The 72,089-nt window shown below is 40.0% G+C and overlaps 1 protein-coding gene and 1 long non-coding RNA gene across 2 annotated transcripts; both read left to right on the forward strand.

Annotated features, from left to right (window-relative positions):
- The first annotated feature begins 15,784 nt into the window (after positions 1-15,784).
- On the forward strand, positions 15,785-45,379 carry LOC143803787 (uncharacterized). The gene is made up of 10 exons (XM_077281554.1): positions 15,785-16,020; positions 18,581-22,468; positions 22,602-22,670; positions 23,191-23,267; positions 23,616-23,827; positions 25,071-25,245; positions 35,421-35,535; positions 42,314-43,189; positions 43,837-43,916; positions 44,914-45,379. Exons 1-10 carry the CDS (start codon positions 15,960-15,962, stop codon positions 45,085-45,087), a joined length of 5,727 nt encoding a protein of 1,908 aa, XP_077137669.1. The 5' UTR covers positions 15,785-15,959; the 3' UTR covers positions 45,088-45,379.
- Positions 45,380-45,714: 335 nt separating this feature from the next.
- LOC143806078 (uncharacterized) lies at positions 45,715-49,259 on the forward strand. Its single transcript, XR_013221386.1, has 3 exons — positions 45,715-46,261; positions 47,754-47,882; positions 48,517-49,259. It is a non-coding gene; the product is annotated as an uncharacterized LOC143806078 (long non-coding RNA).
- Positions 49,260-72,089: the final 22,830 nt, after the last annotated feature.

Consider the following 72,089-nt stretch of genomic DNA (forward strand, 5'->3'; position numbering starts at 1 on the left):
AAGGGGTTAACTAGTGGGCCAGTTTTATTAGTCGGGTCGTTACGGACGCGGCGATACTAAATGTGTACTTTTATTGTTTTATTATTATTATTTAGATAAAGAAATGTATTTATGGGAATAATATATATATTTTTTTTTCATTATTTTGGAATATTTTTTTTTATTTTTTTTTACACATTTGGAAAAAATTTTTTTTACTTTTTTACTTTGCCCCAGGGGGGGACAATACAGATCGGTGATCTGCCAGTTTGCATAGCACTCTGACAGATCACCGATCTGAGAGAAGTGCAGGCTGCTTCACAGTGCCTGCTCTGAGCAGGCTTCTGTGAAGCCACCTCCCTCCATGCAGGACCCGGATCCGCGGCCATCTTGGATCCGGGTCTGGAGCAGGCAGGGAGGGAGGTAAGACCCTCGCAGCAACGCGATCACATCGCGTTGCTGCGGGGGGCTCAGGTAAGCCCGCAGGGAGCCCCCTCCCTGCGCGATGCTTCCCTGCACCGCCGGCACATCGCGATCATGTTTGATCGCGGTGTGCCGGGGGTTAATGTGCCGGGAGCGGTCCGTGACCGCTCCTGGCACATAGTGCCGGATGTCAGCTGCGATAGGCAGCTGACACCCGGCCGCGATCGGCCGCGCTCCCCCCCCGTGAGCGCCGCCGATCGCGCTGGATGTACTATCCCGTCCGTGGTCATGGGGGCCCACCCCACCTCGACGGGATAGTACGTCCGATGTCAGGAAGGGGTTAAACTTAGGAGAGGAAACCTTCATCGGAACATAACGAGAAGACAACCAAACCAAATCCCCCACACGAAGTCGGGGACCCACACAGCGACGGCGGTTAGCAAAGCGTTGAGCCTTCTCCTGTGACAATGTCAAATTGTCCACTACATGGTTCCAAATCTGCTGCAACCTATCCACCACAGAATCCACCCCAGGACAGTCAGAAGGCTCAACCTGCCCTGAGGAAAAATGAGGATGAAAACCAGAATTACAAAAAAAAGGTGAAACCAAAGTAGCCGAATAGCCCGATTATTGAGGGCGAACTCAGCCAATGGCAAAAAAATCACTCAATCATCCTGATCAGCAGAAACAAAACATCTCAGATAAGCTTCCAAGGTCTGATTAGTTCGTTCGGTTTGGCCATTCGTCTGAGGATGGAAAGCCGAAGAAAAAGACAAATTAATGCCCATCTTAGCAGAAAAGGACCGCCAAAATCTGGACACAAACTGGGACCCTCTGTCAGACACAATGTTCTCCGGAATACCATGCAAACGAACCACATTCTGAAAAAACAGCGGAACCAAATCATAGGAGGAAGGCAACCAAATGGACCATCTTAGAAAAACAATCACAAACCACCCAGATGACAGACATTCTCTGAGAGACTGGAAGATCTGAAATAAAATCCATGGAAACATGCGTCCAGGGCCTCTTTGGGACAGGCAAGGGCAAAAGCAATCCACTGGCACGAGAACAGCAAGGCTTGGCCCGAGCACAAATCCCACAGGACTGCACAAAGGAACGCACATCCCGCGACAAGGAAGGCCACCAAAAGGACCTAGCCACCAAATCTCTGGTACCAAAAATTCCAGGATGACCCGCCAACACCGAACAATGAACCTCAGAAATAACTCTACTGGTCCATCTATCCGGGACAAACAGTCTCTCCGGTGGACAACGGTCAGGTCTATCGGCCTGAAATTCCTGCAGCACCCGCCACAAATCAGGGGAGATGGCAGACAGAATCACCCCCTCTCTGAGGATACCAGCCCGTTCAGAAACTCCCGGAGAGTCAGGTACAAAACTCCTAGAAAGGGCATCAGCCTTCACATTCTTAGAGCCAGGAAGGTACGAAACCACGAAATCGAAACGGGAGAAAAACAGCGACCATCGAGCCTGTCTAGGATTTAATCGCTTGGCAGACTCAATCAAATTCTTGTGATCCGTCAAGACCACCACGCGATGTTTGTCTCCCTCAAGCCAATGTCGCCACTCCTCAAATGCCCATTTCATTGCCAACAACTCCCGATTACCAACATCATAATTCCGCTTGGCAGGCGAAAACTTTCTAGAAAAGAAAGCACATGGCCTCATTACAGAGCCATCAGAACTTCTCTGCGACAAGACGGCCCCTGCTCCAATCTCCGAAGCATCAACCTCGACCTGAAACGGGAGAGAAACATCCGGCTGACGCAAGACAGGAGCCGAAGAAAACCGATGTTTCAACTCCTGAAAGGCCTCAACGGCCGCAGAAGACCAATTCGTCACATCAGCACCCTTTTTGGTCAAATCCGTCAAAGGCTTAACCACACTAGAAAAATTAGTGATGAAGCGATGGTAAAAATTAGCAAAGCCCAAGAACTTCTGAAGACTCTTCACAGATGTAGGTTGAGTCCAATCATAAATGGCCTGGACTTTAACTGGATCCATCTTGATAGTAGAAGGGGAAAAGATAAAGCCCAAAAAGGAAACCTTCTGGACTTCGAAGAGACTTTTAGAGCCCTTCACAAACAAGGCATTGGCACGCAGGACCTGAAATACCATCCTGACCTGCTTCACATGGGATTCCCAATCATCAGAAAAGACCAAAATATCATCCAGGTACACAATCATGAATCTGTCCAGATACTCTCGGAAGATGTCGTGCATAAAGGACTGAAACACGGAAGGGGCATTAGAAAGCCCAAATGGCATCACCAAGTACTCAAAATGGCCTTTGGGCGTATTAAATGCTGTTTTCCATTCATCGCCCTGTTTTATACGCACAAGATTATACGCTCCTCGAAGATCTATCTTGGTGAACCAACTAGCCCCCTTAATCCGAGCAAACAGATCGGACAGCAGGGGCAAAGGGTACTGAAATTTGACCGTGATCTTATTAAGAAGGCGATAATCTATACAGGGTCTCAGAGAACCATCCTTCTTGGCCACAAAAAAGAACCCTGCTCCCAAGGGTGATGAGGACGGGCGAATATGCCCTTTCTCCAAGGACTCCTTTATATAACTCTGCATAGCGGCATGTTCTGGCACCGATAAATTAAAAAGTCGACCCTTAGGGAACTTACTACCAGGAATCACATTTATAGCACAATCACAATCCCTATGAGGAGGTAGGGCACTGGACTTGGGCTCATCAAATACATCTTGGTAATCAGACAAAAATTCAGGAACTTCTGAAGGAGTAGAAGAAGCAATTGATACCAAAGGAACATCGCCATGTACCCCTTGACAACCCCAACTAGACACAGACATTGCTTTCCAATCCAGGACTGGATTATGAACCTGCAACCATGGCAGACCAAACACGACAACATCATGCAAGTTATGTAACACCAGAAAGCGAATAACCTCTTGATGTGCAGGAGTCATACACATGGTCACTTGAGTCCAGTACTGAGGCTTATTCTTGGCCAATGGCGTAGCATCAATTCCCTTTAGTGGAATAGGGACTTGCAAAGGCTCCAAGATAAACCCACAGCGCCTGGCAAATGCAAAATCCATCAAATTCAGGGCAGCGCCTGAATCCACAAAAGCCATAACTGAGTAGGATAACAGAGAGCAAATCAAAGTAACAGACAAAATAAATTTAGGCTGTACAGCACCAATGGTGACAGACTTAGCGAACCTTTTAGTGCGCTTAGAACAGTCAGAGATAACATGAGTGGAGTCACCACAGTAAAAACACAACCTATTCTGACGTCTGTGATTTTGCCGTTCAATTCTGGTCAGAATCCTGTCACATTGAATAGACTCAGGCTTCTGCTCAGAAATCACCGCCAGATGGTGCACCGGTTTGCGCTCCCACAGACGCCGATCAATCTGAATGGCCAAAGACATTGACTCATTCAGACCTGCAGGCATGGGGAACCCCACCATAACATCCTTAAGGGCTTCAGAAAGACCCTTTCTGAAAATCGCTGCCAGGGCACACTCATTCCAATGAGTGAGCACAGACCACTTCCTAAACTTCTGGCAGTAAACCTCCGCTTCATCCTGACCCTGAGACAGAGCCAGCAAGATTTTTTCTGCCTGGTCTACTAAATTAGGCTCCTCATAAAGCAATCCAAGCGCCAGAAAAAACGCATCCACATTTAGCAATGCAGGATCTCCTGGCACCAGGGAGAATGCCCAATCTTGAGGGTCACCACGTAACAAAGAAATAACAATTTTAACTTGCTGAGAAGGGTCACCAGAGGAGCGGGGTCTCAGAGCAAGAAACAATTTGCAATTATTTTTGAAATTCAAGAACTTCGATCTATCTCCAGAAAACAAATCAGGAATTGGTATTCTGGGCTCTAACGTAGGATTCCGAATCACATAATCCTGAATACTTTGTACCCTTGCAGTGTGATGATCCACACTAGAGGATAGACTCTGAATGTCCATATCTGCAGCTGAGTCCTGAACCACCCAGAGATTAAGGGGAGGAGAGAGGCAAAACACACTGCAGAAAAAAAAATGAACTCAGAACCTCTCTTATCCCTCTTTTGCGATGCATTAACACTTTGTGGCCAGCTGTACTGTTATGGACCTGGTGGTTAGGAACACTTGGACTGACCTGGTAGGTAAACCAGAAATATAGGACAAGCTCTGGGAATGTGGGAACTTTACTGACCGCAACCCTGATCCTATCACACACACTATAGGCAGCCGTGGAGCGTTTCCTAACTCTCCCTAGACGCCTCTTCACAGCCTGAGAGCTAGCTACCCCTAGAGAGAAACAAAGCCTCACTTGCCTCAGAGAAATTTCCCCAAAGTAAAGCAGCCCCCCACAAATAATAACGGTGAGTTAAGAGGAAAATACAAACATAGGAATGAAAACAGGTTTTTAGCAAATGAGGCCCACTAAGAACTAGATAGACAGAAGATAGCAAGGGAACTGTGCGGTCAGTATAAAATGCTACAAAAATATCCACGCAGAGAATCCAAAAAGACCCTCACACCGACTCACGATGTGAGGGGCGCAACTCTGCACCCCAGAGCTTCCAGCTAGCAAGGAAATAGCATATAAGCAAGCTGGACTGAACTCATCATATACTGAGAAACATTTTCAAAAAACAATGAGCAAAAATGAACTAGCATGAACTAGCATGAACTTAGCTTCTCCAGCAGGAGACAGGTCACACGAGAAGTCCCAGAGAGATCTGAACCAATACTGAATACAACGACAGCTGGCAACAAGTAAAGACCTAAGTGGAGTTAAATAGGCAATGAGCATAGCAGAAAATGAGGCAGCTGTGAGCCCAGCTAAAGGCCAACAGTATCATTCAAAGCCACCAGAGGGAGCCCACGAACAGAACTCAACCAAGTACCATTCATGACCACAGGAGGGAGCCCGAGAATGGAATTCACAACACTCACCTACTCCTGGCACGGTCCCTGCATGTCCCTGCTTCTTCCAGCGCTGCAGCTTCTTCCTGTAGTGAGCGGTCGCATGGTACCGCTCATTACAGTAATGAATATGCGGCTCCACCCTTATGGGAGGTGGAGCCGCATATTCATTACTGTAATGAGCGGTACCGGTGACAGCTCAGTACAGGAAGAAGATGCAGTGCCGGGAGTCTCCTCCTCTCTCCTCATTCTGGTGCGGCTCTGTCTTCAGCGTCCTCTGGCTGTGACGCTCAGGTCAGAGGGCGCGGTGACGTGGTCAGTGCGCGCCCTCTGCTTGAACGCTGGGGTCCTGAGCGAGGAGAGGTGAGTATGTGATTTTTTTTATCGCAGCCACAGCATATGGGGCAAGTGACTGTATGGAGCATCTTATGGGACCATAACGTTTGTGCAGCACTATAAGGGGCAAGTGACTCTATGGAGCATCTTATGGGGCCATAACGTTTGTGCAGCACTATAAGGGGCAAGTGACTGTATGGAGCATCTTATGGGGCCATAACGTTTGTGCAGCACTATAAGGGGCAAGTGACTGTATGGAGCATCTTATGGGGCCATAACATTTGTGCAGCACTATAAGGGGCAAGTGACTGTATGGAGCATCTTATGGGGCCATAACATTTGTGCAGCACTGTATGGGGCAAGTGTCTGTATGGAGCATCTCATGGGGCCATAACGTTTGTGCAGCACTATATAGGGCAAATATCTCTATGGAGCATCTTATGGGGCCCTTATTACCCTTTATGCAGAATTATGTGGGGCATATTTTAATATGGAGCATTTAATGGGGCCCATCAAACTTTATGGAGCATTATATGGGGCTCCTGATTCAATATGGATATTAAAAAACACTTAACCTACTGATGTCTCAATTAATTTTACTTTTATTGGTATCTATTTTTACTTTTGAAATTTACCGGTGGCTGCTGCATTTTCCACCCTAGGCTTATACTCGAGTCATTAAGTTTTCCCAGTTTTTTGTGGCAAAATTAGGGGGGTCGGCTTATACTCGGGTCAGCTTATACTCGAGTATATACGGTATATGTTTTTGTAATCCCTCATTGTATGCCATACTCATTTTTGAATGTCCCAAGTGTATAAATTGTTATAGTATGCGCATTTTTGACAATTTTTTTTACAGAATAACCATACCTACACCAGTACAGTGTGTAGAATGGTGTACAGGTTTCTAAGTTCATTACCTTCCAATGCAAGTTCACACAGACTTAAATGTTACTTTTTAAGATTTATTATTTTTTATTTAATTCAGAGTCCTGAAAAGGGCCTTTTGAGTGCATCTTTAGCTTCTAATACTTTATTGGCCAGCCTTTGCTCTTGAGCACCAGCTTGCATCTCTGTGGCATTGAGTGAACAAGCTTCTGCAGATGTTCACGAGTGATGATGTGGTTCCAGGCCTGTATCAGAGCCTCAATCAACTCACTCTTGGTCCTTGGCTGTTTTCTAGATATCTCTAATGATACCGTGTGCCACAAATTTTCAATTGGATTGAGGTCCGGGGACTGAGCTGGCCAGTCAATAGTAGCCACCTTGTTCTTCCAACACCGTTGGCTGCCATACAGCCCCAGACCATTACTTTCATTACATGTTTCACAGAGAAGCTCAAACACTCTGGCTTGTACTCTTCATGTGGGAACCTTCTCACATAAGACTTGCCATCATTTCCTAAAATGCAAAAAGTGCTTTCATCACTAAATAGCACTTTTTCCCACTCCTCCTTCCTCCATTTTAACTATTTCAATGCCCACAGTTTTCGCCTTTGTCTTTGTATGGCTGTCATCAATGGCTTCTTTCGGGCCTTGCACCCTCTCAATCCTGCTTCCAAACATCTCTTCCTAACAGTTGATGTTGCAACCTCAATATTGCACTTTTCTTGCCATTCTCGCAGAAGCTGAGGAGTGGTGAGCTTTCGATTGGCAAGGATGTTCTTATCAGTACTCTATCCTCCCTTTTAGTTGACTTTCTGGGCCGACAAGATCTGGGCCTGTCCTGGGTAATTCCAAGCTGCTTATGTTTCTGCAAAATTCTTACGACTGTACTCTGATTACAGCCGACCTTCCTTGCGATCTGGGGGCCAGTATAATCCTCTTCATGTAGCACCACAACTCGCACACGATCCTCCGCTGACAAAAATCTGAAGGCTCCCATCATAAACCTCTACAGTATGATTCACTAGATAGACCAACAGATAAAACAAACAAACAAAGCAGCAGATGGGATGCAATGTAATGCAATGTGATTGGCTGCCATATCCAGGTTATGATTGGTCACAAGAACCTCATCTGTGATTGGCTAATTTTGGATCTGAAGCTGTACAATATTTAGTTGTGCTTTCAATTCCCATATTGTTGCAATAATTTCAGGCAAAACTGCTTCAAAAGCAAAAAATATTACAGGGAGAGAATGCAAAATTGTATTCTGAACAAAACCATATATAATATGTCATATTAGCATCGAAGATATTCGACAGAAAATGTTTAAAACTTGAAAAATCAATTTATCCCACCACATTCAATTTTGAACACCACATATATATATATATACTGTATATATATATACATATATACACAGTAAATCAGTACAGGGTTCCATCTAACCATCTAATCAATCAATTTATATACCTGACAGTGTGATCAATACAGGAAACACCTACCCCATTCAGACAAAAAGAATGCTTAACCTTTAGCATGGATAGGATTCTTTACTGTACGAGCAGTGATATTATGGAATTTTAAGCTAGAGAGTGGTCTAATGTTTAATTTTTTTCTCAAATTTTTGCTTGCTTACTTCTAGATTCAGTTTCATATTCAGAAAAAAATGGAACCAAAAGCAAAATTAGCCCTCTGATAAGATGTCAGGCATTGACAATCAGAAGAGAAGATTTTTTTGTCCCCTCATTTCAAGCCTTTTCCATGACCCTGTGGCCAGTGCTCCAGCCCCTTATTTGACAACAATGCAGTAACATTCTGCAATGTTTTCCTACCGAGGGGCAATGGGGTTTAGGCAAACCCCCTCTTTTTCCATGAGCCCACATGGGCTGCTTTTATAGGTCTACACTAATTTTATATTGAACTTAATGGCCTTATATATTTTGTTTACTTTTCTATCTATATGACTTATTCATAGTATTCATATGATGTGTTGAGTTTTGTTGTGAAAATGGGTGGCCCAGTGTCAGCATTGACATTAGGAGTGTTCAGTGGTAATTAAAGAAAGTCTAAGTTTAGTAACTGCGCACTGTAGTTTTACAAGTTTACTTTTGAGTCAACTGGGAGATTAAGGAATGAATTACTTTTAAATCTGTCAAAACATTAAATCCTACTGGTTCTCAAGCTTCCCATTGTTTATGTGTCCCAGCATATATATGTAATGAGTCGCTGATAGAAATGATCGAATCTTTTGAAATTCGAACTCGCCAGGTTTCAAGAATTTTTCCAAAATACTTGATTCATAGCAAATCAATTCACTGCAAATAACAATACTGCAATGCCTGCAATTTTTCTAAAAAGACTTGTGTAGCACTCTGAGGTCTCCTGGGAATGTATCCAACCCATTTCAAGTACTTTAGTGGAGACACAATCTTTGTAATGTCAAAGCTACCATACCTTAATAACAGATGGTAATCCTGTAGTATCAAGAAGCCTATTTATTATTATTATTTATTTATATAGCACCATTAATTCCATGGTGCTGTACATGAGAAAAGGGGTTACATACAGGGTTATAGATATCGTTAACATTAAACAAATTTACAATGACAGACTGGTACAGAGGGGAGAGGACCCTGTCCTTGCGGACTTACATTCTTTGGGATAATGGGGAAGAGACAGGAGGTCGGTGTGCTGCAGCTCTGGTGGTGGTGAGGCGGCAGCTCGGGTGGTTGGTGACGTGGCAGCAGCTCGGGTGGTTGGTGGGTAGGCAGGTCGAGTGGTTGGTGAGGCGGCAGCTCAGGTGGTTGGTGAGGTGGCAGCTCGGGTAGCTGATAAGACGGCAGCTTGGGTGGTTGGTGAGGCAGCAGAATCGTTATTGCCAGCTGTAGGGTTTCCTGAAGAGATGGGTTTTCAGGTTCCGTCTGAAGGTTCCGAGGGTGGTGGATAATCGGACATGTTGAGGAATGGAATTCCAGAGGATGGGGGATATTTGGGAGAAATCTTGGAGGTGGTTGTGTGAGGACCGAATAAGTGTGGAGGAGAGTAGGAGGTCTTGGGAGGATGGAAGATTACATGAGGGAAGATAATGGGAGATTAGTTCAGAGATATAGGGAGGGGACAGGTTGTGGATGGCTTTGTAGATCAGTGTTAGTAGTTTGAACTGGATTCATTGGGGAATTGGGAGCCAGTGGAGGGATTTGCAGAGGGGAGAAGCAGGGGATTAGTGAGGAGAGAGGTGGATTAGCCGAGCAGCAGAGTTGAGGATAGACTGGAGTGGTGCAAGGGAGTTAGCGGGGAGGCCACAGAGGAGGGTGTTGCAGTAATCGAGGTGGGAAATGATGATGGCATGTACAAGAGTTTTAGTAGATTGTGGGCTGAGGAAGGGACAGATTCTGGCAATATTTTTAAGTTGGAGGCGACAGGAGGTGGCAAGATTTTGGACGTGCGGTTTGAAGGACAGGGCAGAATTGAGAGTTACCCCGAGGCAGTGGATTTTAGGTGCGGGAGAGAGAGTGATGCCATTTACCATAATAGATAGATCAGGTAGGGGGGATACGTGAGATGGGGCGAAGATGATGAGTTCCGTTTTGTCTACATTGAGTTTTAGGAAGCGAGAGTTGAAGAAGGAAGATATGGCTGACAGACACTCCGGGATTCTGGACAGAAGAGAGGTGACATCTGAGCCAGAAAGGTAGATCTGAGTGTTGTCCGCATATAGGTGGTACTGGAAGCCATGGGACTTTATTAGTTGTCCTAGGCCAAGGGTATAGATGGAAAAAAGTAGGGGCCCTAGGACAGAGTCTTGAGGGACTCCACCAGAGAGGGGGCGAGGTGAGGAGGTAGTGTGGGAGTGGGAAATGCTAAATGTGCGGTCATAAAGGTATGAGGCAATCCAGGACAGGGCAAGGCCTTTGATGCCGAGGGAAGAAAGAATCTGTAGCAGTAGGCAGTGGTCAACTGTGTCGAAAGCAGAGGACAGGTCGAGAAGGAGGAGGATGGAGAACTGTCTGTTAGCTTTGGCTGTGAGCAAGTCATTAGTAATTTTGGTCTGAGCAGTTTCGGTGGAGTGGTGGGGGTGGAAGCCAGATTGGAGGTTGTCAAGGAGAGAGTTAGATGAGAGGTGGGAGGAAAGTTGACCATGGACATGCTGCTCAAGGAGTTTGGAAGCAAACGGGAGCAGTGATATGGGATGATACAACACACTGCTAGATTTTTCAAAATAGTCCAAAAATTATCCCTCTTAGTCATTTGTGATCAACCAGATCCCTCTGTGCAGAACATTGACTCAAACTGACAGTGTTGCTTTCAGAGGTAACATCATCCTGTTGTCACTTAGATGAGCCATATATTCCATAACACCTTTTGCCTTCACTTTAGTAATACTGTGACATGCGCTTTGTAGTACTACTGCCTAGACAACTGTTGCCAGGGAGGGTGGTGGTGCTTGGGCTACTGATAGCGGCTCCAACATTCTTATCTGTGTTACATTTTTTTTCTTTTATCATACCCTGTACATTACCATTGCCACTTTTTCATTTACCATACATTTCATACAACACAATAACTAACTTTTGAAAATCTTTTCATCGTCAATTATTCAACCCTTGCCAAAAAGGATCTAACAAATAATGTTAGGTAGGTATGTAGTCACATGTATATAAAACAAAATGTAGCAGCAGGCTTTCTTCTAAATTAAGTTTCTCTTTATTAGCTGCTCTATATCATGTAATGCAGTAGTTGCCAGGTATTATGTGAAAGCGTGCACAATCTCTCTTGAAGTTCTCTGAATCTTTGGTGGCTGACATAATCTTTTGCAATGTATAAAACGGTGGCGGGCATTGTTTTATGATTCATACCAATCAAATTGCATATTGTTCAAATTCACCGGGACCTACGAATATCCTGAAATTTGACACATTCTATTCATATAAAATCGATTCAATAATCTATATTTTCTTAGATTAGAACATTTAAAATCAGATTTTACAGTATTCTCCTGTAAAAATAAGCTGGAAGATCACACTGGGGAGACTCTTAGAACTTTGTACCAGAGTTATGGAAATAATAATATTAAAAGACTGACTGTCACTACCAAATTGAAAAATGAAAATACTTCAAATTTCATATATTTCATGAGAGTACAACAGAGTGCAGCTTTATGTGTTAGCTATTAGTGATGGGTGAACCCCTGGATGTTCAGGTCCAGCTGGTTCAGCCGAACACTTAAAAAAAGTTCAGTTCAGGTACCAGAACAGTACCGTACCTTCCCAATGGGGTCTGAACATTCATTATTTGCCACACTGTCATCTGCAAGACAGCACGTTAACACTGCCTCTAATTGGCGTTATGATTATTAACTGAGGTCGGAAAGCTGCGTTTCCCACGCTGGCAGATGACAGTGTGAGCCAGCAATTGTGACCGGCGGCAAAAAGTTTACCTCCGGTCACAATAATGTCGGCAGATGAGCGAGTACTACTGAGGAAGCATCTGATGCGAAACGCACGTAAAAGGGTGTATGTAGGTAAATATATGTCCATGTTTGTCATCTCATGAACATAATGTTATCTGGTTTTCTGCTTCAACTCATTACTCTTGGATTTGGGCATTAGCCATATCACTTTTTACTTGGAGTAATGCTTGTCTTGTAGATCCCTATTGTTCAATATGCTTTGTGGATCTGGGTTTATAAACGCACTGCCACTTTCTAGCACATGCACTTATTTTTTTGTGTGATATATGTCTCTGCAGTGACCTATTCATATTCCCTAGGCCACATGCACTTTATAGGTAATACTATTTTGCATGCACTGTCACTTTATTTATTTTTTTGCCTATATTATTCATGTTATGATTACTATCTAGTCAATCACTTGTAAACTTCGTACTCTTTTAAAACTTTTTAAGATTAATGAGTGTTTAATTCTAGGCCATGGCATACTAATTTCTGCATGGTTACACTTTTTTTGGGATCCATTTATTAATACTACCTCTCTATTTTCCACATGGCCATAGGAGATGTATTTAGGTACCTATACATACTTGAAACTGATTTTCTGATTAATCTGGGACCAATTATTGATATATTTACCCTATGATCTTTTCTTAGTATGACCTCTCCTTTTTTACATTTTTTTATATAATTGTTAATTGTTCCAATAAAATATGTGTTTTATAATGACTTGTTGTCCGTATGAGTATTTTTGTAGGTTTCCTCCCGTCAGCCTATGCCTACTGCCACTAATAACAGCGAGAGCAGACATGGCTGATGCGAGTATTCATCAGTCGTCGCCTGAGCTGTAAATAAATTTAAAAACTGATGTGGGGTCTTTCTATTTTTGATAACCAGTATGGCAAAACTGACAGCTGCGGGCTGTAACCCTCAGCTGTCAGCTTTATTATGGCTGGTTATCCAGAATAGAGGGGTTCCCACAACATTTTTCTATTTGATTTGCCAATTCTTGTCTAGCTCTTCCCACTTGTCCTGTGGCGGTCACAAGTGGGGTTCATATTTGTGGGATGTCACCTTTGTGGGATGTCACCTTTGTATTTTCAGGTGACATCAAGCACAGCAGTTATTATTGGAGAGGGGAAATGTCTCACGGTGAACTGCAGTGAACACCCTGAGAGCAGCGCTGCACTGTAAGACTTTTTTCACTGTGCTAGTGGTGATCTCACTGAGGTCACTGCAGTTCATAGGCCCAGCTCACACTGAAGTGAGTTGGGAATGCAGTCTCAGTGACCTGCAGTAACCTCTATGATGTCACCACTAGTCACCACTAGTCACTGACGCTGCGCTTGCAGCATCTCATTCTCCTTTGGTTTTCAGTCTGGACGGTTGCATCTTGACACTGTCCAGGTTGAAAACCAATTATAACAGACATGGATTATGCCATGCAACAGTATGTCAGACAGGTGAGGGATATTGTTGTTTTTTATTTTTTTGTTTTTGTTGGAAAGCCTAGCTTCAATGAAATGGGTGTTAGGTGAGTATTTTTGTTGATAATTATTTAAAGTTTTTTTTTTACAGGGGATCAGCGCTTCAATGGAGTGTGCGTAAGGTAAGTAGAACTGTGCCTGTTATTTTTAAACAAATTTGTAAACTGGTGTGTATTTTTCTTTAAAAAAAAGGACTTTATTCTGGGTGTTTTTTTTACTGACAACATGACTATGAGGTTATTAATGGAGAGGCATCTTAGAGATGCCTCTCCACTACTAACTACATGGCTTGATGTCACCTGAAAATATAAAGGTGACATCAACCTCACAAATATGAACCTCACTTGCCACCGCACCAGGTCCAGTGGGAAGAGTCAGGCAAAGCTCCAGAATTGGCACATCTAATAGAAGCAGCTTTTCTGGGTTGGCTGCAGGCTGCTTTTTTTAGGCTGGGGGGGCAATATCCATGGCCCCTTACTAGTCTGAGAATACCATCCCCAGCTATCTGATTTTGCTTGGCTGGTTGACAAAAATGGGGGACTTTAAGACTTTTTTTGAAGTTATTTATGTAAATAATTGAAAAACCGGCATGGGTACCCTTCTATTCTTTATAATCAGCTATGATAGAGTTGACAGTTGAGATTTACAGGTGCGGCTGTTAGTTTTGCCATGCTGGTTATCAAAAAGAGAAAGACCTCATGTCATTTTTAGTTATTTTATTTATTTATAGCACAGGCTATATGAATACTCCCATCAGCCGCCGTTTGCTCTCGCTGTTGTTAGCAGCAGCAGGTGTAGGCTCATGGGAGTAGTACTCTCTCATCAGCCAACGCCTCTGTGACTGGAGGTAAACTTTTTACAACCAGTCACAACTGCTGGCACTCTGACTGGAGAAAATGATCTTACCGCTGAGCAGAGTGGCCTGTGTTTCTCGCGCAGTCATGCAGATGACAGAGTGGGAAATACCCAATGCTTGGTATGCCAAACCCGAACAGTAACACGGACTTTCTAAAGAAGTCTATGTACAAACATTAGGTGCTTGGAATGGACCCCAAACTTTACTTTTTGGGTTTGCCAAACACTATTACTTATATATGGAGATGGCTACTCTTTGTTTGCACCTGTACTCACCAGTTTTCTGTTGAGAAGTGACGGCCAGTCTTTTGATATTTGTATGCATAGACTCTCTGCCTGAGCACTCCACCCATCAGCCTGTGGTGGTTTTAATTACAGCAGGATTCTATCTACCCATAAATGCAGGCTTCAGACTAGGATATAATTCACATTAGATAGGTTCCCAGCAAAGAAGATTGCCTTTTTGCTGGTTGCTGGGCATACATGAATTGGTCAAATTATGTGCTAAGTAGTTTAGTTTTTTCCTATTTTCTAGAGCAGTAATGCTTCTCAAATATCATATAATTCATATTTACATGCTATTGCACTACTGAGTGAAACTTTTTTTGTTAGTTATGAAATACTAAGCCTTGCCAAAGTGGTTTCTGGTCTCTTAAAGAGGTTCTCTCTGAAAACAAATAATCATTTATCCACAGTATCGATGATAACTTATTGATTGGGTCTGACTGCCAGGAACCCGCACTAATTGGAAACATTGGAAACTTTTATCCACAACAAGGCACTTTTATGTTATTCATGATGAAACAACAGAGAGCATGATTGATCTCTACTCCTTTCACTCAAAAAGTTGGGTGCTGAGCTTGGCAGCCCTACACAGAATTAGTAGATTGGTGGTCAAGCATGCACACTGCTGCTAGATTCCACTGGGAATAAAAGTGCCTCATCCTGCAATTGAGTATGGGCCCCTGCGGTCGGACCCCCAGGTCACTTGCTATCTTGAAGAGAAGCCAGCACATAGTCTAAATGCAGAGCTCATATGAAGCTGAAAGTGTCACTGCAAGTTGTTTGTGTTTGTGAATGACTAAAAGAAACATCAGTCTTGTATGTGAAAAAGTATAAAATGACACAAGTTACTAAGATATTTCATTTTTGTGTACTGTTAAAGTCTGTATTACCAGAGCAACCATCCATCCACTACTATTTGTAAAAGTTTGCACTTTACAACGCGATCCAATTATTTTAGTGACGATAGACACACCCGCGCTCCCATGTCAGTGTTCTCAGCATACCTGAAACATCTGCCTCGGAGCACCACGTCACATTTCTGTCCTATCCACGCAATTACTTTTTTTTTGAAGTGCATATTTATCCAATGTGTCATAGGACCCAACACAATGAATATCTAACCTACCTGAACTAAATGTATAAATTTTTTTTTTAGACAGAAGAATTGATAGAAGTATCATAGGGTGTCACCTCTCAACAATGACACACATGGGTTGTCACCAACTCTACATAAAATCCCTTTGCAAGTCATCCTCCAGCAGATATTGATTTGTGGCCGATGTTTTAGGATATATCAACTAATATCGAAGGGCAATAATAAGAGACATCATGAAGACCTTAAAGCTTTGTTTTCTCCTTCTGTTCCTTGCAGCATTGTCTGGCTGTTCAGGTAAGCGAAATTTGGATGAAAATCCTCAAATTTTCATTACAAGTTTAATATTTTTTACAGTTTCTGGGCTACACTTATCGGAATGTTTGTGCATTTTATTAGAATATTTTGTTTTATGTAAACTGGCAAAAGTTTTATAACTTGCTGACTCTTTTATTGAATTCCATAAATACTTAGATGAATCCAATAATTATCTTGTTATAATGGTGGAGACATTATTATTACACGCAAAAATAACAGAATGGCTAAGAGGGTATAATTATATATTCACAGTATGAGGAAACCATGCAATGCATGATCATACTGCTTAGATTATATAGCTCCAAGACATTACATACTATATATTATTACTGGCAGTATTATAATTATTATTAGTGGTACTAGTATTATTTTTACTAGTAGATTTAGTATTGGTTAAATTGCTAGTAATAGTAAGTTATATTTATGTAATGTCTAACTATGTACCGGTAGTTAATCTCTTATTACTATTATTATTTGTTATAGTAGCAGTAAAACTGTTGTTGTTGTAGTATAATTTATCATTAAGATTTAGTTTTTATTATATTGTCTTTTGTTTATTACAAGCTTTGATTGATATTAATATTGTTAGTAGTTTAGTAGTAGTAAAAAATATTACATTTATCTTCTTATTTGTATGTAATGAAACTTGCTGTTATCATTATTAATAGCATTAGAAATAATTTTACTTGAATTATTTTGATATTATTACTTTCTTTTATTATAAGGTTATTATATTTATCACTACACTATACTATACTATATGTTATATTATAATAATTAGTAATACTATTGTTTTTACCGTTATATTCTTATCATCATTAAGCTTTGACTCTTTTTATGGTGTTTTTTTGTTGTTACTTATATACTACCACTAATACTACTACTAATAATAATAATTTTTATTACTATTGCTATTAGTGTATGTAGTATGTTATAACAATATGATGATAGCATTGAAGCAGCAAGTAACAATATTAGGTTCAACACTATTCATTTTAATAATTGCCACCTGTTTAAGAATAATATAATAATTATTGCTGTCACAATTACTGATATAAGTAGCAGCAGTATGATTTGAACAGTGACATCTCCCTAATCCACCCTTTTCATATTATGGAAACTGTCAAATCTCTTATCGTTGCTCTGATTCAGTCCCATTCTTATTAGTATAACTCACTAATCTCCAAACTCTCCATTCTCTAAAAAATCATAAATGAATCCGACAAGCTAATCTTTTGTCCAACTGCTACATTGGTTCCTCCTCCCTGTGCCAGTCATTACACTGGCTACTCCTCCTCTATACTATACTGTAAATGAATCAATCTCATCCCTAAAATCTCTCAAGGCTGCCGCACATCACCCTTCATCTCCTTCTGCTACCTTACTCGTGATGTATGTTCTGCTAATAATATTAGACTAGCATCCTTTATAAGTGTTCCAGTTTTAGATGACATGATATCAAGATAATCAGGAGTGATTGTTATATTAGTTGGGTAAATATGTGGGTATTTCCTTCATGGTCATAGTTAGGAAGTCATATTTTCAATTTCCAGGGTGACAGTTTCTACCAGGAGTAGTGATAAAACTTTCCTACCTTGATTTTAACATAAAACTTTCGGATATTGAAAATGAGGATGAAAACCCCACACAATCTTATATTGCTGAATACTGAAATTTTCACCTTGTCTCCTAGGTGCCAAGACAACTAATGTAAAGGAATATATTTATTTTACCTTTTCCATCTTCTTCTTATGTCATGCAGACAGGTCACTGCAGTAAGTCAGGCGTTGTTCCATCCTTTTGACCCTTGCAAAAAATAAGGGACCCGAAATCCCTGTTCTCGGGGATTAGAATTAGGATTAGAGTACTTTTCCATAGACATGAATGAGAGCAGCAGAATTAGTCCCACTTTTTATTTTTCAACAATTTCATTTGTTTCTTTGAGATATTCTGCTTCATATCTCTCTACAAAGATCAAAGATTTTAGATCCCTTGTTTTCAGCAATGGTTGGGGTATCCTTGGTCAGACTCGCACCAATGTCCACCTGTGAGAATAATGGGTTATAAATGCATGTATTTGGTTCTAAAACTGAAGCTTAACAAACTGCTATGCTCGCCTCAATCCCATTCTTACAGTTATGTATTTCTTTTTTCTTCTGTGTGAGGCTTAAGCTCTGGATATTTAACAAGCTATTTTCTTTCTCTGTCTATCACCTGCTCATTATGTAGAACAAAAAATTCTCCCAGTTACATTTGGATGAACATCACAGCCACACCTGTGCTATCTTGCCAATTTTACATTTGTCTCACTGTCACACCCAGTGCTTCAGTCATAGGTAAATTACTACTACTGTTCACAAAAAAAGACAGAGTGCAATCAGACTCAATTATGAATGTGGGGAAGTTTAATACAAAATGAATAAAAGAAGACATATTTCACAATTTGACTCTCTTATATTGTTGACATATATGATGTCTTCATTGTTTTCTTTTAATATGTTACAATATCTTACTAATTCTATGTTTTTTTCCTTCACAGTCAGTACAACTACGACTATTGAATCAACGGCAACTACTACAGCAACTATTGCCTCCAGTTCTTCAACTGCTCCAGCATTAACCGCTACCACGCAAACATCCACTAGTACACCAACCACTGTTGTAACAACCACTACTTCAGCTAGTTCTTCTGCAAGTACAACCTCACCAGTAAGTACTGATACAACTGCTTCAACAACAACTATTACTACTCAATCTTCAACTGGAACATCAACCACAGGCGTAACAACCCCTACAACAGTTGGTTCTTCAACAAGTACCACCACACCAATAAGTACTGATACAACTGCTTCTACAACAACCATTACTACTCAACCTTCAAGCACTGTGTCAACAACCACTACTTCAGCTAGTTCTTCAGCAAGTACAACCACACCAACAACTACTGATACAACTGCTTCAACAACTATTACTACTCAACCTTCAACTGCAACATCAACCACAGGTGTAACAACCCCTACAACAGTTGGTTCTTCAACAAGTACCACCACACCAATAAGTACTGAAACAACTACTACTACAACAACCATTACTACTCAACCTTCGACCACTGTGTCAACAACCACTACTTCAGCTAGTTCTTCAGCAAGTACAACCACACCAACAACTACTGATACAACTGCTTCAACAACTATTACTACTCAACCTTCAACTGCAACATCAACCACAGGTGTAACAACCCCTACAACAGCTGGTTCTTCAACAAGTACCACCACACCAATAAGTACTGATACAACTGCTTCTACAACAACCATTACTACTCAACCTTCAACCACTGTGTCAACAACCACTACTTCAGCTAGTTCTTCAGCAAGTACAACCACACCAACAACTACTGATACAACTTCTTCAACAACTATTACTACTCAACCTTCAACTGCAACATCAACCACAGGTGTAACAACCCCTACAACAGCTGGTTCTTCAACAAGTACCACCACACCAATAAGTACTGATACAACTGCTTCTACAACAACCATTACTACTCAACCTTCAACCACTGTGTCAACAACCACTACTTCAGCTAGTTCTTCAGCAAGTACAACCACACCAACAAGTACTGATACAACTGCTTCAACAACTATTACTACTCAGCAATCAACTGCAACATCAACCACAGGTGTAACAACCCCTACAACAGTTGGTTCTTCAACAAGTACCACCACACCAATAAGTACTGATACAACTGCTTCAACAACCATTACTACTCAACCTTCAACCACTGTGTCAACAACTACTACTTCAACTAGTTCTTCAGCAAGCACAACCACACCAACAAGTACTGATACAACTGCTTCAACAACTAATACTACTCAACCTTCAACTGCAACATCAACCACAGGTGTAACAACCCCTACAACAGCTGGTTCTTCACCAGGTACCACCACACCAATAAGTACTGGTACAACTGCTTCTACAACAACCATTACTACCCAACCTTCAAGCACTGTGTCAACAACCACTACTTCAGCTAGTTCTTCAGCAACTACCACCACACCAACAAGTACTGATACAACTGCTTCAACAACTATTACTACTCAACCATCAACTGCAACATCAACCACAGGTGTAACAACCCCTACAACAGTTGGTTCTTCAACAAGTACCACCACACCAATAAGTACTGATACAACTGCTTCTACAACAACCATTACTACTCAACGTTCAACCACTGTGTCAACAACCACTACTTCATCTAGTTCTTCAGCAAGTACAACCACACCAACAAGTACTGATACAACTGCTTCAACAACTATTACTACTCAACCATCAACTGCAACATCAACCACAGGTGTAACAACCCCTACAACAGTTGGTTCTTCAACAAGTACCACCACACCAATAAGTACTGATACAACTGCTTCTACAACAACCATTACTACTCAACCTTCAACCACTGTGTCAACAACCACTACTTCAGCTATTTCTTCAGCAGGTACAACCACACCAACAAGTACTGATACAACTGCTTCAACAACTATTACTACTCAACCATCAACTGCAACATCAACCACAGGCGTAACAACCCCTACAACAGTTGGTTCTTCAACAAGTACCACCACACCAATAAGTACTGATACAACTGCTTCAACAACCATTACTACTCAACCTTCAACCACTGTGTCAACAACCACTACTTCAACTAGTTCTTCAGCAAGTACAACCACACCAGCAAGTACTGATATAACTGCTTCAACAACTATTACTACTCAACCTTCAAACCCAACATCATCCACAAGCGTAACAACCCCTACTTCAGTTGGGTCATCAATAAGTACCACAACACCAATAAGTAATGGTTCAACTGCTTTAAGAGACGTTACTACTCAACCTTCAATCACTGTGTCAACAACCACTACTTCAGCTAGTTCTTCAGCAAGTGCAGAACCACCAAGCTCTGGTACAGCTGCATCAACAACAACTGCTTCTACTCAACCTTCAACTGCAACATCAACTACAGGTGTAACAACCCCTACAACAGTTGGTTCTTCAACAAGTACTACCACACCAGGAAGTACTATTTCAAATGCTTCCGCAGCAAACATTGCAACTCAACCTACAACCACAGCATCAAGCACTGGTATAATATCCCCTACTTCACATGTTTCCTCAGCAACTACCAATATGCCAACAAGTAAAGACACAAGTACTTCAGCAACCAATACTTCAACTCAATCTTCAACCACTGTATCAACAATTGCTGTGACAACACCAACCACATCTAATTCTTCATCAAGTTCAACTGCTTCAACATCTTTAATAACTTCCACTGAAACAGCAACTAGTTCAACCACACTAACAAGTAGTGGATCAACTACTTTAAACTCTATTACAACTCCGCTTAATACTAGTGAATCTACAGCCACATTATCAAGCACTGATTCAACTCCTGCTTCAACTAGTTCATCATCTAGTACAAGTTTACCTTCTTCAACATCCATTTCTATTCAACCTATTTCCGGTGGGTCTGCAAATGCCACATCTACCACGCTACCCATTTTAACTGCTTCCACAACCATATTATCCTCTGCATCAGCAATACCGATTACTAGTACAACTGGTCCCAGTGCATCTAGCACATCACTTTCTTCAGCTTCCGTTTCAAATGGACCCTCAACTGGTACAGATACAACGCCAAATAAAGTATCAACAGTATCAACCAGTAGCTCTTCTATGGAAACAAGTAATGGTACCACTGCCACTACAGCATCAACCAGAACTGATACAACCAGCAGTACCTTGTCTACATCAAGTGTCACAAATAATATTAGCACAACTGGAACAACCACCATTTCTACTGGTAATGTAATTAGTACTAGTACTGTTAATACAGGGACTACCACAAATACCAGTTCTCCAGGATCTGCTACAACTGTGACCACAATAGGTGCTAACACTGTGTCTGGATCCACTCTCCCTGTTACTATGACAAGTACTACAACCACAGTCTCCACAATTAATGGAAATACTGTCTCTGGCACTACTGACTCCACGATTAGTGGGAACACCGTTACTACATCTTCTACAGTACACGGTACAAATACTAACAGCAGTACTTCAACCATATCAGGCCAAAGTGCTACAAGCAAGGGTATTTCACCAGATTCTGCTACTACTACAGCAAATACCAACACCATGTCTGGATCCAGTACTTCCATAACTCCTACGGGAAGCTCTACAATCACATCCCTTCCTGCTTCTACCACTGTGCCATCTAATATAGGTCCAAATGGCAACACAAGCACCAATAGTGGTACTACTGTGACATCAGGATCAACTGAGTCAAGCTCAACAGTGAATATGTCTTCAGCCTCAAGTTCTAATCCTGGATCCAACACAGCCTCAATTTCTTCTACAACAGTCACGAGTAAGTTGCCAAAAGTATTGTATGTGCATATAGCATAAAAAATCCATTTAATTGCAAACTCTATAGTCAGCAAATTAAGCAATGTCTTAATTGTTAAAGTATTTTAAAATATGCATTTATTTAATTTCCATAGCAACCAATAAAGGCTCATCAACTCAAAGTAGTATCACTTCGACCCAAACAACCTCAGACCAATCTGCAAGTAAGTCTTTAGTATGTAAAAAAATGTCTTTGATATATTTGATTTTAGTTCCAGTATTTGGATGTAAATCTGTTGAAGAGAAATAACGGTGGTCAACCATACTGCAGATATGAATGAACGTAGCAGGATGGGTGTGCTTTGCAATAGTTAAAATTAACAGAAGCTAATTGACAAAGAAATTACATAGATCATTATAGTGAGTGAGCATTCGCATAAAGCACAGAGGCTACAGATCTGGATGTATAGTATATAGTGACATTTTCATACCTTATCTACTCCTCCAGCAGTATAGTAGAGTAGACACTGAATTATCCCACCCCCTCGAATCGTAACCTGATGACTCAGTTCATTCTGTCCCAGTCTTTTTGGCAAAGCTGACATGTGAGCTGCCGAGAACAAGAAGTGTCAGCCTACTGTAAATGTTCTAGTGGTCAAACACAATGCTCTATCATTATATAGAATTGGCATACTGACTTTCTCATGTACAAAGTTGCATTACAAAATGTTTTTTGCTTTGTAGTTCCATACTGGGGAATTATTCTTCTTGGACTGGCAGCCGTATTGGGTGCAGCCCTTATTGCATGTCTATTATGTGGGGTAAGTATCTCTTTATGTGTTAAAGGTGTTTTCTATGTATCGAAGGGGTATGGCATGGGGGATATGACCACCTAGACTCTTACCATTACTAGAATTGGGGGGGTTTAATTGTATGAAGTTTTGGCTGACCATGTGCTCTTACTACATACAGTTCTTTAGGTGATCAAAACTATCAATTTCAGTATCACACAGTATAGTGCTCATTCTTGTTTTTGTCTGTTTTTAACTTGGAACCCCAATTCTAGTGATCATGAGAATGGCAACAGTTGGACACTCTATGATAATAGTACACTTGACAGTACAATATATATTTTCAGATTTTACAAGCAGTTATTCTTTTTCCTGCAGATATTTGCAAGTTGCCGTGCTTCTTCTGCCTATGCTGTAGCTAGTTACCCCAACTACTTCACTCATTACGGTTGGGTAAATTCTGCTAGACCATCTTTAGCGACAGATGCCGAAAAAGGACTAGAGTTAACAGAACATCAGAGAAGACCATCAGCCTCAAGAGGAGACCGTTACCAAGAACATAGCCAATCCCAGAAAGGGCAACATCACAAGTAACTTGCTGGTGTAAACACAAAGTCATGTACCTGGACAGTCAAAAAGTTTTCATGGACAAAGTTTTTAGCATTGTAATGCATACATGGAACAATAAGATAATGTATAGCATAAACAGTATTTTATTTAAGTGGAAGATTTCTAGGACAGTTATATTTGCATGCAATATATAGTTGGCAGTGTAAGGTCAAGAGCGGAAAGGTTCCACAGGCCAAAAAGGGCAAGAGTTCAAGAGAACTCCTTTATCATCAATGGTTTACATTTTACTCTTTTTTGGGATGCATTCCACTTCCAATCCTATGCATCAGGCTTTCAAGTATTTTTGAATGTTTCTACCACTAGGTTGTTCTGTGTAAGATAATTAGCTGCCATTGGGCCATGCATTAAGTTATGAGTTGGTAGGTATCATGTGCCCAAGTAACATCTGAATGAGATGAGAACTGGGACCTTGCTGTATATGAATAGAAGGAATATCAATTATTATGAAAATGGCGCAGACTGCTTTAATAAAAAATAAGAAGACAAAGATGTTTATACCTTGGGCATTTGCCCTACTTAGTTCCTGTTCTGACACTACCCAATACCCACGGCTTTGTGCTTCTGGTACCTGTTTTAGACACACCAGGAATGGCAAGAAATGCCTACTTGGTAGAGATAAGGAAATTGGTGTGAAGCAAGTCAAATTCACTTCAAATTTCATATAAAAAATTGGAGTCTCCAGATTTAGATTCATATGTGATCTGATTCACTCAAATCCAGCAAAATGGTGGCTGGCCATCAATGCTGAATGCTTTTTAGGGCCATGAAGAGGTAAAAAATAATGATTGTAATACTCACCATTCCCCGGCCATCACCTATCCCACCGTTCAGATCCCCCTGGCTCTTATCACTCTTATCTTGTGCTGGCAAGACCTCATAATGTAAAGAGTCTAACGTCCAAAGGTGGTTTACGTGATAGAGTTGTGTGGGGCCTAGTCTGGTCACCTCTATTCTTCCAGACTCCTCAGTTCTTCGGGCGCTAACGAGACCTTCCAACATCTTGCTATTGTTGGGCACCACAAAACATGATGTTGTGTGAGGCTTAGTCAAGTAATGAAGCAGTGACAAGATTTTATGCGACATCATGATGTTTTGAGGCCTTATTATGTCTTGAGACATCAATGAGACAGGAAGAGTGACCGGGTAAAGCTGCATGATGGGACGGAGGTGTTACATTTATGTTTTTAAACCTATTTTTATTAGAATTTGTGTACTGGAGAGATCTCAGAGCGTAATAAGCATCTTTAAGTGTCAAATTCGATTCACATCAAATAAATTAGGTTTGATTAAATTTCACAACCTAATTCGAAAGAACTCAAGCAAATACGAATTTCATCAGATTCACCCATCTCCACTGTTCAGCCAATCACTGACTGAGGTGGGTTACTGCTTCCACATACGTATTACAAAAAGCAAATAAGCAAATAATAGATGGGGGACCCTGTATTTGCATCAAAGGCCCTAAACTTCAAGTTACGCCTCTGTTAATTGCCGTAATTTTATTTGCACCACTAATAATATTTTGGAATGGGATTTATAGGTTTTGCTTACTGTATTGTACATTTGTATATATATATTAATTTATATTTATTAAATTTGCTGTTTTATATTTTATGTGCACACAGATATAAAGTTGGCTTAAGCATTATTTGTTGTTGTTTTTGTCATCATTTTATACATGAATTTATTAAAAATTAAATAAATTATTGATCTTCATTTATCAGAATGTCTCATCATACACTAGTATAAAGTACAGAAAGAATTGTAAAAAATCATATGAAAGTTCTGAGTTGGATGGAGCCACTATGCGCCACTAATTGTAGACCACGGGTCCGACATTATACTCTATATCCATTTGCATTTTTTTTTTTTAATAAGGCATATGGAAATTTTTTGTTCTGGAAGGAGCCAAAGTTATTATGACATGACATATGATTATTTAAGATGTGATTCATTTAGGTGTCGCCGTTTAGTCAGAGATATAAGGATTAGAGGAAACATGCATCTAAACATGAGTTCAATGCTGTTTGTAAAACTCCTTTTGTGTAAAGACTTTCCCTCTCTCTTTTTCTAAATCAATTTCTTAAAGAGCAGGCGATTTTTTTTTCTCATTTTGATCCATTGTTGCCTTCAAAAAATATAATTTTTTTTTATTATTCCATTGACACAGCTTGTTTTTGTGTGAGATGAATTGTATTAGGGGGAAGACAAAAGAAACAAGAGTAATTTTCTGGAGAGCAGGGTGCTTCTTTTTGCTCCATTGAGTTGATCAATCTTTCACCTATTTTGCCATTATTGATTCACCCTATCAATGTTTAACTACAAAATTTTGTTACCTTTTGGGGTAAAAAGAATCGTAAATGGTTGTTACACTATGACCTAAAAGGAAGCTCCCCTGGGTAAAACACAAGTTTATGAATGGTTTTCCCTATTTAAACAATGGAGTGAAATTTCTAGCTTTTAAAGCGGTTGTCGGTGACTTTAAAATTGATGATAACCTTTCCTTATTATAGTCCAATGTCTAGTCAGTGGGGGTGCAATGCATAGCACCCTCGGCAATCATCTGTTCGTGGTGGTTGTGGTGGTCGGAAATGCTTAGCTGCAGAGATTAAGAAACATTGAAGAATAGTGGAATGTGTTGAGAACAATAAAACATAAAAATGATCAATGTAAATCAAAATTAATATCCGATGGAGGTCTGGATTTGGAATGATGCTCAAAATCAAAGTGGAAAATCAAATTACAGTTTGATCCAACTTTAGTGGAAATGCCTCAAGACAAGGAAAGAAATGATGCTCAGTAGTGTGTGTGAACTCCACGTGCCTGTATGACCTCCCTACAACACCTGGGCATGCTCCTGATGAGGCGGCGGATGGTTTCCAGAGGGATTTCCTCCCAGACCTGGATTAAAACATCAGTCAACTCATAGACAGTCTGGTGCAACATGGTGTTAGTGGATGGAATGAGACATGATGTTCCAGATGTGCTTGATTGGATTCAGGTCTGGGAAATGGGCAGGCCAGTCATTAGCATCAATGCCTTCATCATGGAGGAACTTCTGACACTTCAGCCTCATGAGGCCTAGTATTCTCATGCATCACAATGGTTGGTTTCACAATGGGTCTGAGAATCTCATCCCTGTACCTAATGGCAGTCATGGTACCTATGGGTAGCACATGGACTGCTTTGTGGCCCTGCAAAGAAATGACTACCCACATCATTACTGAGTCACTGCCAAACGGGTCATGCTGGAGGATGTGGCAGGAAGCAGAACTTTCTCCTTGGCGTCTCCAGACTCTGTCACATCTGTCATATGTGCTCAGTGTGAAAATGCTCTAATCCATAAAGAGCACAGGGTGCCAATGTCCTTGCCCTTCACGGTGTTTGACTGTAAGCACAGACACATGGATGTTAGTGGCCTCCTTGAAAGTCATTTTTGCAGGGCTCAGGCACTTCTCCTCCTGTTCCTCCTTGCATAAAGGAGGAGGTAGTGTTCCTGCTGCTTGGTTGTTGCCCTCCTAAGGCCCACTCCATGTATCCTAGTATACTGGCCTGTCTCCTGGTATCTGCTCCATGCCCTGGACATTGTGTGACAGTCACAGCTACCCTTTTTGCCACAGCTTGAATTGATGTGCCATCCTGGATGAGCTGCACTACCTGAGCAATTTCTGCCTCATGCTACTGTACTTTTAGGGGTGAGAGCAATGACAAAATGCAAAAGTGACCAAAACAACAGCCAACATGGATGAGAACAGAGAAATGGTTTGTTGTCACCCCCTGCAGAACCACTGTAGGGGTCATCTTGCTAATTGCCTGTAATTTCTACCTGTTGTCTGTTCCATTTGAACAACAGCAGGAGAAATTGATTCACAATCAGTGTTGCTTCATAACTAGACAGGTTGATTTCACAGAAGTGTGATTGACTTGGAGTTACATTGTGATGTTTGTGTTCCCTTTATTTTTATGAGCAGCGCACATATGGTGACTAATACCAACCCAAATGTAATGAGAAGTCTCCCAATATAAGTGTATGTGTGGACTAAAATATAAAGTGACCTACTGGGAAAAATTGCATGAAGAAAAAAAAATGACAAATAAGGTCGAAAGTTATGGTGAACAAGTACAATATTTTATTGATCAACAATTTTGGTGTGCAAGGGTAGCAAAAACAAACAGAATAAAAAGCTGATACAAGTGACAAGCATATATTGAAAAATTCCAAAACATAAAAAAATCAATAGGTATGAAATAAATAAATACATACCAGTAAATAAATGAATAGCTGACAGGTATCCAAAACAAATATATACTCATACAGGTTGCAGAACAAACACCTTTAGTGCTGGAAATACCATGTATAGGGGAGAAGTGTGGGATATGTATAAAAGTACAATGGATAAGTATCATGGTATTGACCCACAAATAAATACAGCTGTGTGTACACTCTAATTGTGCTAATAAGGTGCTGCAGTGCATAATTACCAGATGAATGGATACAATTATATATAGGCTCTAATATGATTATTAAAGTGCTATAGTTTATGAATAACTATAGTAGGCAGTTTCTAATTGAAATTGAATGAGTTGAAATCATAGCTGCTCATGATAATGGATAGAAATGCTCATATCAAATGTTAATATATTTGCTGCTCATATAAATGAATATATGTTGTTAATGTTGGATATACCTGAATAAGTGCCAGCAAGGAATGTCACAAGGATGTGCCTACTCTGACGCGCGTTTCGGTGTCTGCCATCATCAGGGAGTGTCGTCATCCATGGAAGGGAGGTTTAAAAAGAAAAGGGTACAACGGTGGTCTATTTAAGCACCAGTATTACATATGACCACAGACCGGACAATATGGGGCATAGAGGAGGCAGTTTTCCTGGATCTCAGCATAAAGAAACCCCCTCAACTTTCTTTTAACCTCCCCTGATAATTTGAAAGATGAAACGCATTGGTAGTATACTGGGGTCTATCTGATGAGGGTAGCCTGGAAGTCGTCCTGGTGGGGCATTGTGTTGCAGTGAAACGTTCTCCCCCCCTCCTTTGGACAACCAGCACCCATTGACAAGCTTGGAACAGAGACTGGGCTGAACGTAACTGGGTGAGATTGTTCCGTTTTTCATGATTAAGATATTTCCATGTATGAGATTGAAAATTGGTATATCAACAGGGATTATTAGTGAACATTGGTTTAATAATACTCATAGCGTTTGACGTATCACACTGCAATACTTTACTAGTGACAGCCAGATTGGGTACAAATATTGTCATTCTCTGATGATATATGAATAAGATGGTCGTTTTCATATGAGCTTATGGGATATAACTATGTACCCTAAGGGATTCCAACTGATATATAAGTTTCCACAGTGTAGATAAAAAAGGGAGTCAATCCTTTGTCCCCTTCTACAGATATCTTGAGTAGGGTTGAGCGAAACGGGTCGGCCATTTTCAGAAGTCGCCGACTTTTGGCAAAGTCGGGTTTCATGAAACCCGACCCGACCCCTGTGTGGAGTCGGCCATGAGGTCGGCAATCTTCTAAATCTGGTATCGGAATTCCGATACCGAATTCCGATATGTTTGCGATATCGGAAATCGGTATCGGAATCCACATTTAAGTGTAAAACAAAGAATTAAAATAAAAAATATTGATATACTCACCTCTCCGACGCAGCCTGGACATCGCCGCTGGTAACCGGCATCTTCCGTTCCTAAGAATGGCGATTGAAAGACCTTTTGATGATGTCACGGCTTGTGATTGGTCGCGGCCGCCCACGTGACCGCTCAGCGACCAATCACAAGCCGTGACATAATTCTCAGGTCCTAAATTCCTCATTCTAGGAATTTAGGACATGAGAATTACGTCACGGCTTGTGATTGGTCGCTGAGCGGTCACGTGGGCCGCCGCGACCAATCACAAGCCGTGACGTCATCTAAGGCCCTGAACGCGCTCATTCTTAAGAAGGAAGGCTGCCAGAAAGAAGCAGGGCGCATCCGAGGGTGAGTATATACCTAATAGGAATATACTCACCCTCGGCTTCTTTCCGGCAGCCTTCACTGCAGTACTTTGCTCTGCCCTCAACAGGGCAGACAAAGTACGCCTGCACCGGAGCCAAAGTGTGAAGACAAGAAGAGGACGTCATCATAAAAAAGTGGGAGGCCCTGAACCGCGATGCCAATCGCAGCGGGACCGCCCCTGGGTGAGTATAATCTAACCTCTTTTTCTTATCTTTCAGGATACATCGGGGGCTTATCTACAGCATTCCAGAATGCTGTAGATAAGCCCCTGATGCTGGTGGGCTTAGCTCATCGTCAATTTTGGGGGTGACAGGTTCCCTTTAATAGTTTGCTTTTCTCTTGTATCACATACATTCTGCATTTAGTCTAGAGAGGGAGAAACAGTTGCAGACGCAGGGACAGAATCCAGTCTGTAGACAGGTATTAGGGCTGTGCAGCACCTTTTAATATAATTACCTGCAGCTTTTTTTGTAAAATTTTTTTATATATTGTGTGATCCATTGAGTATAACGTGCTTTCTGGTACATTTGGTGTTATATAACACTCCAAAAACTGTTTACATTTTTTTCTGGACTAAATTACTTACCCATAGAATATTCCGTGCTCTTGGGTACATTTTTATGCGATATCTAACACTCCAAAAACGCGGTAATAAACATTCTAGGTTACATTTCTCAGCAATACAGTTTTTCATGGTGTGAGGTACAGTTCTGTAATATCTAACATTTCCAAAAAAGTTTAAAAATGTTGCTGGGTTAAATTTCTCACCTACCGTATATAGTATTGCCTCATCTGGGATATATTACTGTGATATCTATCTCTCTAAAAATGCATTTAGACATTTTTCTGGGTTAAATTTCTTAGCCATGCAGTATTCCGTGGTGTGAGGTACATTGTTGTGATATATAACACTCCGGCAGCCTTCAAAGTACTGCAGTGCGCAGGTGCTGGGCCTCTATGAACTTTCCTGATGTCTGCGTGCTCCAGTACTTTGCTCTGCCCTCAAAAGGGCAGACAAAGTACGCATGCGCTGGAGCCGCAGCGTGAAGACAAGAAGAGGACGTCATCATAAGATGGGAGGCCCCGGACCGTGACGCCCATCGGACCGCGATGCCCATCGGACCGCACCGCAGCGGGACCACCTGTTATGGTCCTGGTGGTTAGGACACAAGAAATGACCTGATAGGTAAACTATAAATAAAGGACAAGCCCTGGGAATGTGGAAACTTTACTGACCGCAATCCTGATCCTATCAACACACACTATAGGCAGCCATGGAGCGTTCCTGACTCTGCCTAGACGCCTCATCACAGCCTGAGAACTAGCTATCCCTAGAGAGAAACAAAGCCTCATTTGCCTCAGAGAAGTTTCCCCAAAAGTGTAGACAGTCCCCCACAAATAATAACGGTGAGTTAAGGGGAAAACACAAACATAGAAATGAAAACAGGTTTTAGCAAATGAGGCCCGCTAATTACTAAATAGTCAGAAGATAGCAAGGAATCTGTGCGGTCAGTATAAAATACTACAAAAATTAACCAGAGAATACAAAAAGACCCCCACACCGACTCACGATGTGAGGGGCGCAACTCCGCACCCCAGAGCTTCCAGCTAGCAGGAAAATAGCATATAAGCAAGCTGGACTGAACACATCATATACTGAGAAACATATTCAAAAAAGCAAAGAGCAAAAATGAACTAGCATGAACTTAGCTTCTCCAAGAGGAGACAGGTCACAAGGGAAGTCCCAGAGAGATCTGAACCAGTACTGAATACAACGACAGCAGGCAACAAGTAAAGGTCCAGGTGGAGTTAAATAGTCAGCCAGCATAGCAGAAAACGAGGCAGCTGGGGCCCAGCTAAGACCAGCCGTAACACTCAAAGCCACCAGAGGGAGCCCAAGAACAGAACTCACAAAGTACCACTCATGACCACAGGAGGGAGCCCGAGAACGGAATTCACAACAACCGCCCCTTGGTGATTATAAAATAACCTCTTTTTCTCATCTTTCAGGATACATCGGGGGCTTATCTACAGCATTCCAGAATGCTGTAGATAAACCCCTGATGCTGGTGGGCTTAGCTTATCATCGATTTTGATGGTAACAGGTTCCCTTTAACATTTAGAAGGGCTGTTTGTATGATGGCTCAGCTTCAGCTCCAGGTTCAACGCTACAGACCTCTGATTCATTATTCTGTGCACACAAGCCTAGAAAAGCACTCTCTCCCTTCAAAACAAGCTGTCAAAGAGCTGTGCAATGACGTCAGTGTGCCGAGTCAGGTGGCTGCTCTTTTATAACCCCTGAAAATGTTAGTCAATCACAGCAGTGCCACACCAACGATGGCTAGAGCATTACAGTGACTCACAGGCAATCCCCGCATGCTTATTGGCTGTGTAACAGGTGCCAAAGATGCAGGGCGGGGATTTGAGTTTTACGTTGAGCACCACCCAATGCTCGCCAAGTAACGGGTACAACTGAACACCCAGATAATCGAGTGATATCAGAGAATCACCAAGCACGTTCGCTCATAGCTAGAGATACTACATCTCACTGAATATATAAAGATATATAAATATTGAGCATAAAAACTGAGCAGTAGTTAGTGATAGTAAAAGGTGAGCACAAATAGTGAGCAATGATAAGTAAAATAGAAAAAATTGAAAAATGATGCAAAGAAAATTTGAAAAAATGTGAAAAAAATTTAAAAACATTATAGGTAAAAAAATATGAAGAAAAAGGGGGTGGGTGGGTGGGTTGATGAAGTATAATAAGTGTGGAACACTTGTGGTATAGGTATAAATTTGCACCAAAATTAACACATCAGGGGAATAATGGGTGTGAATAAGTAAACTTCATGAAATTGTGTGTGAGGCATATCTACAAACACATACTTATATGTCCACATTCTAAAAGTAAAAAAAATGTAAAAGAAGTTGACAGCCTCTCATAGACTCAGATCAATATATCAATAAAAAGAATAAATAATAACAGATAATAAATATGAAAGAAATAATAAATAAAAAATATAAATATAAATAAATTACAATTAAAATAAAAGAATAATAATGAATGAGAGAATCATTAGTAATAATAAACAATACAAAATATAGGGATATAAATATCGAAATAAACATACGTTTGAATAAAGAAAAAATACAGTAGCGAATAAATAAAATAAGAGATATATAAAAAATATATATAAGGATATACATTTAGATGCGTAAATGCAAGTCATATAGCTGAATATACCACAGTCCATTACATCTGAGATTATGCATGTCCAACAAATGGATGTCAATGGATATCCAGGCTAGATGGAATGGTTATAGGAGGAATCCAGGGATGGATATATCACGGATGCAAAAGATATCTGAATAGAAGAATACAAGAGCTGAAACAGCATTAGTAAATGTGTGACCGGAAATATTAAAAACAAGAATACGAATACATTAAAACAAGTAGAAATATAAAACGTTATACAATAAATTAAAATATAGTAAAAGAATATAAATTAAATGGAAACTGTATCTAGGTGACTAAGTGGTCAGTGGAAGGGGACGTAGTTCATGTTTTCATTTAGACCATGGGGTTGTATGGTATTGAGGGTCCATATCCATTTTGTTTTCCTTTGTGCCAAGATTAGGCTGATATTCCCTCTTAAAATTGAAGGAATAATCCTATCGATTCCTCTCACCTTGAGTAAGGATGGATCACAATTGTGGTGGATTTTCAAAGTGTTTCGGAATCGTTTTAAGTAGGGATACATCATTTTCTTTTTGGGCTTCAGTTATTCCATTGATATCTTCTCTTACACCAACTTTAAATTGGGGGTAGTCAGGCCAACATAAATTTTGGGGTAAGGACAGACAGCATAATAGATACCATATTTTTCGGACAATAAGATGCACTTTTTTCCTCCATATTTGAGGGAGAACTGGGGGGTGCATGTTATAGACCGAATGTAGCTTACTAAGCCAGCAGCGGCAAGAATCTGGCTATACTGCGGACGATGCTGAAGGCACTGAGCTGGGAGGTGGGAGTGTTCGGAGGTGCGACTCTGCTGATTCTATGAGTGCCAGGCTGTTAGGAGAGGGTGTTCAGCAGTGCAGGGTCTCCGTTGACATTTTCTGAAAGCCCAGAACTCTGGGAAAATGGCCGCCGGAGGCGGTGCATGCGCTAATTGAGATCTCGGCATTAAAACAATGGAAATGTGGAGGCTCTGGGCTTTCACAAAGTGTCGGTGGAGCCCCTGCACAGCTGAATACCGCTGAGCACCACCAAACACCCCCTTCTACCAGTCTGGGATGGGACACGCAGCATTACCCTGCAGAGTCACATCCCCAATTTTTTTTTTTGCAAACTTATTATTTTTTTTATCACCATTAAAAAATGTTTTAAAAAATAGAAATATTGGTTATTGTCATAATCGTATTGATGAAGAGAATCATATTGGAAGGTCTTTTTTACTCTAAAATGTACACTGTAAAAGCAATTTAAAAAAAGTCAGAATTGCGTTGTTTTCACAGTTTCTGCCTACTTGTAATTTGTTGCCCATTATTTAGTACACTATGCGGTAAAATGAATGGTGTCATTCAAAAGTACAACCTGTCCAGCAAAAAACAGAAAAATAAAAGAGTTATGGGTCTGGGAAGAAAGGGAGTAAAAAACAGGAACAGAAAAACAGAAATTGGCCACGGCTTAAAGGGGTTGTAAGCAAGGAAAGAGGAAAAAATATCTAACAAGGCAAATGCAAATAAAGAAGGTGCGAGAGACAAACAGGGGAAAAAACGTAATGATTACCCCGAGATGTAAAATTATGTAAAATAATACATAGGCAAGAAATATATGTATACAAGTACAGAAGTAAAAATAACAGGTAGGTATCAATACAGAAAGTTAATAGATGATAAACAATTATTATTGGTCACCCCTGAAGAAGCATCAGTGAAACGCGCATCAGGTTGTTTGTGGGTGAGCCTGTATGTATGTATTATTTTGATTTGTGGTGTTATTTATATGAACTTTTGCATTATATGTATTATATTATCATTTAAGGGACTATTTGCAATAGGTTTGACACCATGATTATTATTTATCATCTATTTACTCTCTGTCTGAAAAAAACAACTTTCGACCCCTACTCTTCTGTCGCCCCCAAGCTACTCCTCTGCCTATGTTATTAGAAGTGATAATACCTGCCAATTGCATTTCATTGCAAGTTGTTTTGAAAGTTAATCCAATTAGCCAGCAGATTGTCCCAGTTAAAAGTTAAGGATTGGGCTGTTCCCACACATTCCTTCACGTGAGTGTCACTTTTTTAAGTAACATCCAGGAGAGTATCTTATCGTCATTGTATCCCGAAACAATTTAGATATCTAAAACATGACATTAATCGGAGACTAAATGATCAAGCATGGCATTATAAGGTATGTACAAACACATGTTGCTATTTTTACCAACTAGTAAATCCTAATTAGTTCATGCATAAATATCACATTTGCCAAGGGTATATAAGAACCACATTTTATAGAGCAGGGAGTTTTTCATCAAACAAGAAGATATGAAGACAAGAGCTAACATGGGACATACAAAAATGGCAGTGGCTAAAGGAATTTTTCTAGCATTTTTTCTACTTATGAAAGCCGGTAAGTTATATTTTTCAAATTACAATTAAATAATATTTCCTTGTAAATTAATTTTATGTCTTTATCAAGTTAAGCTTTAATTTATCTTTTTATTTAATACATTTTTACTCTATATATAATGTATTCCTTAATTCAAAGTAAACCATTATACAAGAGAATTTAATTATACACAATATAAATAATTGTAATTTTTAAAATATGGCATTAGTAAAAACTAGAATTTTCTATATGATAGCTTTCAAGAATCAAAGTTAAAATTTGACAAAAACAGAACAAATACCGTAAATTAAACTATGCTCAGCGTAACCACTCCTGTTTCAGTTATATTTCAGCCAAACATCATAATTGATAACATTTGATAATCGGCTGGTCAGTTAAATCTATGTTCACATGGATTGCATAAATGTATTATTTTCTCTTCTTCTTCTTAATTTAATCAACTCCCGTTTTTGGCAACGATACATCCAAACCACATTTTTTTTACAGGCTGGTTTTAATGAAACCAAAGTCAATGAAAAAGTACAAAATAAATAATTATTTAATCTGGTGCAAATTGTGGTTATGATGATACAAAAATGAATGTGGGCAGTAAGAAATAAAAAAAAATTTCAACATTTGAAAAGAAATGTTAGGGTTGAAAAGCAATGATGGACTTACAAAAATTAGAATTTACTTATAGTATAATTTCCCTAATTTTTTAATAGTCAACAAGCATTTCCGTGCTCAAGATTTGTCATTAACATGATCCTTCTGTGCTCGTAGAACATTATTTTCTTGGCAGCACATTTCCTATTTACACCATATGGTGTGCTGCCTAGAATAATGATTTTTAAATAAGTTTAAAAATTATTTCATCCAAGGAATGAGTGCTTTGCTTTTTGTTGGATGATTGGCGGCATGTTTAGAGCAACCGATAATCAGGAAATGAGCATTTCTAGGATTGTGTAAATGTGACCTAATGTGACTGAGGTTCATAGAGAGAAGAAAAGTTGAAGGAAGCTGTAAGCTTCAAAAAGAAGTCCGTGTTATTTTGACTTTCAACATCTACTGTAATTATATTTTGACCTGGATGGATGCCTGAAAATTACGTAAATCCAAATAAATTACGATTTTAACTTTCACATTTACAGTATTAAGAACATGGAATTACCAACTTGTGATCGAATTGGTAATTCTCTAACTTTGAAAAAGCTGAAATTTGAGAAATTTGAGTGCATTTTTCAACTCTCTCTGGCTTAGTCCACTATTATGTCTAACCTTTTTTTCTTGACTTACAAGTTTTAGAAGATAGAGACAATTGTAATTACAAAGCGGCTAAAGATTTTTCATGACTGGAACATATAATTTGTTTTCAATTGTATCTTCATATTTGGATTTATGGAATAAAAATGAAACTTGTAATGCAAAATTGTGTAATTCCTATGTATGCAACTGGAAGGTCATTCGTAATATATGAAATTTAGAAAGTTTTGTTGGATGGTCTAAGCGGATTAGAATTGAGGAATCTTTACAGCAGATGATATAATTATGATATAATTCTGAATCCTTTTAAAGCCTCAACGAAATTCCTAGCATTGCCTAGTCAAACATCCATGTTAAAAAAAGCCTATCTACAGTGAAGCATTTAATCAAAAGCTCTGTGGAGGAATTCCAATGACTTGATGTCACCAGAGTGACACGTAATGCGTTATTAACATTGGATTAGTGGGCAGTTCCCTCGATAATTTCAACTGGTTTCAGGGATTACATCATTTTTCAATGTTTGACCCAAGCATCCCCCCCAAAAAAAATTCAGAGTCAAAGTAAATTATAACAGTAATATGCAAATTGTCTCTTCAGAGAGGAAGAGGACAAGGACTCTAGTGCCACCTATTGGAAGTAGCAACCCTAATAGTCAATGTCGACCCTTTAATGAGCCTTGTCACATGACTTAGGATAAGAGCCAAACCAGATCTCAATTTGCAGACACTGTGTTTCGGGGTACTGCCCCTCGTCCGTGCAAAGTGGAGATCTGGTTTGGCTGAGAGAGAGGAGTCTGACAGTCTGACAGTAATAACATTTTTATATAACAAATTGTAATTGGTTAATATCTCTTTGAAGTAAGACTTCGTTAGATGAAAAACATTGTGACTTACGTGTTAGGAGGAACTGTCCACGATTTAGGGCTTAACAACAGTTGGGTACAATGCTCATCAAGACATTCTAGTCTCAAGTGGTTTCCAAGTTTCCCAACCTGATGGGAAGGACTGAGAAATCTTTACAGCGTAAATGATTACAAAGAAGACACGAAAACTAGATGAACCCATAAAATTCCAAAACTTTTTCTTGCAAATAAAAAAATGTGAAAAGCATATTTGTCTTGGGTCTGGAAGGGATTGGCTTCTGCATTATGCTCTGCTAGTTCTTTGTTGGTCCCAACCAAATGTTCATTTCTTGTAGATGAAACTCGAATAGGAATTCTGCCGAAAACATGCAGATAAAGCCAGGTACAAGGTACAAGGCTTGTCTGATTATTTCCCTTGTGCAATATGCCTGTCTCCACTTCACCCTCACAAATCAAATCATCTTAATTATACATTTGTTCCTTTCCAATTACAATAATTACATGTAATCTCATTTAAAGAAACAGATTAAATGCATTTGGTATCATACGCACACCCAAAATTATAGAAATATTCTTCAGATTGCAGAGAAGGTATCAGGCATGTATTTAAATATCACTTAAAGGGAACCTGTGACGCTGTGCATGCAGTCCGATCTGTGGACAGCACGTCATAAAGAAGGAAAAGCTACACAGAATGATATCTAGATTTTTTTTGGATAAGATTAAGTATAACGAGAGGCATAGCTAGGGGTTCAGCTCAAGGGAGGTGAATCTTCTGAGAGGGCCCGTAACTGGGTATCCCAGATTACAACTACGGTGGTGCACCCTAATTATGGGTAAAGGGGAACCTCAGCAGATGAACAGGCTGAAAATAAATCTCTATACAAATACCAGAACTAATAATACCATCATATAGCTACCATATAGTGGTAGATACCAGTGCTGCAGACCATACAAATAATTACAGTACAGTTACAGCTGACATTCTTTTGAATGGAGTCCTTCACTATTCCCTTGTTTTCCATCTGGCCCAGACCTACATGACAATTTCTCCGCCAGGACTCGGCTGCAGAAACTACAACAAAGACACATTTAACTTCTCACATTTCTAGCCCCATCTCCATCTATCCCCAACCTGCACAAACTCCTCATCCTGCCATATGTTGCCCTGTTACTGCACCTGCTATGTGGTACAATTACATTGCTCCTCGAAATGCCCACCACTGTGCCCCTTACAAATTAAAATGCCTCTAGATGATAAATTTGTAAGTGCCCTAGATATTAGTGGCCACATTTTTCCCCTAAAAAGTAATAATTCCTCCTGTGTTCCCCTTTGATGGTCACAATACCCTGAGTGCCTCTATAACAATAATGCTTCTTAATAACATCCTGAGTCCCTCCATTTACAGTAACAATATCCTCTTAGTGCCCCATGTACAGCTTCTCTATAGACAGTATAATAGGCTAACAGCTCCTCTATACACAGTATATTGCCCCCAAAGCTACCCTATATACAGTATAATGGGCCCACACATTAGATGCTGCACTATACAATGACCCCACAGAAGAACCCAAACAGTACCCAAACAGCATAATGATCTTCATATTAGCTGCAACACAATAATAGTCATCACATTAGCTGTCACACTATATAATGGCCCCACATTAGCTGCCGCATTTTATGTTGGCCCCAACATTAGCTGTCATGCTAAACAATGGCTCCAAATTAGCTTCCACACTACAGTTGTGCTCAAGTTTACATACCCGGCTCAACTTTTGCTTTCTTGGCCTTGTTTCAGAGAATATGAATGATAGTACCAAAACTTTTTCTCCACTCATGGTTAGTGGTTGCGTGAAGCCATTTATTGTCAAACTACTTTGTTATCTCTTTCTAAATCATAATGATAACCCAAAACATCCAAATGATCCTGATCAAAAGTTCACATGTTCTGGCGATTTTGGCCTAATAACATGCACAGAAGTTGACACAAATGGGTTTGAATGGCTACTAAAGGTAACATCCTCACCTGTCACCTGTTTGCTTGTAATCAGCGTGTGTGTGTAATAGCTGAGTGAGTTTCTGGGATCCAGATAGACTTTTGCATCTTTCATCCAGCCACTGACGTTTCTGGATTGTAAGTCTTGGGGAAAGCAAAAGAATTGTCAATGGATCTACAGGAAAAGGTAGTTGAACTGTATAAAACAGGAAAAGGAAACAAAAAGATATCTAAGGAGTTGATAATGCCAGTCAGCAGCGTTCAAACTGTGATTAACAAATGGAAAATCAGGGGCTCTGTAAAAACAAAACCACGGTCAGGTAGACCAACAAAAATGTCGTCCACAACTGCCAGGAAAATTGTTCAGGATGTAAGAAAAACCCACAGATAACATCAGCTGAAATACAGGACTCTCTGAAAACTAGCGGTGTGGCTGTTTCAAGATGCACAATAAGGAGGCACTTGAAGAAAAATGGGCTGCATGGTCGAGTCGCCAAAATAAAGCCATTACTGCGCAAATGCTACAAAGTATTTTGTCTACAATAGGCAAAACAGTACAGAGACAAGCCTCAAAACTTCTGGAACAAGGTAATTTGGAGTGATGAGACAAAAATTTAACTTTTTGGCCACAAGCATAAATGTTACATTTGGAGAGAGGCCTATGATGAAAGGAACACTATTCATACTGTAAAGCACGGAGGTGGATTGCTGATATTTTGGGGATGTGTGAGCCACAAAAGCATGGGAAATTTGGTCAAAGTTGAAGGAAAGATGAATGCAGCACGTTATCAGCAAATACTGGAAGCAAATTTGCACTCATCTGCCTGGAAGCTATGCGCATGGAATGTACTTGGACGTTCCAACATGACAATGATCCAAAACACAAGGCCAAGTCGACCTGTCATTGGCTACAGCAGAACAAAGTGAAGGTTCTGGAGTGGCCATCACAGTCTCTTGACCTCAATATCATTGAGCCACTCTGGGGAGATCTCAAGCGCACAGCTCATGCTAGCCAGCCCAGGAATTTACAGGAACTTGAGGCTTTTTGCCAAGAAGAGTGGCCAGCTTTACCATCTGAGATAATAAAGAACCTCATTCACAAGGACCACAAAAGACTTCAAGCTGTCATTGATGTTAGAGGGGGCAATACACGGTATTAAGAAATGGGGTATGTGAACTTTTCATAAGTTTCATTTGGATATTTTGGGATGTTATTATGATTTAAAAAGAGAAAACACAGTAGTTTGACAATAAATGGCTTCCCCCAACCACTAACCCTGAGTGGAGAAAAAGGTTTGCTGTTATTATTCATATTCTCTAAAAAAAAGGGCCATGAAAGCAAAAATTATGCCAGGGTATGTAAACTTTTGAGCACAACTGTATATAATAGCCACCACATTAGCAGCTGCAGTATATAATGGCTCCACATTAGCTGCAGTAGCACAATATATTAGCCCCAATAATGTATGAGGGGCCCCCTTCCCCATTGCTCAAGATTCCCCCACATCATATCACAAGTTCAAATAAAAAATTTCACTCATCTAATCCAGGATCCTCGTGAGTCCTCCTGCAAGTGCAGGTGCATGCGCAGCATGTCAGAAGCCCAATGGGGAGCAATTACGTCACCACACTGGCACTTGGACATCCTGCACATGCAAATTCGCTCCAGGTACTGCATCATCCTGCCATTCTGTAGACCCCTGGATTAAAGCGACCTGCAGTCTTCAGAATGGAGAGCAGTAGTGCTTGGGGATTCCGTATCCCTGCCCTTTTGCAATTCTTAATTATATCATTTTGCTGCACGTGCCTAAATAGTTATGGGTAACAGCTATGGGTGGGGCACTCTGAATATGGGGCCCAGGGTGACCACACCCTCTACCCTACCATAGCTACATTATTGAGTAAAACTTGTATTTTATTCATTTAAAACGCTAATGCTTTTATGCATATGAGTCCAGTGGGGGGTTCTTTCTCAGTAATTGATAGCTCTCAGTTTCTAGCATAAGAAAACCCACATTTTATTTTTTTTCTTGCCTAATTTCATCGCTTTTGGTGCTGCTGCAAATCTTTACTGATAGACACGGGCAGCTGAAAATTCAATCTGACAGATGTAGTAGCTGTGAACATGGCATCGTAGTTGTGCTGAGGCTATAGTATAGCATGTCACAAATTCAAAGTGAATAAGGACATGCACATATTGTACATTAGCATAGCACAAAACCCTAGCGGCTGCCACATCTGTACTTTTCCTGCAGTAGGAATCTTCTCAGTTGTACTGCCATGCATGTCGACCAACACTTGACTAATAAGGTGGACATGCATACAGCTATACACTATGAAGACCAGGTGGCACCATACTATACACATCAATGCCATAATTGTTCATTGGATTATTTTTTAACAGCTTTTAAACAGCAAACATTGTTCATATATATGTTTAATATTTATTATCAATACAATGAGGTGGATATCTAATAATGGAACAATCCATTAATACAACTATTCTTCACTATGGCCATTCAAAGGATCAGTCAGGCAGGGTGGTCCACTGCTCTTATAATTGACTGTGGTCCCTTAAGTTGGACCCCTACTAATCTAATATATATTACCTGCTCTGTATAACATGCTTATATTGTGCAATAATATTTCTTGAACATTTATGTTTTTCAATTTACAGAGGCACAAACCTCAACTACCAGCACAACAGCCACAACAACAACAGCTACAACAATAACAACCACAGCAACACCAACTACAGCAACTTCAGCAACAACAACTACAACAACCTCAGCTTCAACACCAGCCACAACAACATCAGCTACAACAACCTCAGCTACAACACCAACCACAACACCAGCTACAACAACCTCAGCTACAACACCAACCACACCAGCTACAACAACCTCAGCTACAACACCAACCACAACACCAGCTACAACATCAACAGCAACATCTGCTACAACACCAACCACAGTAACACCAACTACAAAAACCCTAGCTACAACACAAACCACAATAACATCAGTTACAACAAACTCAGCTACAACACCAATGACAACAACAGCAGCAACAACAAACTCAGCTACAACAGTTACCACAACAGCGCCAACTACAGCATCAGCCACAACAACACCAGTCTCAACAACACTAGCCACAACAGTGTCATCTGCTACAACATCAACCATAACATCAGTCACAACAAACCCAGCATCAGCTACAATAACACCAGCGACACCACTTACTACACTAACAGCTTCAGCAACAGCCATGACAATTTCAAGTACGCCAACAACAATATCTGCAAGCACTTCATCCAGAGGAAGCACCAGTCCTATTACTGGTAGTACCTCTGCTAGCCCCAGCAGTAGCAGTGCCTTGACTGGTAATACCTCTGCCAACACTGGAAGCACTACTTCTTTCACTGGAAGTACTACTGGAAGTACATCTGCTAACACCAGAAGCACTAGCGCAGTCACTGGAAGTACCTTTGAGAACACTCAAAGCACCATTTCAAGAACTACTGCGAGTAATGTCTTAGGAGACGTTAATAATGGTATGTTTGCCTTTTTTTCTACAAGGGGTTATTTATTGCTTTTTTGCATAAATAAAATAGCATGTACAGCAATATTATTTGCCTAATTATAATTAAGAGCCACATACCCGGGAGCAAAGGCGGAGAAAGATGAATAACATTTTTTAAATATGAGCAAGCAGACAACAGCTGTAGCATACAGCCACACCCTAAATACGCTTTGTCTGGAGATCACACTGCATAAAAACAGTACACCCAAATATATTCACTAAGAGACACGTAAATCATGTGACCAATGGTTGTATCAGCTGACTATCGAGATAGCTGTCTGAGATTTGTTAGGTTATGGATATCATAGAGGGAAGACCCCTACCCAATTCAGAATGGCTCAGGTGTTATTATGCAATCATCTGAATAGTCACCGTGTATTCCTAGACTTCTCTTCCTACATACTAAACATTTCTGGCTGTCCAAATTATGGCAAACAATGCTGTATGTCAGGAAGGTCAGAAGCAAGACCCATGGTGATCAACTGATTATCCTAGCGGCAGAATTTTGTCACGGATTGTCTCGGATCAGATGACCCTGTTTTTTAAGTGATTTAATTTGTACTTCTAGTACTATATTTTAACATTATTTCCTTTCATTTCTTCCTGATCGTTCCCAAGGAATCCCATTTTGGGTTATTATTCTTATAAGCCTCGGCGTCATTGCAGCTTTTTCCCTTCTTCTGTTTTTCGCTTTGAAGGTAAGTCAACAGTTATTGTTTTTTACGACCAATCAGTGTCTAGGCATTCAAATTAATATCTTTATTGAAAACTTAAAAAGGATTCTTTTTTTTCACCAAATGTGTTGGGGGCATGATTTTGACACTCAATAACATAAAAGTATCACAGGTTCTCCTCCTCCTTCAGAGATGCACAGTTCTCCTCTTCTCTAAATGGCCACTAATGGAGAAGCATTTTGATCTGTCCATCAGCCTCCTCCAATAGAAAAACAACCTACACATATGAAATGTTTTTTTCCATTGGAAGAAGCTGATGATCAGGTCTGATGACATGCTCTATCAGCAGCCATTTTGAGAACGGGAGAAAGAGGATAACCTATAATACTTTTATTTTAGTAAGCTCTACAAAATCATGTCCCCAACACATTTGGTAAAATAAAGATAAAGTGGAAATCCCTTTAAATATGTTTACTCAGTTTTAGTAAGAACCAGTTTAACAACAACCTCTTGGCATCACTGCTGGTATTGTGGCAGTGTTGTAATATGACTTATTACTCAGTTTTACCAATATAGTAGGCAGTACGTTTTATTATTGTTCTTTTATTTATTAGTTCTGCTGTAAGCTTAAACATAATATATCTTACATCTGATAATTTTATGATAAAATGACTGATATTTATATTTTTATATTCTGAAACTGATTGGTAGAGACATTTTATTTTTCCATAAATGTTCAGAAAATTCCTTAATATTCCAAAAATGGATTTGCTGTAGTAAAATTGATATTAGGTGGATAGGAAGGAGATGCAGCTGCAGTTTCTCTTTTTGTTCGTGTTTCAGAGAAATTGCATGATATGAGAGGGGAAGGAGAGTATAAGTGGGGAGATTATTATTATTGGCATTTTGAGATATGTAACTAGCACACAGCCCCAATAAAATCTGAGCAAGTATTATGGAAGTTAGTAGTGGCTCAAGATATCGATGAAAACTTCTAACAAGCTCTTTTTGTCTCCCGTAGTTTTTAGCACCCCGTTGCTCTTCTACTGCAAACCAATCATCTTCTTACTGTCCGAATCGTGCTGCCCTTCAAGGCTTTCATGAAACTACGATGGATCAATGCGGTCCTCACTCTTCTAGTATAGAAATGTCTGAAATTGGAGGTCACCATGCAGCTTGGCGCCATAATAATTAACACCAAATTGGAGTGTGATACATTGTGTTGTAGTCTGCTTTTCTATTACAGTGTTCTTTTTTGTGAATTGCTATTTGTGTAGGACTTTCATTCCATTATATTTACTGGACATCCACGTGATTTTAGTTTGAATTTTGAGTGGTGGGTGGTTCTCACAAATCTGAAAAATGTGTTCCCTGCAAAAAATGGTATTGAACAAACGACATAGAACCATTACTATCACTATCAGCAACTACATTTTTAACACTCTGCCTCGGGAGCCCACTGTGCATCAGTGGCCCACCAAGGGATTCTTGGCTCATCCGGTGGGCCAGTTCGAGCCTGTGTAGTGGGGTAACAGTTATTACTTATTATCAGTGTTAATGTCATTGGAGACACTTTGGAATATTTATTTATTTTACTCACTTATTAATTCCATTGTACATAATATGATCGTTTTGTATTATTATAGGACTTGTTGCACTCAGTTTACACTATTTATGTTACATCACCGCCATAAATATGCTATATACATGTAATATTAGAGGTAAGTGAATCTCCTGAAATTCAATTTAGGAAGTTTCACACAGGTTTGGAGAGTGCAGGTGGAAATTTGATTTGAATCCATTAAATCACGGTAGGTGTTAATTGAATCTGCCTGTCCTTACAGATTAAAAATGTTAACTACTATACTCACTTTTCGTCAGCCCTCCCAATACCTGTCCCGCATGGTCCTCATACCATAGTCTCTTTGGTCTTCTTATCGGCTCCTTTCTCTTCTGATGCTGCCATTGACTAGGCCCCACATTGTTGATCTGACTTCAGGAGAATGAAGACCCTAAAGTGGCCAGAAGAAGAAGGGTTAAAAGGAGCTGATTAGAGTACCGGCCAAAAGTGGCACAGTTATGGATAGGGCAGAGGGAAAAAGGAGAAATGAGTATGAAGGAATGACTACAGCTCAGATCTCCACTGCAGCCAATCACTGAGCGCAGCTGCTTATGCTGTCCACATGGACAAAGCCACTGAACTCAGTGATTGGCTGTAGTTGTGATGTGTTCTGTAGTAGTGACATCACAGCTGCAGCCAAGCAAAACACAGATCAAAGCAGCATAGAAAGAGCAGGCGCTGGACCTGTGGAGGATGAGTAGTAGCCGTCTTTGTTATTTTACATGCCTACAAGTGTTCGTATAGCAAGGTGTCAAAACAAACACCTCCCTCCACATTAATTTTACTGATGTCCCTTATTGCTTGCTGTTCACCACTGTTTTTTATAAATGTATTTGCCTGCAGAGAAGAAGACATTGAATTGTAAAAAGTATTTATGCGTGAACTAACATCTTATGTGTTCTTCTCTTGTTGAGTATTTAATAAAGTATTAAGTATTTCATAAAGACACAAAATTCTGCTATGTATAATTTTTTACGAGTCCTTATTTAGTTATTTAGACAATGTAGAGGAAAATATTACTTGAAAATGTATTGTTGTCCTTTTTATTGCCTTTTAGTCTTTTTCTATGATTCACTTATTTCCAGGCTTTTGCTTCTGTTCAGACCTTCCATTTATTTAATTCACTAAATCAGAGTCAAGCCTTGGCCCTCGTGACTGGAGGGACCCAAAGTACTCTATGCACCTCAAAAAGACTTTAGTACCAAAATAACACAAATAATGTGGAGCCACCATTACTGATTTTGGATTAAAACTCTAAAGCTCCAATTTACACCTCTGAACGCTATATAATAGCGAAGTCTACAGAATGAAAAAAATCAAATATGCTTACCCACCACTCCAAAATCCTGACCTTCCAAGATGATGAATTTTCATGGTAAAACAATATATTCTTTTACAATTTAGCTGACCACTAGAAATGAGAGAATATATAGTGACCACCAATACATCTTTTACCTGCATTATAAGAGACTAGCATCCCCCGACGGGTGACAATCCTGCAGCTGTTGGCCGTACACTATAGCTGACAACTGGCTGCATCTGCCCTGATTTGCGTTGGTACGCACTCTGAGATCATGATCGTGTGGTCCTGATGTTTGCCATGGTCAAATAATGGGCTTAAAGTCTGCCGGCTATAGTAATAGCGGCCTGTTCAGAAGTTATGAACATTTAGATGGTAAAAATCAATTTTTTTATTCCCGTCATGTCACTTTGCATTAAATCCTGAAAAGCACCTGAAGGGTTAATAAACTACCTGAAAGCACTTTTGAATACATTAAGGGATGCCGTTTTTAAAATGGTATCACTTTTGGAGATTTTCCAATATCTAGGACCCTTAAAGTCACTTCAAAACTTAATAGGTCTCTAAAAAAATTAGTTTTGTAAATTTCAACGAAAAAATGAAAAATGACTGCTACAATTTTAAATCTCCTAAAATGCGAACGAGATAAAACAACATTTTGCAAATGGTGCTGATGTAAAGCAGACATGAAGGAAATGCTATTTATGAATGTTTTTGTGTGGTATGACTGTCTGGATTAAAGGGATAGTCACTCAAAGTTTGAAAATTTCAATTTTTTAAAATATTTTTGCAAAATTTCTGATATTTGTATAAATAAATGCAGAAAAATTTGCTCGGTCACTAAGGGGTTAATTTAATTCTACTCAAATAACAGAAAAATCTGCTTTCGAAAAAAATAAGGATTTTTTTGTAATTCATTTCCATGATGGTTCAACACCAGCCGGCAATAAGAGACGTGCAACTTGTAGAGAACAACTTCACTGCCAATCAAATTTCAATTAGGGTCTAGTCAGTCACGGAAAACTGAAGGGAGAAGACTGAAGAGAAGTGTTAGAGTGATCAGCATTTTGTACGTCATTATGCTTCATTTTGTATGTTTTCCGCAAGTTATGTTGTCTTTTATAGAGCTTATACAGACATTCAAGGTAAAGGCACAGTCAGATGGCAGTATCAATTGGATCGAGATTGGACAGCAATGCACGGACTGGCTAGTGGCTCTCCCGACCAGAAGTTGACATCTGCATATATTTCTGTGCAGCTGTCACTCTTGAGTTATTATTATTATTATTATTATTATTTATTTATTGTTATAGCGCCATTTATTCCATGGCGCTTTACATGTGAGTTCCAGAAAGCCAGCAGCCAGTCCATGCATTGTGGGCTGATCCCAGTCCGATTGATAAGGCCCTTTGACTGTGCCTTTATATTCACAGTACAAGTAATAATTGCACACTGTCTGGAGTTGTGCTTGCATGGAACAGTCTATATAGCTAAAATATTAGATTCAGCAATTAAAGTTGATTTCTTTCCATCTGCGCATTATGAATGACCTAAATGACTTCTTTTCTTCTGCTACTTCTCTGACACTGCAAAAACTCTTATTGTTGCAATGATTCATTCTTGTCTGACTTATTGTAACTCTCTACTAATCAATCTCCCTCTTACTAAACTCTTCCCTCTCCAATCTATCCTGAATGTGTAAGGAGAAGGACCGGACCAGGCGTACCTTTTCTCTTGCGGGTCCGGAACTGCCGAGGCTGTCACCCAAGTTGCACGGGGAAAAGCGGAAAACCCCGGATCGACCTTTTCTCTCAGTGTTATGGGGCGTGGCTATACTAAAGAGGCTGCAGCGCACGGGAAGCGGGGCAGACTTGGCAGGAACATGCAGTGCGCAGGAGGACATAGTCAGGTCTCTGACCTGGGTGCAACGGGATGGAGCAGGCCGAAGCCTAAAGGGCCTCAGATCCTCAACCAGAGACTGCCGACAGAGACCAGCGAAGTATACGCTGACACTAGAGACCGTGAGTGACAAAGTCCTCTGTCAGGACTTAGATGCATGCGTGCTGAGACAAGAACGCCGGGTGACCTGCTGTGGACTGTATCCTGATGCACCTGCTTGCGTCTGCCGAGTAACATCATACTCTGGCAGTGTTAGAGACTGTGAGGGTACCTCCTCTCCGTCTTCTGGACCCAGGACCCCCATCAGGACAACGAGGATTCACCACCGCCGCCAGGACCTGGAACGCCATCTTCCTCAGGACGACGCCAGACCCCTTGTACGCCATAGCCTTGGTGCCACTGCTTGAATTCAGGATTCCAGATTCTGACATCCTCGGACTGATAAGTGTAACATTACTGAACTTCCCCTTTAATTTGCCCGTACCTGTTTTATTCCAAGTTAACAATTACTGCTCAAACCAGTTTTTTGCCCTTTCCTCCCTGTGTGGAGTATCCACTGTTAAAATAAATCACACGTTAACCCTTGCTCTGCCTCCGGTCTGTTACAGCATCTCGCCACATGCTTACAAATGCAACATCACAAGAAATAGCTCATACTGAGCAGTAAAACAACAGGAACATCTAATACCGTATTTCATTATGGATGTTATAGACAGGTATATTCAGAAAGGAAAAGTAAAGCACCAGTACAAACTTGTCCTGATATGACTCAACACACATATAACCACACGCGTTGTAAGTAATTATGACTGGCAGGTTGATACCGAATATCTATTATTGTTATGATAGCTTGTTTAATCCATGATGACTAGTGATATAATGGCTTGCAACACAAGTGACCTCTAGTGTATAAAATGCAATGCACAGTACTTTGTAAAAGTTTTAGGCAGATGTGGAAAAATACTGCAAAGTAAAATTCCTTTAGAAAGAGACAGTCAACATTAGGGACTGTAGATGCAGTGATCAACTAAGGAAACTCAGTGCAGCAGATTAAGCACACATGAACTGTCCAGCAACGACATCAATTCAGAGCTGGGAGCAAACCAGTAGGATCCATCTACAACCATCTGCTGTTTGATCAGAAGTGGTCTTCATGGTCAAAAATCATACCTTTCACATAGGACCAAAATGACGTGACTCAATTATGCAAGAAAACATACATGGTCTGTACTGATAAGTCAAAATGTAAAATATTTGGCAGTAGTAGAATGCAGTTTTTTTGTATAATGCATAAAAGCATTTATATAAAGCTTCCAAATTAGTTTCCGACCCACATTTCTATCTATACATCATCTATACCATATATGTCAAACTCTGACCCCTGGGTCAAATCTGGCCCACATGATGAGTATATTTGGCCCTTGACACTAGATAGGTCCACAAAGTATATTTGGCCCTCGACACCAGGCCTCCTGCCTGGCATCACACTTTCATCTGACATTGATCTTTCAACTTTATCAGCATCACAGATACCAATACAGTTGAAAGCAATGATGGAGGAAGGAGAGTCAGCTGATGCTCCCTCTCCCATCAATACCCCTCTGTGTCTGATGTCTCAGTGAAGCGGGAGGCATGATGTCATTACAACATGTCCACTGTACCGAGATGTGCAGGGGATCTCAAGACATCATGAAGAGACCACGCAATGGGGAACAGGCAGAGGTAAGTATTTTTTTAATGTGGGGCCTATTATACTGTATGGAGCACTATATAGTACCAATATACTGTATGCAGCACTATATGGGGCCCTTTATACTGTATGGAGCACTATGAGAGGCCATTATAAAATACAGAGCACTTTACTGAGCCCATTAATCTGTATAGAGGACTATGTGGGGCCATCATACTGTATGGAGCACTAAATGGGGCCCATTATACTGTATTAAGCACTATATGGGGCCCATTTTAGTGTATGGATCACTATATGGGGCCATTATACTCTATGGAGCACTATGTGACCCCATTATACTGTATGCAGAGGTATATGTGGCCATAGTACTTTATGGAGGACTATGTAGGGCCATTATGCTGCATGGAGCACTATCTGGGTCCATTATACTGTACGAATCACTATGTGGGCCCATTGTACTGTATGCAGCACTATATGGGACCGTTTATACTGCATGGAGCACTATATGGGGCCATTATACTGTATGAAGATCTTTGTGAGGCACATTATACTGTATGGAGCACTATGTGGGTTCATTACACTGCATAGAGCACTATGTGAGGTCATTATACCATATGGAAGACTATGTGGGGCCAATATACTGTATGGCACACTATGTGAGGCCATTATACAATATGAAGCACTATAAGGGCCTCCTTATACTGTATGGAGCACTATAAGGGGCCCCTTATATTGTATGGAGTATTTTATGGGGCTATATTTTGTGGGGCTATTATATTGTATGGAGAACTATGTGAGGTATATTATACTGTACAGAACATCATGTGGGGCCATTATACTGTATGGAGTAGTATGTATAGCCAAAATACTGTGTGGAGAACTATATGAGGCCATTATACAATATGGAGCACTATATGGAGCCCATTATACTCTATGGAGCGCTATATGGGGCCATTAAACTGTATGGAGCTCTATAAGGGGCCCCTTATACTGTATGGAGCACTATATGGAGCCTATTTTACTGTATGGAGCAATATGTGGGCCCATTATACTGTATGCAGGACTATGTGGAGCCAATATACTGTGTGGAGCACTATGTGGTTCTATTATACTGTATGAAGCCCTATGTGGGGCCATTCTACTGTATGGGACACTATGTGAGGCAATTATGGTGGATAGAACCCTATGTGGGGCCATTATACTGTACAAAGCAATATGTGGGCCCATTATACGGTATGAAGGACTATGTGGAGCCATTATACTGTATGGAGGACTAAGTGAGGCCATTATACTGTATGGACAACTTTGTGAGGCCATTATACTGTAAAGAGCACTATGTTGGACCATTATACTGTATGGAGCACTATGTGAGGCCATTATACTGTAGTGAGCACTATGTGAAGCCATTAAACTGTATGGAGCACTATGTGGGGCTATTATTCTCTATGGATCACTACGTTGTGACATTATACTCTATGGAGCACTATGTGGAGCCATTGTACTGTATGGAGCATTATGTGGGGCCATTATACTCTATGGAGCACTATGTGACAACACTATACGATATGGAGCACTTTTTGTGGCCATTATACTGTATGGAGGGCTGTGTGGGGACTACAGTTGGAGATTCATGCTGTGTTTGGGGTCACCGTTCTTTGTTGGGGGGATTGAGTAAGGTGGGTACAGTAGGTTCATTATACAGTGCATGTGGAAGGTACTGTGGTGGAATTCACTGTGGGGCTAACATACTATATTTGGGGGCACTTTTGTTTGCATTATAGCTTATTATCTGAATTATTCAAGGTTTTTGATCTTTTGATATTAGATAATTAAATTAGGCCATCAGGCCATATGCTTTTTGCTGCTCTTACATAACCTATTATATTATTCATATATTTTGTTCTAAGATCTATTAATTAAAATGTATTTTCTTTGTGGGACAACCCCTTTAAGCTTGTTTCCATATGAAAAAGTTCATTATATTTGATAAGGAAAAACCTCAATTGTATATATTTCTTTAAATAAATATGAAGCTTGGCCCACTACTTCGTCCAAGCTTTTAATTTTGGCCCCCTATGTATTTGAGTTTGACATCCCTGCTCTATATGAAGTAATAATGAAGTGTGGTGGAAACTGTTATAAAAAGGGACCAGATTCTGAAGAAAAATATTGAAAGACAGCAATGGACAAAAGCTAGATCAGTGAATGTGATATCCATACCTAAAACAATGTGTTTTTGTCTCAAGTTGGGAAATTACCTGAATGTCTGGGGTAGCACATTCCAGAGAACTGGTGCAGCATGAGAAAAGTCTTAGCAATGGAATTACGGGAGTTCAAATTATGGATGATATTAGTCTTAGATAATTAGCAGAGGGGATGATAAGCAGAGGTAATGGAAGAGACGTAAGGGGGTGCAGCCTGTTTTAGAGCACAGGTAGACTGGTAGACAGATGAGATGTAGGATGGTGTAGCTTTGTTGAAAGCACAGGTAGTGTAATAGACAGGCATGAGGTGTAGATGTAGGGAGAAGGCAGTGCTGAGTGGGGAATAGAGCTGGAGTGACAGAGGCTTCAGATCTACTAATAGCTCTCCAGCTTCATTTTCATATCAATTCGAATGCTGATTTCTCAGGAATGGAGGAACGGACTGGTCATGTAAAGATATTACCGGTTTTGTCTTTGAATAAGATGTATGTGCATAGAAAAAGTTTGTGTTGTGAAATCCTACTGACAGATTCCCTTGAGGGCTTGACATTTAGGACGATATTCTTCATCATTAATGTTTTCTATTATTAGTTGACCAGTGGCCATGCATTATTGCATGCTCTTTTGGTTTACTTTGGTACCAGTGTTGTGGACATGACTTACTATTACCAGGCAGTATAGAATGGAGCTTCATAGGATTACTGTAATTTTTGGGTGTGCCCAGGGCATGCGCCTGCCTTAACCGCAAACCTCTATAATTTAAATCTAAGCACATCAAAGCATTTTTTACTGATATATGATTACGTTCCTTTCATTCCTAACATATGCAAATAAGGCGGATTGTCATTGTCTGTAACCAAAGCAAGAGACTGAAAAGAGTGAATCAAGCATGACTGGAAATAGCAAATCTGATTTCTTAACTTTGAATTGTTGTCACCTCTTGTAAACTTATTAGGAGCCATTCAAACATATTAAGCTGCAGTATAAAGAGAGAATCCCACATTCAGGACTCTCACCTATTAGAGAACGGAGACCCACTAACAAAAATGTAATGTTTTACTTCTTCTGTAGGGCACTGCAGAGGAAGTGAGTAGAGATTAGTGAATTGATTCAATGCAAATCAAATTTATGTTACATTTTTAAGAATTTTCTGAATCAAGTAAATTTAAGCAATTTATGATTTGAATCTTCTGAATTGCCTAAAATTGTCTTTCTAATTTTATGCGTTGTAGAAGATTGTGCTAACTAGAAAAGGATCATATGACCTCAGTTATGGCTGGGTGGTCATAGCCTATCATCGATTGTAGCTGTCACATCATGTTTTATAGTACAATCAGTAGGCACTATCATAGCCTGTATAAAATCAGAGGCAGAGAATGCATCAGCCATTTTTTTTTAGGGAATCTGGGTAGTGAGAAGAGGTCATAGCCATATAGTTAAGAAGAAAAAGCCATAAAGCACTGAAGAAACTGTACAGATAGTGTGGGACAGCATAGAAGTGAATTACGCTCATCATTCGTTAACCTTTAGCCATATATGATGAGGTCTCTTTGACATTATTATGCGTACGTTTGTGTTAAAAAGCTAGAAAAGGGTTGGAAACAATCAAAGGTGACCTCAGAGTGTTATACACATCTTTTTAGGGCTTGCAATTTGAGGCAAATGGATTACAATTTTTGGTAAAAAAATCATCAAAGCTTGCAAATTCGAATTTCAAAAGTTTTGCTCATTTTTAGAACTGGCTAACTGGTTCTCCTACAGATCAGGGCTGATTGCTTGAGGTTCTGACAGCAGATCACCATGTGGTCATCTCAATATCAGGAGACCCTCTTCACGCAATGGAATGTTCATATCTGAATGTCAGAGGGTTGGCACCCAAATGTAGGGCAATGGATAGCACCCTATAAAAGGATGGCTCAATAACGCTGACTCGTTTCTGATCCAGGTGAACTTTACTTGAGAAGATACCCAAGTGAGGCTGTTTCAGGGTAAAGGTACAAGAATATATCTTTGGTAACTCTGGAAAATTTGATTGTTCAAGTCAATGTTTCTGATCTTGCTTGCTTTGCGGCAGATCAGGAGTCCACCAGCAATCAATAAGAGATGAACTGCAAATGGCCCATATCCACGATACTGACTGCACCCTTACCGGCCCATGGTACTCTACAGTTACGTACCCTCCAATAATCTACACTACTTGCATGAGACGTTTAGATACACCAGAAAGCTCACATATTTATAGATTAGGCTTCTCACTGGGAACAAACCCATATGGCATCACACTACCGATTTGTCTAAAGCATAGGACCTCATTAAGAAAGAAAAAGAAAGAAAAGCTACTATCATAATAAGAAAATAATCCAAATGTGATTCTTCCATTTGGTTCTTCTTAGCTAAACTCTGGGCAGGGCAGAGTTATGAATGACTCGTTATCCTCTTCTGTTCTATTTATTTAATTAGTTCTGTAGCTATTAAGAGACAATTAATCATCGAGGAAGTTAACGTGCCAAAAGTCACACAGACTTATATGCAGAACAAGACAAGAAAATGACTGATGTTCTGAATTTTTTTTTTTTTTAAAGTAAAAAAGTGTGTCCCTCCTTATTTCATTAGTTGGTTGGAAGAGTGAGCCAATCAGAAATAGCATTTACCTGGTAAAATAACAGTATTATAAAAGTTTATACACTAATTACAATCTGCTGCTTTTACCTGTACTCGGATGAGCTTTAGATTCCTGATGGAGGTGGGATTATATACAACTTTTGGTTCTTAAAGGGGTTCTCCACTGAAGATAAGTTATGTTACCTCTCTGCTCTACAGGTGATAACTTATAACTTACAGCTTGGTGAGGGTTTTTCCACAGGGACCTGCACCGATCGACAGAAGAGGGCACATAGCGCATCATTCTGAATGGTCAACTACATTAACTTCTTATGGTGCTACTGGAAAAATCCAGTGTAGCTCTCAGAAGCCCCATAAAGACTGAATCGAGCAGCCTTCCATCATGCGCTCTGTTTCTCCACTCTAAAGGAAATACAACTTCCCTGTTCTGTCAGTCGGTGGGGGTCCCTGTGGATGAACCCCCACCAATCTATAAGTTGTTATCATCTATCCTGTGGATACTAAAGAATCCCTTCAAGAAGTTCATGTTGAATCCAAAAAGTGCCTAGCTTCAGATCATTCGGAGTTATAGATCTAGATATTGGTCTTATCTTTATTACTTTTCTCCTTATGCTTCTTTTACCCTCATTATTTCTTATTTTCAGATGACATTTTGGGGCTTTGACATTTTTGGTCACAAGTTATAATTTTTTTTCAGCTTACAATGGTGGTTAAGCAAAACTTCTCTGTACCATCTATATTTTTAGGGATTCACAACAAAATATTACTGGATTTTAAACCACCATGTGCTGGACTTCAAACCATCATTGTACTTTATCAAGAACGTCTGGATCCTCACCAGCTTTGTCCGTGCACTGGCATTTATCACCATCAGGATGGATCAACACATTCACATCAGGCACTGTATCTAACAATACCATTCATCTGCATGTTACAGTGGCTGTACCAAAACGCGTTAGCATTGTAATTCAAAGGACCCTTTTCCCTTCAAATAGATTTAATACTTTCCTTCTTAATATAATTCAAGGGACGGAGTGAGGGTAACAGGGGAGGACCGACATGCCACGGTTTGTAGGAAGAACATAATGGAAGTGGAAATTGGGTGGCTAGCTAGGCAGCTTAAATGAGCAAAGTAAAAAAATATGGAAATTGTCTAGATGGAGACCTTTTTTCTGATCTGTTTCTTCAGATTTTAATTTTTTCAGAATGATCCTAATTTCCTAGTTTTCTGGTCTTGGTTTATAAACTAGTGATGCTCCACATGCCTCACCTATCTACAAAATGCAATAAAAAATGATGAAACATCATATGATATGTACTGAAAATTCTGTCAATAAAAACCGCTGACCACGCAAAATTAAAGCCCCCATGTCATTTTATTGATGAAAACCAGAGGTATAGGTCTTAAAACTTGGAGAAAAAACAAATTTCTTTTGCAACTTTGTAAAAAAAAGTTTCACTTTTTAAAAATAAAGAAAGCTATAAAAGTTTGGTATCACCATAATCATACTGACCTGGCCACACAAGGAATGCTGTGGAAATAAAGCCCTAAAGTACAATAGCAGAAATGCATTTTTAATTTTCATTATTTCTTTGCGCTTCTATCTTATTCTTGTTGTTTGGTACATTATATGGTAAAATTGACAATGATAATTAGTAGTTGATAGAAATATAAATAGGTTATGGCTCTTGGAAGAAGAGGAAGAAAAAAATTACAAAAACAATTTATCTGGTGGGAAGAGGTTAAACTATACTGATGTAATGCTTCTTTTTCCCTATTGGGGGGGGGGGGGGGCTGTAGAGAAATTGAGCATTGCCAAGTTTCCCCATTGATCACAACCGGTCACAGAAGTAGGCGAATGATGCCATTTTAATGCAAATAAAATATCCAAAGTACACAACCCCTTTTTAAAAGACTCCTTCAAAAAGTAAACTTTACATAATGTCCTTGCTTGTTGGGAAAATGAAACTCATTGTTACCAAACTTTTCAGATGAGAGGAGGCCTGATACATTCCATTGTGATCAGGTTAATGAGTCATACACGTAGAGGATTAAGGTACGCTGTATGGAAATCAGAATCACTTAGATAATTTCCTTGACACCTGAATTAATTTCCAATTTCCAAACGTGATAGGGTTGTCCAGGTGTGAGATTTTTGGAACATGAAACATCAGACTTTGTGAAAGTCTATCATCACGTCACATATGCTATATAAAGTATATCCTATTTCCAAAGTTTGGCACATTGCTTATCTACATCTTCAAGACACAGGACTAAATGATAGGTACCATGGGGACTGGTGGTGGATCCAAAGCACTTTTCCTCTTATTTATGATGCTCCTGAATGGTGAGTGTAAAATGTTGTAAACCTTTATTGACCAAATCTGAGCTAAAGTAATTATATATGTTACAGTTGAGCAAAAATGATGTACTCTGCCCTGGTATGGTGTGCAGTCGGTCGTCTTAATGTAAAAAAATGTTGTCTTTTGACAGCCAGATCAGGGCAATCTTCAAGCTTTCATCCGGGAAGTGAAGACTGCCCTGGTCCAACTGCCATGAAGGACCAGACTGGATGTCGGACTACGGCAGCATGAATTTTTATGCTATTAGATAGTTAAAATTCTTTAATATAGCTTGGATCAAGTGATTATTCATAGGAGATATTTCTCTATCGGCTTCTAATGTTTCTTAGATTTTTAGTTAAAAAGTATTGCATGTTACAATATGTTATACCAGTATCTCCAAAGGACTGTAGACAAACCTGCAACATACAAAAGTTCTAATATATTGTAGTCAATGTTCAATGGCTTTGAGAGGTTGAGGTCTGGTTTCAAGACCTCCTCTGACCACTCAAAGGAACCAGTAGAAAAGCTCAGCTTATTGTTGAGCATGAGTAGAGTCTATCGGATAAAAGGAATGTCTATGGGTCCGTACATAACTCTACTTTCTCTAGAAGGACTTGTTGAATAATTTTTTTTGTTCTTTGAGCAATCAGTAGGGGTCTCAGGAATCAAAGCAACTCATTGGTGTCTAGTCTACAACATATCAAAACTTTCAAGCTAATCTACAATTTAGCTCAATTAGTTGGTATGTGAAACATTTAAACATCACAATTGCAGTAACTCTAATTCAGCAGTGTAAAATAAAATATAACCATTATCTGTCATAAAAATATTTGACCAAACTAAGACATACGTCAGAATGGATGGTGCTCCTCATAATTATTATGGGGATGTTATAGGATGCGAAGCTTGAAGAAGATCTAGAGAATTTGTTTAGGGTAAGATGACACCCGACATGATGATATAAGAACCCACTACATATAGTATAGGGTATAGCTAGGGGCGGCTTTCAGGTCAGTATGGGTGAAAACAAACCATTACTGCTATTATAAGCTATGACTAAAGTTGGGTGGGTGGGTAAATTTGCCTCAACTGTAAGTTAAGCTTTGATTTTAAAAATTGGGATAATATTGGGTCCGCCTGCCTAATAAAAGTTAGAAATTATTTTTTGAATTTCCAAATTCCAAAATTTTACTCTCGAACCAACGACAATACAAAAAGAAGTTTAATGATGAGCGGTTGTTGTTTTTTGACAGTTCCTAATTATTTGATGGTTAGCCTGACGAAAAGCAAAATCACAACATGCATTCCTGTTGAGATTGCCAGTAATCAGTCTTCAGTTGGGTAGAACACGCAGTTAGCATTACATTTCCCTGTAGCACCCCCACAAGTAAAATTAAGCATTACACAATTCTCGACTGAATCCATTGGTTGTGAAACGGCAAGACAGAACAATAAAGCAAAAGGGGCTGTTTATAGTTGTTCTCTACTCCTGACGAGAGATGAGGATCTTTCTTGAACATAGAAATCTTCAGTAAAAGGGTATTTTTTGTCAAGTCAGAAGACAATCCAATAAATTCTGTAAGATTGTACATGATATAAACTATAAACAGAAGAGGTAAGAAGTATATTGCCACTAAGAAAGATTATAATATGGAATCAACTGGTATTTCTAGATTCCTGGGGATTCTTCATAAATTCCAAAGGATTATCTTATTAAGCCTGTCACCAAAAACACTCTATTAACCTACAGATATGGTTTAATCTGGAGATTAATAATGTTATTAACCTGCCATGTAGCCAAACACTGTGGGGAAAAAATAAAGTTTATTCTCCATGGCAGCGTCCAGGTTTCAGTCACGGAAGCAGAGCCGGTTCTGTAATTGAGTCCACAGCCCTGACTGATATCAACTCTGAATTGAGGATGGCTCTCAGTCAGGGCCATGGGAGTGACTACAACCGCCCCCTTGTATTCTCAGAGCCGCCACGCTATATGTTCCAGTTGAGCAGATGCATAGTTCCTAAATTTTATACTATTTTTTTCATGGAACCTGAAAATATAGTAGCTCTTGATCTGATTCCTTGTTTTGGACCACAAATCCTAAAAACAAAAAAAAAATAGCTTGATTGATTCCTATGGATGTACTGTATACCATGTTTTAGAGATGTGTGAATCTAGGAAACTTTGATTAGCTGGTATTAGTAATGAGCAAATCGGCCAAAAGGGACATTACATTATTAAAGTCTGTGCTTCTGTACGTTATGGATCATTAGGCATGTAGGATGAGATGAGGATGAGGTTTTATTTCCCACTAGTTTCAAACTTGGACTTGCTTTGTTACCATAACAAAAAGTACAAAGGATTTTGTCTTGATAAGGAAGCCATTCCAACTTTGAAACACATTGGAAATAATACATCATCCTCACCTCATCCTACATGCCTGATGATCCATTACTTCCAGCAGTGCAGCTTTTAGCCATGTAATATCCTCTTTCTTCAAATTCTGCAGAAGCTTTACCCTTCAGCACATGGAGAGTGCAGGAGATGTGCCTACAAAAGCCCTTAAGGTAAACTCACCTTCTTGTGCTTGTTCAATATATTTTAGGTATCGCCCTATGGCCACTTCTCTGTCCTGTCTCCTGCACTACTTCAAAATTTTAATTAAGCAATTCTCTCGAATTTGGCCTGAAAAGTTGTTTTGCATTGAATTTAATCAATGAAAATTGAGTGTACATTATCATGCTTTGATTCTTGTCTCGCCACAAAAAACTATATTAAAAAGGTATACTTAACTGGCCATAATCTGTCCCACCAAGTAGCCTTGCTGTTGTATTTTACACTCTGGGTTCTTGTGAAGTCTTCAACGAATGGCCATATTTGACATCTTCCATCACCTGGCATCTTTGGCATCTCCTGATTTGAATAAAACATAACATTATTACGCTGCATCTTGCATATTATGCTTTGCTAGCCTAATCAGGGCAGGAAATACCAAAGGTGGCAGAAGATGCTGAAGATAGTCCATGTGAGACCATATCATTGACCAGACCAAAGAAGACAGGTGAGAGACAGTTAAGTGATAACATTTTTTATTTATTCATTTGTAATGACCAGGCCGAGCATTCCTTGCTATCCACCCCCACACGGTGTCCGCAGCAGAAGGAATTATGACACACATCGGTCTCAGGGATAACAGTTGCTTTTACTTCAGCAGGAATGGGAATTATAACTTGGAACAAATAAGGAACAGTCTCTCATGGGTCGTCCACGGCAATTACAGTTCACACTTAGATGCTGAGATGTGATTGGGGTCTGGAGCTTTAAGAGCACTGGAGAGTGTCTTTTGGTAGTTTACAGAAGGAGGTAGATGCAGCAATTAGAGGTTACAGACCTGTATTCGGGGTTAACTCCACAGTGTTACTCCATGTGCACAAGTACTTATAGGTGAATGTAAAAACTGTGGTGAATCCAGTCAGAAAGGCTTTAGAATGATGTCACTTATAGGTGAATGTAAAAACTGTGGTAAATCAAGTCAGAAAGACTTTAGAAGGATGTCACATATATGAATGTAAAAACTGTGGCGAATCCAGTCACAAAGATGGTTGAATGATGTCTGTACAGGTTAGAGAGGGATCCCAGGCTCTTAGGCCTGCAGGAGATCTTGTAGAGAAAACAACCTCCACGCATGTTCTGCTTTCCCTGAAGGCATCCCTCAGACTAAAGAACATTCTAGACTTGCCTGAAAAACAGCTCCTCCTATTGACCATGTGCCTAGGAGCTGGCCAATAGGACACTGAATTCACATCTCAGATCCTTACAAAACCATAATTATGAGTCATTGTACACTTTCACCATTAGATGACGCCAGAACACAGCAAATGAGAAATGCATTGCATCTAAAATGGAGGTGACTAGAAATGGAGAATTATAGCTCACAAATGCAGGGGATAATGTAGAGGGGCAGTTAGAGAGTGAGCTGTAGTGTACAGAGGCTACTCGCAATGCAGGATTACTTAAAGGGATGGACATGCTCTGGACTGGGTCACTACATATTCACTTTATTTACTCTTTCCAAGCCCTTTCAAATTCAGAAAAGTGGTGACTGGAACACTAGTATTCTTCTATCTTGGTTTGAGTCAAATAGTAAAATATTTATATTTTCCATCTAATTCTGTAGAGCCAGCTTCTACTCAAGGCACAACTACTGAAGCTTCACCTTTAACACAAACTTCTACAGAAGACAAAACTACCACTGTACTACCAACTACTACTTTAGAGCCAAAAACTACTTTAGCCCCAACAACTGTTATTACACCAACTACTACTGAAGCAACAACTACTACTGAAATAGTAACTACCAGTGAAGCACCAACTACTACTGAAGCTCGAATTTCAACTGTAGAGCCTACTACTACTGAAGCACCAACAACAACAGTGCCTCAAACTACTACCGAAGCCCCAACCACTAACATTGCATCACCTACTACTAAAGCACTAACAAATACCAAAGCACCAACTACCACTGAAGCACCAACTACTATTAAAGCTCGAATTACAATTATGGAGCCAACTACTACTGAAGTCACAACTACTACTGAAGCACCAACTACAACTGCACCAATAACTACTACTGATGCCCAAACTACTACAGAAGCCTCAATGACTACCATTTTGACAACAATTACTACTGAAATCCAAACTAGTACCAGTGTGCCAACCACTACTGAAGCCCCAACTACCACTACCATTGCACCTACTACTTCTGAAGCATCAACTACTACTGAAACGCAAACAACCCTGGAACCAACAACTACCACTGAAGCTCTAACTACAACTGTATTGCCAATTATATCTGTAGAGCCAACTACTACAGAAGCCATAACTACCACTGAAGCATCAACTACAACTGCATCACCAACTACTACTGAAGCCTCAACCACTACCATAGTATCACCCACTACTAAAACACTAACAAATACTGAAGTATTAACTACCATTAAAGCGCCAACTACTTTTGAAGCTTCAACCACAACTGTGGACCCAATTACTACTGATTTCACAACTACTACTGAAGCATCAACTACAACTGCAACGCCAACTACTACTAGCGCCCAAACTACTACAGAAGCCTCAATGACTACCATTTTGACAACAATTACTACTGAAACCCAAACCAGTACCATTGCGATAACTACTGCTGAAGCACCAACAAGCACTAACATTGCACCTACTACTACTGAAGCATCAACTACTACTGAAACACAAACAACCCAGGAAGCATCAACTACCACTGAAGTTCCAACTAAAACTGTATTGCCAATTACATCTGTAGGGGCAACTACTACAGAAGCCATAACAACCACTGGAGCACCAACTACAACTGCATCACCAACTACTACTGAAGCTCCACCCACTGCAATTGTATCACTTTCTACTACCACTGAAGCACCAACTACAACTGCATCACCGACTACTACTGAAGCCCCAACCACTACAATTGTTTCACCTTCTACTAAAGCACTAACAACTACTGAAGTATCAACTACCTCTGAAGCACCAACTACAAGTGAAGCTCCAACTACAACTGCACCACCAACTACTAATGATGCCCTAACTACTACAGAGGCTTCAACGACTATCATTTTGACAACAATTACGCCTGAATCTCAAACTAGTACCAGTGCACCAACTACTACTGAAGCACCAACTACCACTACCATTGCACCTACTACTACTGAAGCATCAACTACTACTGAAACGCAAACTACCCTGGAAGCATCAACTACCACTGAAGCTCCAACTAAAACTATATTGCCAATTACATCTGTTGAGCCAACTACTACAGAAGCCATAACAACCACTGAGGCACCAACTACAACTGCATCACCAACTACTAATGAAGCTCCACCCACTGCAATTGTATCACTTTCTAGTACCACTGGAGCACCAACTACAACTGCATCACCAACTACTACTGAAGCCCCAACCACTACAAATGTTTCACCTTCTACTAAAGCACTAACAACTACTGAAGTATCAACTACCTCTGAAGCACCAACTACAAGTGAAGCTCCAACTACAACTGCACCACCAACTACTACTGATGCCCTAACTACTACAGAGGCCTCAACGACTATCATTTTGACAACAATTACGACTGAATCTAAAACTAGCACCAGTGCACCAACTACTTCTGAAGCACCAACTACCACTACCATTGCACCTACTACTACTGAAGCATCAACTACTACTGAAACGCAAACTACCCTGGAAGCGTCAACTACCACTAAAGCTCCAACTAAAACTATATTGCCAATTACATCTGTAGAGGGAACTACTACAGAAGCCATAAAAACCACTGAAGCACCAAATACAACTGCATCACCAACTACTACTGAAGCTCCATCCACTGCAATTGTATCACTTTCTACTATCACTGAAGCGCCAACTACAACTGCATTACCAACTACTACTGAAGCCGCAACCACCACAATTGTTTCACCTTCTACTAAAGCACTAACAACTACTGAAGTATCAACTACCACTAAAGCACTAACTACAAGTGAAGCTCCAACTACAACTGCACCACCAACTACTACTGATGCCCTAACTACTACAGAGGCCTCAACGACTATCATTTTGACAACAATTACGACTGAATCTCAAACTAGCACCAGTGCACCAACTACTACTGAAGCACCAACTACCACTACCTTTGCACCTACTACTACTGAAGCATCAACTACTACTGAAACGCAAACTACCCTGGAAGCATCAACTACCACTGAAGCTCCAACTAAAACTATATTGCCAATTACATCTGTTGAGCCAACTACTACAGAAGCCATAACAACCACTGAGGCACCAACTACAACTGCATCACCAACTACTAATGAAGCTCCACCCACTGCAATTGTATCACTTTCTAGTACCACTGGAGCACCAACTACAACTGCATCACCAACTACTACTGAAGCCCCAACCACTACAAATGTTTCACCTTCTACTAAAGCACTAACAACTACTGAAGTATCAACTACCACTGAAGCACCAACTACAAGTGAAGCTCCAACTACAACTGCACCACCAACTACTACTGATGCCCTAACTACTACAGAGGCCTCAACGACTATCATTTTGACAACAATTACGACTGAATATAAAACTAGCACCAGTGCACCAACTACTTCTGAAGCACCAACTACCACTACCATTGCACCTACTACTACTGAAGCATCAACTACTACTGAAACGCAAACTACCCTGGAAGAATCAACTACCACTGAAGCTCCAGCTAAAACTATATTGCCAATTACATCTGTAGGGGCAACTACTACAGAAGCCATAACAACCACTGGAGCACCAACTACAACTGCATCACCAACTACTACTGAAGCTCCATCCACTGCAATTGTATCACTTTCTACTACCACTGAAGCGCCAACTACAACTGCATCACCAACTACTACTGAAGCCGCAACCACCACAATTGTTTCACCTTCTACTAAAGCACTAACAACTACTGAAGTATCAACTACCTCTGAAGCACCAACTACAAGTGAAGCTCCAACTACAACTGCACCACCAACTACTAATGATGCCCTAACTACTACAGAGGCTTCAACGACTATCATTTTGACAACAATTACGCCTGAATCTCAAACTAGTACCAGTGCACCAACTACTACTGAAGCACCAACTACCACTACCATTGAACCTACTACTACTGAAGCATCAACTACTACTGAAACGCAAACTACCCTGGAAGCATCAACTACCACTGAAGCTCCAACTAAAACTATATTGCCAATTACATCTGTTGAGCCAACTACTACAGAAGCCATAACAACCACTGAGGCACCAACTGCAACTGCATCACCAACTACTAATGAAACTCCACCCACTGCAATTGTATCACTTTCTAGTACCACTGGAGCACCAACTACAACTGCATCACCAACTACTACTGAAGCCCCAACCACTACAAATGTTTCACCTTCTACTAAAGCACTAACAACTACTGAAGTATCAACTACCACTGAAGCACCAACTACAAGTGAAGCTCCAACTACAACTGCACCACCAACTACTACTGATGCCCTAACTACTACAGACGGCTCAACGACTATCATTTTGACAACAATTACGACTGAATCTAAAACTAGCACCAGTGCACCAACTACTTCTGAAGCACCAACTACCACTACCATTGCACCTACTACTACTGAAGCATCAACTACTACTGAAACGCAAACTACCTTGGAAGCATCAACTACCACTGAAGCTCCAACTAAAACTATATTGCCAATTATATCTGTAGAGGCAACTACTACAGAAGCCATAACAACCACTGAAGCACCAACTACAACTGCATCACCAACTACTACTGAAGCTCCATCCACTGCAATTGTATCACTTTCTACTATCACTGAAGCGCCAACTACAACTGCATCACCAACTACTACTGAAGCCGCAACCACCACAATTGTTTCACCTTCTACTAAAGCACTAACAACTACTGAAGTATCAACTACCACTAAAGCACTAACTACAAGTGAAGCTCCAACTACAACTGCACCACCAACTACTACTGATGCCCTAACTACTACAGAGGCCTCAATGACTATCATTTTGACAACAATTACGACTGAATCTCAAACTAGCACCAGTGCACCAACTACTACTGAAGCACCAACTACCACTACCATTGCACCTACTACTACTGAAGCATCAACTACTACTGAAACGCAAACTACCCTGGAAGCATCAACTACCACTGAAGCTCCAACTAAAACTATATTGCCAATTACATCTGTTGAGCCAACTACTACAGAAGCCATAACAACCACTGAGGCACCAACTACAACTGCATCACCAACTACTAATGAATCTCCACCCACTGCAATTGTATCACTTTCTAGTACCACTGGAGCACCAACTACAACTGCATCACCAACTACTACTGAAGCCCCAACCACTACAAATGTTTCACCTTCTACTAAAGCACTAACAACTACTGAAGTATCAACTACCACTGAAGCACCAACTACAAGTGAAGCTCCAACTACAACTGCACCACCAACTACTACTGATGCCCTAACTACTACAGAGGCCTCAACGACTATCATTTTGACTACAATTACAACTGAATCTCAAACCAGCACCAGTGCACCAACTACTTCTGAAGCACCAATTACCACTACCATTACACCTACTACTACTGAAGCATCAACTACTACTGAAACGCAAACTACCCTGGAAGCATCAACTACTACTGAAGCTCCAACTAAAACTATATTGCCAATTACATCTGTAAAGTCAACTACTACAGAAGCCATAACAACCACTGAAGCACCAACTAAAACTGCATCACCAACGACTACTGATGCTCCACCCACTGCAATTGTATCACTTTCTACTACCATTGGAGCACCAACTACAACTGCATCACCAACTACTACTGAAACCCCAACCACTACAATTGTTTCACCTTCTACTAAAGCACTAACAACTACTGAAGTATCAACTACCACTGAAGCACCAACTACAAGTGAAGCTCCAACTGCAACTGCACCACCAACTACTACTGATGCCCTAACTACTACAGAGGCCTCAACGACTATCATTTTGACAACAATTACGACTGAATCTCAAACTAGCACCAGTGCACCAACTACTACTGAAGCACCAACTACCACTACCATTGCACCTACTACTACTGAAGCATTAACTACTACTGAAACGCAAACTACCCTGGAAGCATCAACTACCTCTGAAGCTCCAACTAAAACTATATTGCCAATTACATCTGTAGAGGCAACTACTACAGAAGCCATAACAACCACTGAAGCACCAACTACAACTGCATCACCAACTACTACTGAAGCTGCAGCCACTGCAATTGTATCATTTTCTACTACCACTGAAACGCCAACTACAACTGCATCACCAACTACTACTGAAGCCCCAACCACCACAATTGTTTCACCTTCTACTAAAGCACTAACAACTACTGAAGTGTCAACTACCACTGAAGCACCAACTACAAGTGAAGCTCCAACTACAACTGCACCACCAACTACTACTGAAGCCCCAACCACTACAATTGTTTCACCTTCTACTAAAGCACTAACAACTACTGAAGTATCAACTACCACAGAAGCACCAACTACAAGTGAAGCTCCAAATACAACTGCACCACCAACTACTACTGAAGCCCCAACCACTACAATTGTTTCACCTTCTACTAAAGCACTAACAACTACTGAAGTATCAACTACCACTGAAGCACCAACTACAAGTGAAGCTCCAAATACAACTGCACCACCAACTACTACTGATGCCCTAACTACTACAGAGGCCTCAACGACTATCATTTTGACAACAATTACAACTGAATCTCAAACTAGCACCAGTGCACCAACTACTACTGAAGCACCAACTACCACTATCATTGCACCTACTACGACTGAAGCATCAACTACCACTGAAACGCAAACAACCCTGGAAGCATCAATTACCACTAAAGATCTAACTACAATTGTATTGCCAATTATATCTGTAAAGCCAACTACTACAGAATCCATACCAACCACAGAAGCACCAACTACAACTGCATCACCAACTACTACTGAAGCCCCAACCACTACTATTGTATCGCCCACTTCTAAAGCACTAACAATTACTGAATTATTAACTTCCACTGAAGCGCCAACTACTTTTGAAGCTCCAACTATAACTGTTGAGCCAATTACTGCTGATTTCACAACTACTACTGAACCATCAACTACAACTGCACCACCAACTACTACTGACAGCCAAGCTACTACAGACGTCTCTATGACTACCATCTTGACAACAACTAGTACTGAAACCCAAACTAGTACCGTTGCGCCAACTACTACTGAAGCCCCAACTACCACTACCATTGCACCTAGTACGACTGAAGCATCAACTACTACTGAGATGCAAACAACCCTGGAAGCATCATCTACCACTGAATCTCCAACTACAACTATATTGCCAATTACATCTGTAGAGCCAACTGCTACAGAAGCCATAACTACTACTGAAGCACCAAATACAACTGCACCACCAGTGACTGCTGAAGCCCAAACTATGGCAAAAGCATCAACTACTACCATTTTGCCAACAACTACTACTGAATTTCAAACTAGTACCATTGCACCAACTACTACTGATTTCACAACTACTACTGAAGCATCAACTACAACTGCATCACCGACTGCTACTGAAGCCCTAACCACTACCATTGTATCACCCACTACTAAAACACTAACAACTACTGAAGTATTAACTACCACTGAAGCATCAACTACTTTTGAAGCTCCAACTACAACTGTGGAGCCAATTACTACTGAAGTCATAACTACTACTGAAGCACCAAATACAACTGAAACACCAGTGACTGCTGAAGCCCAAACTATGGCAAAAGCCTCAACTACTACCATTTTGCCAACAACTACTACTGAATTTCAAACTAGTACCATTGCACCAACTACTACTGATTTCACAACTACTACTGAAGCATCAACTACAACTGCACCACCAACTACTATTGATGCCCAAACTACTACAGAAGCCTCAATGACTACCATTTTGACAACAATTATTACTGAAACCCAAACTAGTACTATTGTGCCAACTACTGCTGAAGCACCAACTACCTCTACCATTACACTTACTACTACTGAAGCATCAAATACTACTGAAATGCAAACAACCCTGGAAGCATCAACTACCACTGAAGCTCCAACTACAACTGCATTGCCAGCTACTACTGTAGATCTAACTAATACTGATGTCACAACTGGTACTGTAGAGCCAAGCATTGCAGAAGTCACAGCATCTACTGAAGCACCAACTACAACTGCAACACTAACTACTACTGAAGCCCAAACAACAACAGAAATCTCAACTACTACCATTGCATCAACAACTTCTCCCGGAAACCAAAATAGTACTATTGCACCAACTACTACTGAAGTCCCAACAATTACCACTACAGAAACTACTGCTGAAGCTCCTACTACAACTGCTCCAGAACAAAATACAACAACCTCCAACAGTAAGTATAAAACAGGGCGTGACACCATTATATATTTTAATATTTTAAAAATCAGATGGTAAAGGGAGGAGTGCTCAGTCAGTAAGCTAACATAGAAATGACAGAAAAACGACTGGCACATCCAATTTCTGTCATTTCTATGTTAGCTTACTGACTGAGCACTCCTCCCTTCACCATCTGGTTTTTAATTACATCTAATCACACTTGGTTCTGGCCAACCCATATGTAGGCTTTGCTGAGAGAGGTGTCCATATTCACCCAAGCATACAGACATTAGCCTTCGGTAAGTGTTCACATTTGGACAGGGAGGTCAGGTACCCATCAGTTTAATGAGACCACCTTGACGATGGTTGATGGGCTCACACTATTTGGCCAAATTCTGTGCTAAGCGTCTCAAATTTTTTTTCATAATGTTCAAAAAGCCATTTTGCTATTCATTATTCATGTATTTCATATTTGACGTGTTTTGGCACGATAGAGTGAAACCTTTTTTTGTATATTATATATGGAGGTAGCTTCTCCTGGTATGCACCTGTTCACACTAGTTTGGATGTGCCAGTCATTTTTCTGTCATTTCAACATTTTTTTGTTTGTCTGTAATGCTGATAATTTCCTACTGTCAGAAGTGCATGAAGTTTTACAAGACATGCACCCCAATACAGTTATTGAGATCTGCATACATGGACCATGACAGAATTAGATTTTACAAAACATAAATTATACTATTTACTATTCATTTTGTGACCACTAAACTTTATTTTTCAAGAAAAAATGCAATGGCCATTCTTTCCCCACAATCAACATGGAAAATTTACCTGGATGGACTATATGTCTGACAAAACTCTGCCACGTAACAGTTGGATGGTGTATCCTGTTGAACATGACGGCCCTTCTGTTCTGTCCTCTTTTATTGTAGGCAGTCAAGAGTTATAGGGTACTTGTGACCTATAAGAAACACTTATTCTGTAGTCCCACATTTCATTCATATAGAACCATTTACATCGTTCTCTTTTCCTTACACCTTAATCTTAAATATGGTGCTGTAACACACAAATCTTCACTACTGCACTCTCACAAAACTGCACACTTTATGCAGTGCTTTATGACTTTCTCCCACTATCTTTACAGCTAAGCTGTAAGCTGTGACGTTCCCTCACTATTCAGATTCATCGCAAAATGGCCGCTGCATTTCCTGAATCTGCTTCTGTTCATAATATCTCTTCTGTTTTGCTGTGCTATAGCTTGTGATGTGATAACTAGAAGACTTTATGAGGAAGCCTTCCATTTTCGACAATTCACCTGAAGTGAATTGCATATTATTTGAGGTTGCTGGGTTGAAAGATTTTTTAAAAATCATTGTGATCATCTTTAATACACATAGTGCCTAAGTGTATGGCATACACATGCATACTTTCAAAAAGTATACACATCTATACCCATATTAGAGAAATGTATACAATACACATATAAATTATGCACCTACAGTAGATATATACTATATACACATGACATAAAATTTCACACATACAGTAGACACACATTACATAGAAATTACACACATGACACATTTATTTATAGAGCAACATATCCACAAAACACACATTTGTGCACACATAAAATACATATTACTCATACATTTCTATACACAGATTCTCTCTGATGACTTTCCTCTGTGAATTCAGAAACGAGAGGGAGGAGAAAAAGAGGATCTTGAGATTCTTTCATTTTACAACCCCCATTTCTACCTAACCACTCTTGCAACAAGGATCCATGCTGCTTCCATCCTAGGGCATATCATTATTCAGGTCTAATAGGTTATCAACCAAAGACATGGTGGTAAATGTTTAGCTCCAAATTCACCATCAAATATTGTTCTCTTTTGTAGGATGTAAACTTAGGGTCCCCAGATAGGCTCTACATATCTAGAGGGCCCGGTCAACCCTGAAAATTGAGTGTCCTTCATCTTGGCACTAGAGATGAATGACCAGCTGTGCCTGATTACCCAATTTGCTTAGCATTTTTTTCACTTTACCAAGAATTAGTCTGAAATCTGACAAATTGACTGATTTAATTTAGTAAATTAGTACAAATGGAACCACACAAAATGATATAGTCATCGCTAATGGGCAGCAGAATTAGATATTTCTATTTTTTCCTAATTTTTGGCACATAGTAATAGAGTTTTCATATAAATCTTCTGGTAGTAGTTCTTTGATACCAACCTTTATAATATAATTATATGTCTGTTTTTATTTATAGGTCCTGTTGGTGAACGCCTTCCGTTTTGGGGAGTAATTCTAATATCAGGTGGTGTTGCACTTGGCGCTATTTTGGCAGTAGTTGCAATATCTTTTGTGAGTATCAGTCATAAAGTAGCCACATTTTATCTTAAATTAAATGGATATTATACAACTAATAACTTTACTATA

The sequence above is a fragment of the Ranitomeya variabilis genome, chromosome 2 (assembly GCF_051348905.1).
Source record: "Ranitomeya variabilis isolate aRanVar5 chromosome 2, aRanVar5.hap1, whole genome shotgun sequence".
NCBI lineage: Eukaryota > Metazoa > Chordata > Amphibia > Anura > Dendrobatidae > Ranitomeya > Ranitomeya variabilis.

What these genes read in the sequence shown, in the direction of transcription:
- LOC143803787 (XM_077281554.1), top strand. Translation starts at nt 15,960, where the DNA reads ATGAAGACCTTAAAGCTTTGTTTTCTCCTTCTGTTCCTTGCAGCATTG. An exon ending in TTCTTCTACAACAGTCACGA is followed by an intron (nt 22,469 to 22,601) that starts GTAAGTTGCCAA and finishes TAATTTCCATAG; the next exon opens with CAACCAATAAAGGCTCATCA. An exon ending in CAGAAAGGGCAACATCACAA is followed by an intron (nt 23,828 to 25,070) that starts GTAACTTGCTGG and finishes TATTTTTATTAG; the next exon opens with AATTTGTGTACTGGAGAGAT.